The 72089-nt window shown below is 30.6% G+C and overlaps 5 protein-coding genes and 1 non-coding gene across 11 annotated transcripts in view; 3 read left to right on the forward strand and 3 right to left on the reverse strand.

Annotated features, from left to right (window-relative positions):
• The first annotated feature begins 10233 nt into the window (after positions 1-10233).
• Trnaf-gaa (transfer RNA phenylalanine (anticodon GAA)) lies at positions 10234-10306 on the forward strand. Its single transcript has one exon. It is a non-coding gene; the product is annotated as a tRNA-Phe (tRNA).
• A 1761-nt stretch (positions 10307-12067) lies between these two features.
• Positions 12068-15294, reverse strand: LOC149892340 (uncharacterized). The gene is made up of 4 exons (XM_090079732.1): positions 14872-15294; positions 14396-14676; positions 12833-14066; positions 12068-12689 (listed from the first exon to the last, which is right to left on the reverse strand). The coding sequence occupies exons 1-2, from the start codon at positions 15005-15007 to the stop codon at positions 14486-14488; spliced, it is 327 nt and encodes a 108-aa protein (XP_089935858.1). The 5' UTR covers positions 15008-15294; the 3' UTR covers positions 12068-12689; positions 12833-14066; positions 14396-14485.
• Positions 15295-16073: 779 nt separating this feature from the next.
• Positions 16074-20643, reverse strand: LOC145183248 (ras-related protein Rab-23-like). Of its 4 annotated transcripts, none has more exons than XM_090079731.1 (7): positions 20373-20643; positions 20082-20167; positions 19913-19989; positions 19720-19799; positions 19036-19118; positions 17016-17045; positions 16074-16449 (listed from the first exon to the last, which is right to left on the reverse strand). In XM_090079731.1, exons 1-7 carry the CDS (start codon positions 20525-20527, stop codon positions 16337-16339), a joined length of 624 nt encoding a protein of 207 aa, XP_089935857.1. In that variant the 5' UTR covers positions 20528-20643; the 3' UTR covers positions 16074-16336. The 4 variants fall into 4 exon arrangements, 2 of the variants coding, with proteins under 2 accessions (XP_089935857.1, XP_089935856.1); XM_090079730.1 differs by having other exon boundaries at positions 17016-17090; positions 20373-20642; XR_016450089.1 differs by having other exon boundaries at positions 16326-16449; positions 19720-19792; positions 20373-20641.
• Positions 20644-32340: 11697 nt separating this feature from the next.
• LOC149892341 (1-acyl-sn-glycerol-3-phosphate acyltransferase epsilon-like) lies at positions 32341-41324 on the forward strand. Of its 2 annotated transcripts, none has more exons than XM_090079339.1 (11): positions 32341-34499; positions 34741-34816; positions 35172-35287; positions 36071-36129; positions 36203-36239; positions 36689-36779; positions 39631-39680; positions 39819-39927; positions 40572-40648; positions 40736-40788; positions 40954-41324. In XM_090079339.1, the coding sequence occupies exons 1-11, from the start codon at positions 34284-34286 to the stop codon at positions 41177-41179; spliced, it is 1110 nt and encodes a 369-aa protein (XP_089935465.1). In that variant the 5' UTR covers positions 32341-34283; the 3' UTR covers positions 41180-41324. The 2 variants fall into 2 exon arrangements, with proteins under 2 accessions (XP_089935465.1, XP_089935466.1); XM_090079340.1 differs by having other exon boundaries at positions 32602-34499; positions 36203-36328.
• A 23322-nt stretch (positions 41325-64646) lies between these two features.
• Positions 64647-71657, reverse strand: LOC145195015 (uncharacterized). 2 transcript variants are annotated; one of them, XM_090077863.1, is made up of 8 exons: positions 71357-71657; positions 71084-71165; positions 69791-69893; positions 69568-69704; positions 66968-68006; positions 66706-66818; positions 66453-66581; positions 64647-65927 (listed from the first exon to the last, which is right to left on the reverse strand). In XM_090077863.1, the coding sequence occupies exons 1-8, from the start codon at positions 71377-71379 to the stop codon at positions 64782-64784; spliced, it is 2772 nt and encodes a 923-aa protein (XP_089933989.1). In that variant the 5' UTR covers positions 71380-71657; the 3' UTR covers positions 64647-64781. The 2 variants fall into 2 exon arrangements, with proteins under 2 accessions (XP_089933989.1, XP_089933990.1); XM_090077864.1 differs by having other exon boundaries at positions 64647-65924; positions 71357-71489.
• A 79-nt stretch (positions 71658-71736) lies between these two features.
• Positions 71737-72089, forward strand: part of LOC145196402 (guanine nucleotide-exchange factor SEC12-like) — a 5200-nt gene continuing 4847 nt past the window's right edge. The window contains exon 1 of the mRNA XM_090077865.1: positions 71737-71925. Coding sequence (XP_089933991.1) covers positions 71803-71925 — 123 coding nt within the window. The 5' untranslated portion in view covers positions 71737-71802. The remainder of the gene's footprint in view (positions 71926-72089) is intronic.

The raw sequence follows: 72089 nt of genomic DNA on the forward strand, positions 1-72089 counted from the left end.
CACCTTATTTCAACGTTAACGAACAATATGAGATTTTTGCCCAGAAAGACATTAAATTTGCTGCTCTCTCACATACAATGATAGCTTTATCCATTGTGCTGAATTTGGAGAAAGGTGTTGCAGTGATAACATTAATGAATAAAATTACTGATCAATTGAATTATAGAAAAAACGAAGTTATTATTTCAGAGTCTGTAGATGATGTTATTATGGACGTGAATAGTAACAGCAAACAGGACGTGATTGTTAAAAAAGGAGAAAAACTTTGTAAGATTAATTACATTGATTTAAAATAGTTTTTTTCTTAATAAAAATGGAAATATTGAATGAAAAACTCTATCCAGTTCTTCCATCAGCTCCTATAGAAGAAGGAGGGCATGTTTACCGTCTTCAGAAAATAAGCGAAATTCAGAAAGAGATAGAGAGTAAAAAAGCAAAGAGAGTACATATGAGCAAAAAGTACCATCGCGTGTTTAGAATCATTTCGAATGTGGACAATGTGATGCAAGCCTTATGCATTGCTTTAGATACGACTGGAATTGGGCTTTTGTCAACCATTATTGCTAGTCCTGCGGCGATTGCATGTGAAGGTGTGGCTATTGGAATGGGTTTTTTATCCATTGTAGGAGGACAAGTCAACAAAAAACTAGCGTTAAAAGCGGAGAAGCATGAAAAGATCAAAGTGTTGGCAGAGTCGAAATTGAATACGATTAGCGAGCACATTTCCAAAGCGTTGATGGACGGGAAAATAAGCGATTCAGAGTTTCAATTGATTCTTGGTGAGCTTCAAAAATTTAAATCCTTGATGGAGGAAATACGAGTCAAAGCCAAAAACGGAATAGATGAAGTTACTAAAGAAAACTTGATCCAAAAAGGACGAGAAGACGCGATTCAAACGTTCAATAACATGTTTAAGAAAGGATCAACGTAGTCGTAAAAACCAATTTATGTTTTTTTTTTCCACGTATTTTAAAAAGGATCAACATAATCGTAAAACCAATTTATGTTTTTTTCCACGTATTTTAAAAAGATGTTTTTCTTTAAAATACAAGACCTGAATAAAAGGGATGAAATTGTGAAAGAAATTAATGACAGAAGAAACGGCAACATTTCAGATGCTAATCTTCAGACTGATTTGAGCAAGCTTTACAAGCCTCTGATTGAAAGCAATGAAAAGATGATTAAAAGCCTGTCAGTCGATCAAAAAAAGAAAAGACCTTTCGAAGTGAACAAAGTTGGAGATAAAATGTACATTGGAAAAATGGAGGTTGAAATAGATGGAAATGATATCATTGTCGGTGAAGAAAAGTATAATGGAACAAAAGGTCTTTGGGAACTGATGACTGAATTAACAATACCAAAGAGCTATACCGATGAAGATTTGCAAAATTATGAAAAAATTTTAATGGATAGTGATGCTATAAGATCTGATTCGCAACCGCATAAACCGAAATCATCAAGAAGACCAAAGTATCAGCAACTTATTGCTCCTATTTGGGAAAAAATGATGCGTATTGAAAAGGGTAAAAAAGGTAGTGGTGTCATTATTCTTCCAAGCGATCCTAATGCGTTGGTGGAAAAGCTTGAATTGAGTATTGCTGCATGGCATGCTGGGAATAAAGAGTCAAGAAATGTGGCTGTTGCTATTTGCGATGAGCTGTTGAGACAGGGGGAGATTAATAAAGAGGAATATAAATCGTTAATGAGGACTATTGATAAAATTATTTAAAAAATTTTTTTTATTTAAAAAATGCTCATTGTGAACAAAAGAAGATATGTGAAAAAGAACGTTGTTGGTGGAGGTGGTATTGTGGACATGATTAAAAATTTCATAAAAAGAGCAGCTGCGTCAAGTGTGTCAAAAGCAACAGTGAATTTGCTTAAAAATGCTGCAACAAGTAAAATTGGACAAGAAGCGATTACAGCTGCAAAATCTGCTGGGACAGAGTTAGCCCTTTCAGCCATTTCCGCTGCTAAAGATGTAGCTATTGATAAAGGTAAAAAGACCATTGAGAAATTAAAGACTGGTTCATCTATTCAAATTAAGAAAATGTCTAAAAAGAACGCGATTCGAATTCAAGACCTGGTGAAAATGGGACAGGGCATGAAAATAGTATGAAGATAGCATTTTGTTGCGATGACTTGCAATGAGAGACATTTAAATGAATTAAATAATTTTTTTATTATATAAAAAAATGATAAGTACTGAGCGATTAAGAGTTACTGAGAACCCAGAGTATGATATTGGTATTGAAAAAGTTGATTTTTTTGAGTATCTTCCAACCAATCTCGATTTAAATTCTTCAGGCACGATTACTTTTGAGATTGACTGCCAATCGATTCAAACAGTACCATCAGAGGCTTACATTCTTATTGAAGGAGTGTTGAAAAAGAGCGATGGAACCTTTTATGATGCTAAAGACAACATTGCACTGGTGAACAACGCTTTGATGTATTTGTTTAATGATGTGACTTATGACTTGTCGGGAGAGCAAGTGGAAAGAGTGATGTATCCAGGTCCAGCCATCACCATACTTGGATTGATGAAATATCCTTATGGATTTCAGTATGCTGATGGATTAAAACAGATGTGGTATATGGATACGTCAAATCTTGTTGGAAATTCAGGATTCAATGTTAGACGAGACCACTTGTTTGCAGAAACTACATCCGTTGGAGCTTTTTCGTTTAAAATTCCGTTGAAACACATTTTTGGATTTTGCGAAACCTATGACAAAGTTGTTTATGGGTTTGGGCATACCATCACCTTTACAAAGAAAGAATGTGATGATGCGATTTATAGAGCGGAGAGCGTTAGTGCAGGAATGATCAACCTTAAAAAATTCAGACTTTATATGCCTCGCGTTGAATTAGATATTTCGAAAAAGACTGATTTCATGAATTTAATAGCTCAAAAAATTCCCATTCAAGTGGCTTATAAATCAAACAAATGTGAAAGACAGCTTATTCCAGCCGGTCAAACAGAATTTACCTGGTCGCTTGGAAGAGTTACTGACAAAAGCATTCCAAGATTTATCTTGTTCGGACTTCAGACAAACAGAAATTCCAGTCAAACAGTTAATCCATCACTATTCGACCATTGTGATGTTAGCAATTTTTACGTGACTGTTAATGGAATAAAGTATCCAAATTACAATTACGACTTGAATTTTGGAGAAAAGAGAGTGGTCATGGCTTATTCAGATGCGTTCTCTTTTGATGAAAAATATTACGGCACAAATGAACTTGTTTGTCAATCTGGGTTAAGCTTGCTTGAATATATAAAATTATATCCGTTGTTCTTTGTGGATATCAGCAAGCAAAAAGAAAGAGTGGCGTCGGAAACAGCTGAATTAGTGGTAAACCTTAAATTTCGAACTTCAACTATTGCAAATACCGTTATTTTTGCAGTGGTGATCTCTGACAAACTGCTTAAATTTGTTTCAGACGGAACCAACATGACTGCTGTTTATTAAGTTTATTAAGATGTCTTTTCAGGAAAAATTGAATTGACTTAAAAAAAAATCTTGTTATAATAAAATGAGATATACAACATCGTATTTGAAAAATTTGTTGAATGAAAACGGAGTTAGTAAAACAGCAGATGATTTAATAACGTTGATGATGCTTGCGGTTGAAAATAATTTGATCAGTAAAGATGAGATTTTAGAAAGAGCAAAAGAAAAAAAAGTAAAGCCTCCTCCAAAAGAAAAAAAACCTATTGATCCAAAATGGGAATGGCTTAGTTTAGTTAAGAAAAAACCCATCACTGTGAGAATAACCAACATTGAAACGGGTGAGGTGGTAGAATACTCTCTTTACAAAGCGATGGCAGGAACTGGACGTGGATGGAGATATTTAGAGCGTCGAGATGGAAAGGTGGATGATGGAATAAAGATTGAATTTTTAAATTCTGAAAAGCTTGAAAAACGTAAAAAGCAGCAAAATTGATTTTTTAACTTTTAACATGTTAAAAAATTGACTTAAATAAAATTCTTGGCATAAATAAAAAGATGGAAAGCATGCAAAAGGATGATCTTTTAAATGCCCTTGATGATAGCTTTGAGTCAACTTCTGATACGGCTAAATCAAAAAGTTTGCTTAAATTTCTAAAAAACGTAAGAAAACTTCCAAAGGAACATCGAATCATTTTCAAAGAAATGGTTGAAGTAGCACCTTTTGAAGAAGTGATCAGAAATATAAAAGAAGACATTTATCTGCGTAATAAATTCCTGATCGGAACAAATTGGAAACTAAATGCTAGCGGACGTAATAATTGTCGTAAAATCACTGAACATATTAGAGAGATTAAAAATATGTATTCACGTCTTTCCAAATAATTTTTTAATTCTTTTCACGGGAGAATTAAAAAAACGGTAAAAACTTTTCGAAGAAGAAAATATGCTGAAAGTGTGCCAAGATTTAAAAAAATTGAATTGACTTAAAGAAAATCTTAGTATAATAAAAATGAGTATCTATTCTTCAAAACCGGAATTAATTGTTAAAGAGCGAAAACTTGAATGCATCGAAAAAAATTTTCTTTCCATTAATAAAATGGGTGATAAAACTGATGCTAAAAAGCAAAAAGCAAAAACTACCGCCAAAGAGCGAAAAATTGAAAGTGACATAAAGAAAAATCTTTCCGTAATAAAAATGGAAAGTAAAACTGTTAAAGATCGAAAAGTATCAATGGTATCATTAAGAAGGGATGCTAAAGAAAGAGCTATAAAAGGCTATACCAGAATGACCAGGGAAGAGCTTGTTGAGGCTATTAAAACAACAATACCTGTCATTGCTGTCAAAGAGCCTGTTAATGATCGAAATAAAATGACTGTGAAAGAATTAAGAGAGATGGCTAAAGACCGTGGTGATATCAAAGGTATCTATAAAATGAAAAAAGCCGAGCTCATTGAAGCTATAGGACCTGTCATTGGTTATGGGTCTGCTCCTCGTAGACGAACGACTGAGGCAAGACCGTTGTCTGTTAATGAAAGACCTACCGTGGTTAGGTTTGTTCGACCAGCTGTAAAAGTTTCTGTAAAGCCGACAAAAGTTTCAATAAAGCCGACAAAAGTTTCAATAAAGCCGACAAAAGTAAGGTTTGTTGTCAAACCTTCCACAGCGATAAAACCACCCATCGCTCCGAAACCTGTCATTGCTCCTAAACCATTGTTCATTCCACCAAGACCTGTGGTAAAACCTCCTATTGCTCCGAAACCAATTCATTTGCAAAATCCTAATATTCGAAGACCTGTGCCTGCTCCAAGGTTAAGGACTAACGACTTGATTTCATTCGAACCTTCTGCTCTCTTGCAAAATAGGATGACAAGAGATGAACCTTCTATTCTTAACACACCAGTTATCGATTCAACAAACGTCATTACACCTAGACCGGTTCCAGCACCAAGACCTTTAATTTCAAGTCTGAAAGCAGTTGCAAAAAGTGTGACGTCCTATGTTAAAACTAAGTTTAATGATATTAAAGAATGGATAGATCCTTACGTTCCTGAAGTAGTCAAGAATAAGGTAAACGAATCAGTGGATCAAATCAATGAAAAGGTAAAGTCTATCAAATCACTTTTATTAAGAACAGTGTATAAACAGCCAGTGTCAAAACCTTTTACAGTAAAGTTTAATATGACTGAACATTCTGCAGAGCGTACTGCTAGACTATTTTCTTACACACCTTCTTCTCAATACCAAGACATTGTTCCTTTTTTAAACTTGGTGAGAGAGTCGGTCATTCAAACCATAGAAGGAGAAAGAAACACAAAGGTAAGAATTGTTTTAATCTGTGAAATGACTCGCGTAAGCATCTTAACAGGTGAAGAGACTACTCAGATGGCTCACTTTTCATCCAACTTGAAAATTATATTGGAGGGTACAGATGTAAGAACAGTTGTGAGTCAAATGGAAGAAAAAATCTTGGAGCGAAGCGCTAATTACAACAAGATGGGATCCAATTGCGTCTTGTCTAAGATTTTAAAAATGGATATCGGATTTATCGATTATGAACCTTTCAAGGGTTCTTCCTACATGGAGCTGTCTAAAAAGCTAAAAGGCAAAAATGCCATCATCAACATGAAAAACGATGACGATCAATGTTTCAAGTGGTGCGTCACCAGAGCGCTTAACATGAAAAATACGCATAACGAACGAATTGATGATGACTTGATTCTAAAATCAGAAGAGTTGAATTGGGAAGGAATGGAGTTTCCTTTAAAGGTGACTCAAATCGAAAAGTTTGAGAAAAATAATCCTGACATCAGCGTGAACGTCTTTCACTACGAAATGAATAAACCTCAACCTATGCAAATATCCAAATTTCATGATCGAAAACACTGTGTTGATTTGTTGTATATTTCAAACGAAGAAAACAGCCATTATTGCCTCATTAAAAATTTCAGTCGGTTTGCTCGTTCTTCAGCATCAAAACATCAACATAAAAGATATTTTTGCAGAAGGTGCATGCACGGCTATGATCAAGAAGAAAAGCTCCAAATTCATCGAAAATACTGCTATGATAACGCGCCTATGAGAATCGATCTTCCAAAAGAAGGGTTGACCCTTGAGTTTAAAAACTACAACAATAGTATGAGAGTTCCGTACTGCGTCTATGCCGACTTTGAAAGTTTCATCAAACCTATCGATGACAACACTTGCACCCCTGACTTAAAACAGTCATATACCAAAAAATGTCAAAAGCATGTTCCAAGCTCCATCGTCTATTATATCAAATGCTACGACGAAACCATTTACAAGGGAAAGCTTGAAACGTATACAGCAGAAAGTGATGATGACGACGTGGCTCAAAAATTTGTTACCATGCTTGAAGCTAACTTTATAAAGATTTGTGACGATAGTTATTCACGGCAAGAACAATGGAAAAATAAGAGAATAGAGACTAATGAGGATAAAAAGAATTTTGAGGCTGCTACCCAATGCCATATTTGCAAAAAAGATCTTAACGGTGATAAAGTATGGGATCACTGCCATTTGACTGGAAAGTACCGTGGTGCTGCTCATAAGAAATGCAACTTGGATTATAAACTTCCAAAATTTATTCCCGTTGTCTTTCATAACTTGTCTGGCTATGACAGCCATTTGTTCATCAAGAGATTAGGTGGAAAAAAAGGAAAGATCACTTGTATACCTAATAACGAAGAAAAATACATCAGCTTCTCAAAAAGCATCAAAGTGAGAGATTCTATTGATAAGAAAGGTAAACCAAAAATAGTGTATAGAGATTTACGGTTCGTTGACAGCTACAGGTTCATGTCAAGCCCTTTAAAAGATTTAACTGACAACCTTGTTAAAGATTTGTGTGAGGAGTGCTCAAAATTAGATCCAAAAACATGCAAAAAGGACTGTATGGTTAAGAAAGGTAAAAAATGCAAATGTAAAGACAATTGTGAAGATTGCGCTCATAGAAGATCTAAAAAAGGAGACATCATGTGCAAAAACTTAAATTCATTCCACAGCGGAGCAAAACGAGATTTGCTATTAAGAAAAGGTGTTTACCCTTACGAATGGGTGGATTCCATTGAAAAATTCTCTGAAACACAATTGCCACCCAAAGAAGCCTTTTACTCTAAACTAGACGATAAACACATCAGCGATGAAGACTACGCGCATGCTCAAAACGTTTGGAAGGTATTTGGATGTGAAACGTTTAAAGATTACCACGAGCTGTACAACATCTCAGACGTGCTCATTTTAGCTGATGTCTTTGAAAATTTCAGAGACACTTGCATAGAAAATTACGGTCTAGACCCTCTTTGGTATTACACCTCTCCTGGTTTGGCTTGGGACGCCATGTTAAAGGAAACTAAAATTAAATTGGATTTGTTAACCGATATTGATATGCTCAACATGATCCAAAAAGGAATACGCGGTGGAATATGCATGATCTCAAACCGACTTGGAAACGCTAATAACAAATACATGAAAAACTATGATCCTTCACAACCATCGAAATTCATTCAGTACTTAGACGCTAATAACCTTTATGGGTGGGCCATGAGCAAACCTCTTCCTGTTAGAGGATTTAGATGGATGACTGAAGAGGAACTTTTAAATTGGAAATCCATGCCTTGCATTCTCGAAGTGGACTTGGATTATCCTGAAGAGCTTCACGATTTACACAACGACTATCCTTTGGCTCCTGAAAGACTAACCATTGGAAAAGTGGATAAGCTCGTTCCCAATTTAAATAACAAAGAAAAATACGTCGTTCATCACGAAAACCTAAAACTCTATGAACGATTGGGTTTAGCCATCACCAAAATTCATCGAGGAATCACCTTTGAAGAAGAACCCTTCATGAAAAAATACATTGACCTCAACACTAATAAAAGAAAAGTCGCTAAAAACGACTTTGAAAAAGAATTCTTTAAACTCATGAACAACTCCGTGTTTGGAAAAACCATGGAAAATATTCTAAAGCACGTCGATATTAAACTGATCACCACTAAAAAAGAAGCCTTAAAATTATCCAAAAGCCCTCGATATGATCGGTACACCATTTTTGATGAAAAACTCATCGCAATTCATATGAAGAAAACACAAGTCACTTACGACAAACCCGTTTACTTGGGAATGAGCATCCTTGACATCAGCAAAACACTCATGTTTGAACACCACTATGACTACATGAAGCCTAAATACGACGATCGTGCAAAACTACTCATGACCGACACTGACTCACTCATTTACGAAATCAAAACAGATGATTTTTATCAAGACATTGCTGATGACGTACTTGAAAAATTTGACACGAGCGACTTTCCTAAAGATCATCCCGCCATTCAAAACGCTGGATTCAAAGTAGGCGAAAATAAAAAGATCATTGGCAAGTTCAAAGATGAAACCGGTGGAAAGCAAATCACGCAGTTTGTTGGTCTTCGACCCAAACTCTACTCTTACTACATCCCTGAAGAAATAGATGATCAAGAACATAAAAAATGCAAAGGTGTTAAGAAGTGCATTGTTAAAAATCACATCACTCATCAAGACTACTACGACTGCTTAATGAACAAGACAGAAAAACTCACCACCATGAACGTCTTCCGATCACGTCATCACGATGTCTACACCGAAGAAATCAACAAAGTAGCACTCAGCGCTAACGACGACAAAAGGCACATCTTGGAAGACGGAATTCACACCTTGGCTATCGGACATTACAAAACAAGGCAATAAAGAAGAACAGGCATCTTGAAGAACTGGTATAGAAATAACATGATTATTTTTATACTTCTTCTTGATTTTTAAAGACGACTCTTAAGTATTGGTTTTGTCCAAGAACATGATATGAAGTGTTCACCATTTTTTATGCATCCTTAAGTATGGGAAGGGGTCGATGTCCTGGAACCGCCTTTTGACTATATATTATATATATATATATATATGAACTTCAATAAATACGAATTCTCTCAATACTAATTTTTTATTTTATCTAAGAAATTTTGTTTTTTAAAGCAGAAAAGGTATGAATTAGATATTAAAAAATTATAGCTAAGACATGTACCAGAAAAAATCTGCACGGACATTATAAAGTAAATTTATCTAACTTAAATAAAATTTTTTATCTTTATCTTTCTTAGATAAAATAAAAAATTAGTATTGAGAGAATTCGTATTTATTGAAGTTCATATTTTAAATTTATTCAACTCTCATACAAGATGTCGTCAATTAATATATATATATATATATATATATATATATATATATATATATATATATATATATATATATATATATATATATATATATATATATATATATATATATATAGAGAGAGAGAGAGAGAGAGAGAGAGAGAGAGAGAAAGAGAGAGAGAGACAATCTAGGTATATAGAATCACAAGTAAATAGAAAACCCATTGTCTACTTTGATGCAAGTTGAGCATTCTCTAAATGTGCTGACTCAATCTAGTCTTAATTCTATTACACCAAGTGCTACAGAGCTAGATCTACCCCTAATCTAGCTCTATTAGCAACATTTTACCTTTTTACAGAGGCGCATCTCTGTTGATAAGACTTTTTACGTAACTGAAAATTATGTAGGAGTAGGACATCCAGAATTTTACATAGAGGGTGAGGGGCGGGACGTGTATAAAAAAAAAGTCAAGCAAATCGATTTAAAAAAAAAAATAAATAAAATAAAAAAATAAAAAAAAAGAAAAAATACTTTATTGTGTTTAAATTTATAAATTAATATTATAAATACATCGCCGAAATAGCTCAGTTGGGAGAGCGTCAGACTGAAGATCTGAAGGTCCCTGGTTCAATCCCGGGTTTCGGCAAGTCCCTTTTAATACTTTTTATTTCTAACCCATATTCAAAAAAAAAAAAACACCGGAAAGTTCTGCAAATCAAAGTAGTTGCGTATGGTGGGTGCAATCTACCTTCTTTTTAAGAAAAGTTACTTCTACATTAAAAAAAAAAAAAAACTTTAAAAGGTGATCTTTTTTCAATATGTTTTGGCAAGATAAATTAGTTATCTTTCAGATGTGTTTTTTATTCATTAAGCATATAAAAAAATGGTTTAAAATCCTGATTTTGTCAGCACATTTTGTATGTAACAATCATACAAATGAATGACTGTTACTGAAAGAATCACAAACATTTTCAAGTAAAATTTGCTTATTGGGATTATAGTTTTTGTTCATCATAATATCGTCGGTTGACAAGTAAAACTCATTAAGTACAGTTTTATGGGAAATTGACTTTTATACGCTATGATGCCCAAATATTAACAAAATAATGCAAGAAAAAGTCACTAAGTGCGTAAATAAATCCGAAATAGTAGTATTTTATCTAGAGATATCACATTGATATCTCGATAAATGGAATTTTAATAAAGTAAACTAAAACTTGATTATTTCAAATTAGCTGCAGTGTTACTTAATGAGTTTTACTTGTCAATAGACGATATATGGAGAAAGTAGAGCTCATAAAAGACCTTTCACAGGCAATCAAAATTAAGCAAAAGAAGAACATCCTGCAAGTATTTATTTGAAACTAAACTTCTTGACCATGTTTCTTTGTTTCCGATTTTATCGAATGTAGTAATCTTAGAACAACGATATCTTAAGAAATCGTTGTATTATCGTAATTATAGTTTTTAGGGAATGTGTTTTGTTTGATTATGTTATGATGTTTGATTGTTTATGATTGGGTTGTAGGGTTGCCCTCAATTTTCTGTAGATGTGAGTGGTTCGTGTATAGTAACTTTTAACATTAGTTGTTGTTATTATTGCCAACGTTGAGATTATAAATCATCAAATTAACGTTTTGAAATTTTTTTATTATTTTCCTTCATACATTTTTTTTCAACGGAATTATTAGATAAACAAATTGCAAGAATGACCAGAGTAGGAAATGTCATCGGGCCGTTCGGCTGCCGAACGAGTAATAAAAAAAATTTCTTCGAGTCCCGAACCCATTCCGGTATAGACCCGGTAAATACCCAATAGCTCAAGCACCCAAAACATTAGGCCGGGTGAATAAAAATGAGCAACTACTTTTACTCAGTAATTGGTCAGCTTTACGTGAATAAAAACTTCAGCAGTTTTCCTCATATTTTTATTCACGTAAAGGTAAGCATTTTACTTAGTAATCAATTTTGCTTTAATAAAAACTTAAGAAAAGTTGTTGCTCATTTTTATTCACCGAACGGATTAACGGGCAAAGACAGTTAAGGAACCAAACCGAAAAATTATCAAATATCCAAGTATTGAATTTTTTAATACCCGAAAACCCGTACCCCTTCGGTTTTTGGCTTCTTCACCGTTCGGATCCTAAAAATTAATAAAAGATCTTTAAAAATCCCAAAAACCCCAAAAGTCGTAAAGATTGCTAAAGTTTGCTACGAGTTGCTAGGGAAATAAAGCAAATTTACCATATTTGGAAGAGAATATGTAGAGTAACTTTTAAAAAAGGTACTAAATTAAACTTATTTAAATGGGGAGTCAATTAAAGAAGAATTTAATTAAACAGAGCGCACAATAAATTAAACAACATGAATAAATAAAAAGGGTTAAAAGATGTAAAAATAAATGCAATTTTTGTACCAAAAGTTAACTTTCTAACCAGATTAGTTGTCATCATAGAAATAAAACACTGGCAACTAAAGGATTTTCACCTTTGAATTTTTACCTAACACTGATTGCAAAATAAACATTTAAAATTTGGAGATGTACTGTTTGTTTTCATGAGTTTCTTAGCATAAAATAAATTAAAAGAAATTGGAACCAAGGTTTAAAAATAACTTTCGACAAATTCTTTGTCTTCGTCGATGTCATACATGTTCAAAACATTAACTAAATCAACATGGGCTTCCTCAATGTCATCATCCGGCTCCTTATTTGGAATTTATGAAGAGCTTTTGGTTTCTGAGCTGAATTTGGGCAAAATTTTTCTCTCAAACTGAGAGTAGTTGCTCTTGATGAAGAGCAGTTTTTCAGCTTTCAGAGGATCCGTGCGATTTCTTCCCTTCATGACAGTCAGGCTAGCAGCGGTGAACAAGCGATGTTAGGATGCTGAACTTGCAAGATATGAACTATACTCAGGATAGCAAAGTCAGCTTTGGAAACAATTGGATAGATGTTCCGTTTTGTCACCCAGAACTGCGACTGAATTTAGTTTTTTTGAAATGATTGACTTTCAAGAACTTGGCATATTGGTCTGAAAAATATAAAAGAGAATTAAAAAAACTTTTATGGTCAAAAAGACTGACTTTAGGGCAGATAGTCAGAAATTTTCATACTTTTTTTTTCACACCAATTTTTACTGAGTTTGTGTCCTAATAATTAGAATTATTTGCATACATGAATTTCTTGAACGGAATTTTCTTCTTTTCACAGGCCTTTCTAAGACATTGCTTGAATATTGTTGACTGATGAGCAAGAGCTGTTAGATCGCGCAATTTTTTCAGAAGACCCACGAACTGTCTTACATCGGTGTTATCTTTCACCACTTGAGATGCTTGCAGCGAGGTGCCAGTTTGCTTTTTTTCTTCTGCAGTTCAGCTTGCTTTGGAACACAGGTTTTTCTGTTTCCTAATTGCGAACTGCATCTCTGACTCCAGTAACAATATTCTGACCCTTGTCACTGACGCAAAACAGGTGGAGGTCCCTCAATGCAGGAATGTCTTGTTCAAGTTGCTCCATTTCATCTTGTAACCACACAGCAATGTTGCTGCCTGTGCTGCGTTCTACAAACGAAGAGCACATAAGCATCAGCTTTTTCAGTTCTGGTGGTTCGTTGGCAACAGCGCAGTGTCCTGTCAGCGAGAAGTATTTGTCATTTGTACACAAAGTCCAGCCATAATGAGTTACAGTCATACCGTAGACGCTTTTCTTAATTTTGTTGTTTAACTCTTCTGCAATGACAGCCTTCAAATCAGACTCCACCTTCTCAACGCATTTCGACAAATGTCTATAAGGCTCTAATTTTTTTATATTCATTTGCTTGTTGACTGCTTATAATAATAAAATGACAATTTTTACAGAAAAATAATTTAGTTTATTGTAGCCTAACTTATTGCCTTATCTATTTATCGTCCCAATTGGAGTCGCTACGACTCGCAATACTCGGATGTTTGGAGCTGATAGCGAGGAATGAGAGCATTGCGAGTCTAGTGTTTTTAGCAGAACAAACACCGACTCTGTTCAGGACTATTGATCAATTGGGATAGCTAAACTAAGAGCCTGGTCAACTCATTATTTAAGCTAACTATACTGGTTGAGAAAAGGATCTACCATGAGTTTTCTGGGTCCCCCTGAATCTGAATCTTCATGTTCGGTTCTGCTTGAAGTCTGGAGATACCGCTTGCCAGTGCTCCTCAGCAGGAACAGGTATATCACATTCTAAATATTTTAAGTGACAAAGTAAACAAATAATTTCTTACTCTTGATGTTTTGGTGATGCAACACCAAAATGGCAGAACAGAAGATCACAGAGTTGCTGCTTGGAGGGTGTGGCAGGATAGTAGCGGAAGCTCTCATGTTTTTTGCTAGGTTGGACAATGTGGCGATCTATTGGACCATCAGACGGAGTGAACTGTAAAAGTGGATTGAATTATAATAAATTATACTTAAAATTTGAACTATGAAAAAAGTCTTTCACTATATATTGGTCAGTGTGGCAAACTATTGCAGAGTTATAGAATGCTATACATGCAGACTTTTGGCAATAGTAGGTATTTACAGTGATTATTAGCGATTTTAAGTAATTATTAGCGATTTGCAGCAAACATCAATTATTATCAAAACTATTAGCGGCCATCATTATCAGCGATTGTCAGAGAACCATGAATTATCGGCAATTATCTATTAGTAACAGCACAAATTAACAAAATTTAATTTAATTTAAAAAAGAAATGGCCTTACGGTTTGTTTAATTGATTCCCTAAATTTCAACAAACCGAGATGTTCCTTCGGATGATGAGACTGAAGGTGGCATCAACCAGTCGACGTTGATTATCTGTTTGCCATCAAGAAATTTAACCGTTTGCAAGGACAAAGATTGTAGCAGATAAACAACAGTTGATGAGCTCCTTTTTTAGAATCACTTGGTTCCCGGAAATACTGCCAAATTAGGGAGCGTTTTTGTCGTACACCTCCTTCATCATTTCCTTGAGTACAGGAACGCTTCAATTTTGGGCGACCATCTAAGATGACAATTTTAATGATAATTAAGTAAAATAATTAACCGTGTAATTAAAATTAATTTTGAACAAAACTTTGAATGCTTCCTATTGTCTTTTGTTTCTTTGCAACTTTAAACAATGCTTGAAGGTAATTAGCACCCGTGTAAAATTTACATGCACTAAACAAAGAAATTAAACTAATTAGCAATGTTTTACCTGCTTTTTCGACTTCGCTTTCATGGGGAGGCAGGTTATCTGGATCTGAAGATGGTGTTGAAATTTCTTTTTCACGTTCACTTCCTTCTTCATTTTTATTATCAGCATCGCCTAGACTTTGTGATGACAAGCACATGACTGGCTGGCAAACATTTTCAAAATCTCTTGCTCTTTTAGGCACGTCCGATTTTAATTTCAAAACTTTAAAATTACAACCTTTCTAACATCATTTCAAGAAACGGAAAAGGAAACAATTCTGAAAACACATAATGATGCTTTACGATCGCTTTTGCTGGTTTTGGCTTACCTTGGAGTTTTTGTATCAACCAATCAGTCAAGTCGAGCATTTCAAATAAAGGGCAATAATTTTACCAACTGGGTTGCGTGAAGAGCATGAGGAAATATACTAAATTTTGTTTTACTGTCAAAATGCCAAGTGAAAATGCGATTATAGTATCAATAACTTTCGGGTACCGTTAATTTAAATTACCCGAAAGATTGAGTCGGATAGTGTATGAAAAATTTCGACCAACCGATCTTATCGGCGTTATTGGGTAGTCGGAGTCCGATAAAGTTTTATTTGTTAGCCAAGAGTATGCGCTACTGTTATACAGGTTAAAGGCGGATAATTTGAAGAATCAAAAATAAAAAATCTTCAAAAGTTTTGTAGGACTTTTTTCAACAGATATTGTTTTAATAATGACTATTCTATTACAAATAATCCTAGCAAAATACAATAATTAAAGGAAATCTTGGTTTTTATTCCATTTAGTTAAAATTGTAAGGTGAACGTAAACTTTTGACCTTAATGTAAATTATTCTTGTCACACATTTAACGTATTGACATAAAATAATATTGAAGTGTTTTATTATTATGTAAAGTGTTATTTAAAAAAAAAGGTGGAAACTCTGAAGTGAAAGAGCCAAGGGCCTCTATCTGAATCCGGCCCATTTAAGCAATAGTTGTTAGCTAAACGATCACATTTGGCTAATTACTATTACTTAAATGGCATAAAAATAATAAAAATTGACCAATATTTTTACATCATTTTACAGCGTTTCGGTAATAAACTAAAAAGAGGATATATTTATCGAAATTTAAACCTTATTTACCAGTTTTATACTGGTAAATACCAGTTTGATACTTGTAAATAAAATTCAAACTTCGATGAATTTTGAAAGGCCAAGTAAATTTTGCAACATTCATAAACTTGATAATATTGTTTTTTCAAAATACATTAATAGCTACAAATTGTTTAATTTTACAAAATATTCTAATAATTTAATATAACCCTCCCCGATATAAAATTAAAAAAATAGCAATAATCAATGTGACAAAAATATATACAAAAATTTTAACATTTGCTAAAAATTTAGGATACTGGTTGAACTGTAGTTAACCGTTTGAAAAATCGAAAATTAATCCTCATAAAATAGAAGAGACTAAAATTTAAAAAAAAGAAGTTCAAAAGTTAAAACATAGCTTTTTTTCTTTCTTAGTAGAATCTTTTTGCTTCTTGTTTTTCAAAATGATATTTTGACCTTTCGCCTTGTTTGATGAAGAACGGACAGGAGCCGCTACAGAAACATAAAAGCATAATCATTTACAAATCAAGTTTTAAATTTCTTTAGCAGACATAATTTTTTTATAAAACAAGTTCTTGAGCTCTGCAATTGTCGAAAGAAACTTCATAATGTCCTAATTAGAATCTTATCTTCTAATGCTTTTCGTTGGTTGCTACTCAGGATTATTACTAAGATTAAAAAAAGATTGACGATTTTTCTTACTCTCCGATTGCTATTACATTTGTATATACATCAAAAATGGTTCCATTATAAACCAAAATTTTTTTTTGAAAGCCATTACGTTTTTAAATCAAATTTATTCTTAAATTGAATCATTAACAGAAAACAAAAATCAAATTTTTTGAATTTGGTATGAAATTTCACTCCCATCATGAATGCTTCTCTTTATGTAAGTTTTTTAGTTGAATCCATTATTTAGACAATTAAAAGCAAAATTATTTATTCAGTTAAAAACATCCCCTATTATATGATAGCATTTTAAATGATAAATGATAAAAAGATAAGAAAAAAAAGAAACGTGCGTTCAAAAGAGAAAATCAAAAATCAGAATTTCTCACCAATTTGTGGAAGATCTTCTTCTGCTTGGACTAATGATAAATTTTGAACATAGCAATTTGCAAGATATTCAAACACTAAGAAGGTAAATACTAACAATAAATATATATAATTACACACAGACACACACATACTGATAACCATCCATTCTGTTCCTAAATATGAAAAATAAATTATGGGCAAATATTCAGTACCATTAGTTGATATTTAGGGGTGGCCTTCAAACTTCAAAGTTAGAATTCTAATCTATTAGAATTTTAAAACCAGATTAGCAAATGACATATCTAATTATTATTTATTTAGGCACATATCCTAGTAGTATTAGAACTTAAGCTGATTGTTCATGTCCACTGTACACTTGTTCAGTTTGTCTCATATATGTTCTACATAATTTTTAATAGAGTAATGTTAGTCATAAACTGAAATACTTTAAACCTCAGGTATCAAAATGTTCTGTCACTACAAATGTTGTGTCCAAGTAAAGCTTATACAATATTTTATAAGAGCCTTCAAATGGACTAATTTTATTTATTGACCACTGGGACTTGTGTGTGCTAGGTTTCTTTTAGTACAGTCAGGAAATTGACTTTAATAGTTCTGGAAAATGAAGTTGGTCCTCATCTTTTATCAGCTTTTTGTTTAAATCTTTAAAAATGGCCACCTATAATTGATGACTTCAGACTCTGTCAATACCTCAAGTGCTCATTCATATAATTCATCTTCTTCCCAAAAAGAAAGATCTTGGGTTAACAATGTGCCTGGGATTCCAAGCGATGGGGACAACTTCTTTAAGTTGTTTGTGCAGAGTTGTGCAAGACCTCAGGAATTAAGAAATATTTCAGGCTTTATATTGGGCCTTTTTAGCAGATAATCAGATGCTACTTCCATGGTAGCAAAATCAGTCTCTTGAAATTTTGTGACACTCCAGCATCAAACAGATTCCTCTGATATATACTAACTGTAACACCAACTGATATATACCAACAGGTTCCTCTAATTTATACCACAAGTGAAGCACAAGATTCTAGCTTGTAGTAGCTGAAATTGCATTATCTCAGCAGTTGTCACATAAGTCTAAACTTACTCAACAGGGCCTCAACAGCGTGTGATGTAGTCATCACTGAATTAATAATGGAACATCCACATCTTAATGGTTTAAAATAAAACCTCAAGAAACTCTGTGTAGTTGTCTCTTTACTATTCAGTTTGCAAATAAACTCAAGCAAATCTAGGATTTCAGAACAAAATGGTGCCACTAAAGAATCTACTGAGGCATTTGATGAAGCTGTCAGGAGGCAAATTCACAAACTGACAGTGGTCTTTGAACCTTTTAAAGATAAGGATTTCTGTTCCTGTAGAAGTGTCAATTGGAGTCTTTTCAAATACACCCAGAACTATGGTTTTGAGTACAGGATTAGGCTCTTTCAAAATAGCTGGATAGGTAATTCGGATAATTAACTGATTGGTAAAATATATTGAAATGCATCACAATTTGGTGTACTTTTTAGTTACTTTAATTACATCAGTATTTGATAAAATAAATATTATGGCATAATGTTTAAGTATAATCAATTAAGATAGATGATGAACATTACATTAGGGCACATCATTAAACAAATGAAACAAAAACAATCATATTATGTAATACCAAGTATTTTTGCAGCATATTACTCAAACTTTAGAGCAAGAGGGCCACCTCTAAATGTTGTTTAATTGTAATGATTTTTTGTACATAATTTATTTTTAAGTGGAACTTTGATTATTTCAACATTTCATTTCTAAGGGCCACTCTAATTTGTATATAATATATAATATATATTGCATTTCTATTAATCTACATCAAAACTTCATAAAAATTTAATTTGAAAGTAAATAGGTACCACTTTTAGGTAGAGTTAGGAATAAAGCTTTACAATAACCTTTCATTCTTACAATACTGCTGTATGCTATCATATTAATCTGCACTGTTTCCAATGTGAGTTTAACCAAAAAACAAAAAGAAGTTGTGAATGATAAACTAACCATCAGATACACGAAGATTTTCTTTAACAGAAGTGCGATAAAGATTCACTCTAAGACTCTTTGCCAAATTTTCAGCATCCTCTCTGTAATATACAAAATTATAATATTTATTTTTGGGATTTTTATAAATATATTTACATATGTAAATAAAACTATTCAGTAACTTTTGACAAACTTATTTTTTAATATTTCCTTTCCTCAATTCAAAACAACTAATATATAAAAATACTCCTAAGCAAGGAAAATAGGAAAAAAAGAATTAAAATGGGAATTAACAAGAAGACCATTTAAATGCAGATTCTTCAAAAGTATTAGTTATTACAAAATGTTTAATCAATTTTAGGAAGAAATGTGCTTACAGTGTATCGTTTTCACAAAATTAAAAAAAAACATTACAAAATAAAAAAATCATATTTTTTAACATTAAAATGTATGTATTTTTTTATATAGGGACCTTTAGTAGAAAGAATTGCCAGTAAAAGAGTTAATGAAATTTTTTATAAATATAGTCTTTATACATTTATAAAGACTCATCAACAACTTGATTGCATGAAGCCTATTAGTTCTAAATTATATATTTTACAATTAGAATATGTAAGGTATTTTTTATATATATAACTTTTTTCTTTCAAATTCTATAAGTAAAGTAGTTTAAAACAATAAGAATCTTTTTTATTGACATACAGGCGAACAACAGCACTTTCCATCAAATCAATTTTATTTTGCACTAAGACCATCGGAATATTGCCACATTCAGCTATAACCTTAATTAAATATAGCAGTCAAATAAAGAAACTCATTTCATTTTATATTTTCAAATTTAAATTTTTCAAAAATGTTAAATAAACAAAAGTGAAAAGAGGAAAACTTCAGTGACCTTTTCTTTCCAACGTGCAACTGCAGCATATGACGCATAATCAACAGTAGAGAAAGTTAGGACGCATGCTTGAGCTCCTTTTGTTTCATAAATACAAAAACCATGTTTTATTAAGTAAATTTAAAAAAAAAAAAAAATTGAATTTAGAGTTGCTTAATTTTTTATTTACCTCTGTAGTAAGCCTTTGTTATAGCATCAAATTCTTCTTGCCCAGCAGTATCCCATAACATTAAGCGGATATCTTCACCATTTACACTAAACAATATATTTTAAACTATAACTAGCAAAGTATTGTTTAGATATATATTATTGCATGTAAACCTATTTATGTTCCATGCTTTAGCTTTTTCTTTGAACAAGTCAAATGCTAAGTTTAGTTTAAAAAATATCTGGGTAAATGACCTTTACAAGCTGACTTATGACACTGCTAAGTAAAAAAAGTAAAAAAGTGTTAGTAAACCTGATCATTTTTTCTAGAAAATCAACACCAATTGTTTTCTTGTATTCTTTACTAAAATAGCCTTTACAATATCTTTGGATCATACTAGACTTTCCAACTGCACCATTACCAACAACTACAATTTTAATAGAAATTTCTAAATCTTCTTCCCTCATTTTCTGTGAATATCACAGATATTTTTTAGTAGTTAGCTGACTTTTTGTTATATTCTTTTATATCATCTATTTTGCATAATCATAGTTACAGTTGAGTAGGTATTATTCAAAGCTTAAGCCTTTTTAAAGACCAGATGTAAAATAAAAATGCACATTGTAAAATAAAAGGACCTAGTGAAACTCAAGTAAAAGTTATATCAATATCAAGTAATTTTTTCCAGCTGAACTTTTTTAAAAATCAAATAATTCCAGGGTAACTATTTAAAATGATTTATCGCTTTTGCAAAGGTTTTTATTTGGTGAGTCTAAAATATTTAAACACCAAGAGGAGTTGCAAAACTGTTTTCTTAATACTTTATGTGTTTATATGTAAAGATACATTAACGGATTTTGATCACAGTGTGTATTTAAATTATGGAAATTGCAATGTAATATAGCTATCCAGTGGTCTAAATGGGACTGTAACGCCCGTGATGTTTTAACGCAACAAGTGTTGAGTTAAAACCTTTATACACTTAATTTAGCAGTGATGTAGGCTTCGATTTCATTCAAAGTAAATAGAATTATAAAAGTACGTATCTGTTTCCGATATGAATTATAATACATTGATTTAATAACGGAAACGGACAAACCGGTTGAATTGAACGAGGTGTGAGGAATTTGTATGAATTTTTTAAATCAACAAATACAACAATAGTATAAACATAATGAACTTTGAACTCGGATAATTCGAAATAAGCATCGTATTAAATCGGATTACAATTAAAATTCTTGTATTTCTAATTCTCTTATTTACAAAAGGCGATGCAACAGTTTTAATCCGATGCTGGTCAGAGTATATAACTGAATATGTATTACATTTTTAAAATTTCTCTTGTTTACATTTATTCTCGATTAAAGTTATACATTCTGTTATATTATTTTTCTTGTTTACCCAGCTGCTAATACTAAAAGTCAAGAAATAACATTAAGGGTGGAATGCAAGAACCGAACTTCAAATTTGAAGTCGAACTTCAAACCTAAAGTGCGACTTGAGCGAATGCACAAAGCGAACTTCAACTCAAGTCAGACTTGAAAACCGCTAAAAATAGACCTTTTTCAAGTCTGACTTCAAACCAGACTTGAGAGAGCAAAAATTCCTTCCGAATGCAAGAACCCGACTTGAAATTTCAAGTCAGACTTCAAATCTCAAGTCTGACTTGAACGGAATGCAAGAAGCGAACTTGAACTGAAGTCAGACTTGAAAAACGAGAATTTTTGAATTTTCAAGTCATTTTTTCAAGTCTGCTCCAGACCAATCTTGAAACCAAACTTGAAAAAAAAAACAGACCGCCATTATCATTTTGCTGATGCGTAACAAAACTTTACTATTACTATATAACTTATTACAACCTTTGCAAGTATGAAAATGAGTTTTTAACAAGCAAAAGTAGTTACTTGGGCATATTGACGTAATTAATTTAGAAGGTTACATTGTGAAAGTATATTTGTCAATGAATTCATTACAGAAAACTGAATACCAACATTGTGAAAACGTGTGTCTTTTAAAACATCCTGTAACTCGTATGTAATGATCCAACATGTCATATTTTGATGCCATTAGAAATGTTTATTAGCTTTTTGAAATGTCGAACATCCTAGCATTATAAAAGGCTGTTGATTAAGGCACATTTTTGTGATACAGTATAAAAGTAAATTCCATTTAGTAATAAATAGTTGCAGTTATACAAAGAGGTGATACGTGTAAAAGGAGTAAAAGAGAGTTCATGAGAAGTAGTTACAATTACATGAAGTATTAAAAAAACTTTTTTTAAAATGTTCAAAAATGAATCGGTATGAGCTGAATTTTAGAAGAAGAAGAAGAGAAAATATGCCAAGTCACATACCAAGGTTTATTATTGACAGAGCTAATCCTTTAGAAGTTTACCACGGTATAGAATTTAAAAGGTGCTACAGATTTTCCAATAAAAACCTTTTTAATATTAGCTAATGACATTATTAACAACAATGTTAACAATCGAGGGTGCCCTCTTTCAACTGTACAACAACTGGCTATTGCATTTCGGTTTTATGCTACTGGTTCATTCCAAGTGAGTAGATATTCAAGAAACGGTATCAGAAAATGGCACCTTCTTATTGTAGATTTTACGTTACGTTTTTAAATAACAACATTTTATACCAACAACTGATTATAACAATAAATAAACTCTTTTAGAGAATAATAGGAGATTTGGAAGAGCTGAAACTCAACTGTTTGTCCAGTGGTTTAGAACATTTCAATTCAAATGGCTAACAAAAGATAACAGAAGCTGATTCTTTGATAATTCAGCAAAAGTGATTATAAGTTTTCATGGATATCTGATTTTGCTATTTCATACAAACTTCAAACTTTTCTTAGATAAAGAAAATATTTATATTTATCAACCATTATTTAGATTTTACCAAATTCAAGGATTCCCAGGATGTATAGAAGCAATTAATGAACACATATTCCTATAATAATTCCTTGTGGAGAAAGCGCAGAAATTTATCGAAACAAAAAGGGATTTTTTTTTGAATTGCCAGGTCATTGCAGGTGCTTCAAATGAAATTTTATCTGCTTGTGTTCAGAAGCTCGCCAACATGTTCATGTTTCAGGTGATTCTGGCTATCCTTATAAACAATATTTAATGACAACTTTTTCTAACCCAAAAATGAAAATGAAATCAGATACAATTACAACATGAGAAGTACACCCATGTTGAATGTTGTTGTTGAATATTGTTTTGGTATATCAAAAAAAAAACAATACCCTTGTCTTAACATTCCCTTAGGAACAAAACTGCAAAATTCCATAGCTATAATAATATCCTGTTTTGTGCTTCACAACATTGCCCTTCTACAAAATGATTATTGTGGAGGCAATGAAATACAAAATAGCAATGAAGAATGTGGTGCTAAAGCATTCACTAAAGATATTTTTGCAGAAACAAAGCAAAAGTCAAATTTCAGACTTATTTTTTTTAAAAAAAAATTTGTGTCTGATAATGGATAAAGGGTCTAATAACAAAAACATTATTTTCAAATATTTATACTACATATTATTTCAAAAGAATTACATTTTATATTTCAAAATAGTATTATATATGAAAAAAACAATTTCAATAAAAAATAAAGTGATAAATTCAAACATTCCAAAAACAATTTGGATCTGATATTGTTAGAAAATAATAATCCTCACATAGAATAATTCTGTTGTGTTGCTTTTTTAAAACTTTGTGAAAATTTTAACTGTGAAAATTTTCACAAAGTTTTGTTTGTATTGTTGCTTTTTCTGGAGAGAGTTTTTTTTTATATCATCTATTTCTATTTGTTTTTGCATTAGTTCTTTATCAAGATCATGAATTTCATTATATTGCTTTTTTGTATTTTTTTTTATTAAGAGATTTTTGTTTAACGTTAAACTTTGTTCTTTTTCATGTGTTAATGAGCAAGATGCTATCAATGGTTTTTAAAAGTTTTCTTTTCTGTTTCTATAAGTGGCCCAATAATTTCAGAAGACCTGTCTCCATATGTGATCTCTATTGACTTACATATGTAAATGGTATACTTACATATGTTAATGGTATATATATGTGTAGGTATATATATATATATATATATATATATATATATATATATATATATATATATATATATATATATATACACACACACACACACACACACACACACACATAGTATTATGTAGTATTAGTATTGAGAAAACTAATTTTGTTTAAAGTAATTTTCTCAGTATTTTTAAAAAAAAAACCATTATTTTCATTAAAGTATTAGTAAAAAGATAAATAAAAATACATTGTAGTATAGTATCATCCCCAAAAAGCGTCAAAATAAGATTCTGCATTTTCTAGAACATTTCTATGTATTTTAATTCAAATGGAATCTGTTAAAATGGAGAAATCAAGAGAAATTGTCTTGATCACTTAAGTGGTACATATGACCAACCGTTGTTTACCAACAACTTAGGATTTGGAACTGAAAGTGCCAAGATGAATTTGTTTTTCTGATGAAAAATACATAGCAAGAACTTTTTTTTTTTTTACTGTTATTAACTTTTTATTTAATCGTATACTATACAAATATCATTACACGGAATTTGTTTCAGTAAAAGGTTTTTCCCGTAAAAAAAATCCATTACCGCTATTGGTTGCGAAGTGCATTTTCCGATAAACGCCCTAAATTCAACGCCTCGATTATTTTTCAAGTTCGACTTTCTCAAGCACGAACTTGAAATTTTCAAGTCTCGTTTACGCATTCGCTCAAGTCAATTTTTCAAGTCTGACTTGACAAAGTCGAACTTGAGATTTCAAGTCGAACTTGACTCAAGTTCGGTTCTTGCATTCCACCCTAAATTAAGATTATTATTGTGACGTGCACGATATCATTTAATGGCTGTTCTTGAGGTGACGTCCGTATATTAGGAATGTTGGGGTTTTTATGATAGCAAGCATTCACTGCAAGCAAAACACAAGTTCTGTTCAAAATTTCTTCTGATGAAGTTTATTATGAGGTAACTTAGATAAAATGGATTTTTCAGAAATTTCTGAGCGACGCACTGTGGTCGAGAATAAGTTTTGAAGTTTCGATTTTACATTAACAACGAATAAAGTCCAGACATATATTAGTTATTTGAAAAAAGTCCAATTTAAAATAATTTCTACATTTAAACCAACAAAGTTAAAAGATCCCAAAATAAAAAAAAGTTGCGATACCTCAAGTATTATTTTGCTTCAACCTTTCAAGACATTTCGCTTAGTTTAGAATGGTGATAGTAGCGCCAATTAGTTTTACTTGATCATAAAGTTTTTTTAAGCGCTGATAATTTGTATTGTGTAATAAAAGATAAAACTCAATCTATATACTCAAATTCATTTATCACGATAAAAAACGAATTACTCGTTAAAATATCGTTGCAAAAGCATTTTTAACTAACTAGCTTTACAAAATTATTTATAATACTTTTCCAAACACATCTTTCTTAACTTAGAGGACAGAATCGTTAACTCACCCCCAAAGCATTCAACATTAAACTTTTAGTAAGTTTATAACAAAACACACACGCGCGCGCGCACACACACACACACATAAATTACATAAGTAAATGTAAAATCTAAAATATTACCTCCGAAGGTTTTTGTAAAGACAGAAATTCAGCATTCGAGTTTTAATTTTTTGTTTGTACATTTTTTTGGACAACTGCGAAATAAAAGGATCAGAAGATAATAAAAAAATAATGAAACAAATCTCAAGTTGTACTCCTTCCTCCATATGATCCTACATACTCTTAAAGTATGTAGGATCATATGGAGGAAGGAGCTGAATTTTGCCATATATTAACAGCTTCATTCTTATCACCGTGCAATCGTAAAGGAACAAGTGAAGTTATAAATATTGATGAATCACCGACTTCTGCTGACGCTTTTGTGTATTGTTACTCTGTCATGAGCTCCAATCAAGTACCCATTTCCGTAAAAGAGCCATCGGCGTACTGAAGATGGAATTTACCACGTCTTTTTGTAATCTACATAACTGGTGAGCAGTTAAATGAAGAAGATTCTGTAAACTTATTTTTGCTAATGTCCTTGAGTGGGATTCTTCCTTTGCTGATAGTTTTTTTTTTTATTTATTATTTTTCTCATATTTTTGATTAATCATTCTTCCTTTGATAGTAATTTAATCCAATATGAATAAATATTCGCGTTGTAACCCTTAGCAGCGATTCTGTATCCCAAATTTGTGGACTTGATTTCGTGTTTATCATCAAAGCGAATGCTGCCTTTAAAAAGAAAGCAAATGACAATTTTTCGAAAAACACTATTTTTAGTTATTTTTAACTTTGGAAACGTAACTCTTTTAAAAAGAGAATTTTTGGGAAAAATAGAAAAGAGATTTGAAAGAAGAGGTAAATAAAAAGAAGTAAATGGACATTTTCAAAGAGAAAGAAAAGATTTTAAAATGAGAATAGTTCTTATATAGATAGACACTTTGGAAATGAGTTCTAAAGGTGGTAAGAGAATATTTTTTAGTGACGTTTGATTGCATATTATTATCTGTATTTGTAAATATTAAAAGAATATATTGAGTGAAATATTTGAGAGTATTTGTTAAGTGAAACGAGAAGGACCATTAGCAAGAATCATTATCATTTCATTTATATTTCAATTAAAGATATTATATTGTTGTTAACTGTATTAAGATTTGTTGTTAAGTAGGTCTAAAGTACTAAAGCCATGGAGTCTACCGTTACACAAACCATGCACACCAACAATTTAATAACGCAATCTTAAACACCAAAGCACCTTAACATAATCTAACAAAACAAACACATCCCCCATAGTGTTAATAATAAATTTCCTCCCTCACAATAAAATCTTCATTTGTTTTGAATCTTTATGCGAATTATGTTCCCTATAAAACATTAAAATTCTTAAGCTTGTGCTTCTTGAGCTTCTTCACTAAATCGACCAATTGACAAAAATATACTTTCTAAGGCATGTAATACTAAATCGACCAATTGACAAAAATATACTTTCTAAGGCATGTAATACTAATGTACAAGCAGGTAGTAGAACTTTTTGGTTTCCAAACAAAGTATGCAAAACTTACTGACGTTAACTTTAAATGCAATACTTGATATACAAATTAGGATTATGTGCAACTTTGTAAATAGCTTTTTGTTTATTCCTGTAATTTCGACGAATGCATCTTCATTTGAAAAGGCTCGTCGAGCAGCGTTAGCGTCATTAATTGTTCCTGACCCTCCACATCTCGGGTAGTCAATAATAAGTCCTTTTTTTTTTTTTTTTAAATTCTTTTTGTATGTTAATTTCTTGTTGTTTAATAAGAGCTTTCTCTGCATCTTTTCCTTTCCATTTTCCGGTTGGCAACTTGAAATATAAAGAAGACACTAAAAAAAATCTAATTCATACTTGAAGTGTAAATAGTATGAATAGCATCTAGTGAACAAGAAAGTTTCATAACATTTTCAATGTGTTTTGTATCTTTTGGTGAACATCTATATAAACCAAAAGATGTCTGGAACTTGTTACATTTTATAAGGCAGTATGGACTTTACCATCTGTCATAGAAACTTGAATGGTATGTCTGACTAAAAAGGAGTTGCCGTTAGATAACTCAATACAATTTTCTACAATGTTAGATATATCTTCATCCGTAGAAAAGTGATGATCTCATAAACCATCTTTAAGCAATTCAAAGATATGATAGCTGAAAGGCGTGAGATCTAAGTATTGTTTTACTTAAGAATGGACTTGTAAAACGAGTTCAATTATTTATTTTAAATATTAATATACAATATAGTTAAGCACAAAGAAGAGATTGTAGATCACAGCTTGTACATGAACTGCTCGAGTCTGTTGTGAAGGGAAGAGAAGTGAATAAGTGCAGTGCGAAGATACTTCCATAACCATGATATTTATACCTATTCCCAAGGGGAAAATAATTGTTTATATAATATTAACCGATCCAAAAACGATACGTTTTACGATTTGATTAGCGCAACACTGAGCTGTAAGGAGGGTGTTCCAGCACTTCAAAACTTAATTGGATAATTGTTTGAAAGGTGTGAGCAGCCGCGTGTGGGCATGCATTATCATGCAACAATAAAACTTTATTCAACATTAGGCCTCAACGTTTGGAGCGAGTTGTTGGCTTCAGCTTATTGGCCAGTAAATCACTGTATCTTGCACTGTCAATCGTACGCCCTCTGTTCAAGATTATCTTCAAATATAGGACCTTTTTGATTTTAAAAAAAAAGTTAGCATTACCTTTCCTGCAGAAACTTGAGTCTTGATGTTCTTTGTAACTAACGAGCTAGGATGTTTCCACTCCATAATCTATTTTTTCGATTCAGGCTCATAATGATAGACCCACATCTCATCTCCCGTGACTATCCTTCTCAAATAACTCTCGCCTTCACTGTTGTAACAATTAAGCAAATATTGAAAGACCTCAAGACGTGCGCGCTTATGTTCTTCAGCGAGCTGCCTTGGAAACCATTTTGCACAGACTTTTTGAAATCTATGTTCATTAAGGATGAATTGAAAGGTAGAACCATGACCAATCTGCAGAGAACAAGCAAAGTCATCAATAGTAGCTCACCGGTTCGCCATTATCTTATGTTGAACTTGCTTAATCTTCTCATCAGTGGTAGAGGTTGTCCAGTCTCATTTAAACATATCTTTCCACTTAAAAACACTTCTACGTAGAAGTGTACTGTCCCATATTATGATATGAACCTCCAATGAATTTTAGCCCCAGATACTCCTTTTAACCATAGAAATCAGATGACTGCTCTTTATTCTTCCCTGTGTGCAAGCTAATCATGCTTCCACTGTAACGACACATAACTAACTGGCGCTCTTAGTCTCAAAGTGTGATCACATGACCACAACTATACCAACTGTTTTCATAAATGCGCAGAACGCAGTAGTAAAATACTAAATATGTGCTATGGCGAAAGTCCATACAGTTTTTGACTTAACCTCGAACTTTGGTTAAGAGAGGGATCAAAAATTGCTTTATGAGACGTGTCAATTGTTATAACAAAATTTTACCATGAAATTTCTGGATATTTTGGCACTTTGTCGCACTGTGCTAAGGAGAGATTTTCCTTCACTTTTAAGTCTTTTTTCTTAACATCAAATTCCTCCTACACTATTATGAACAAATTATCAAATGCACAGTTAACCACATTTTTCAAGTTTGTTTCAGTTCAAGTTTTGTATTTAATTGCTGACCTATTTTTAAAAATATTCAGCTCAAGTTAAGATTTTAGCTGAATATTTGAAAAAATAGGTTAGTAATTCCTTTGAGCCTTTCTACTTGTTTCATGATCGCACTTTTTCTTTGGATGAGGGATAAAATAGTTTTTGTGCTTTAACCGAACAAAAAGCATAATGTAAACATCAATTCACAAAATATGTAATTTTCTGCATAAATTATTACTTGCCATCAGATGGTTCATCTAATACTTTGTGTTTGCAAAATTTAAAAGACAAGTAACATCTGTGGCATTCCTACTTTTGAATTTAAAAAACCGCAAATATTTGTCAAAAATTTTTTTATGATTTTGCTGATATACCAAACCTAAATTTACACATCCTAACGAATCTAATGACAAAATCAATAAAAGAAATCAATAAATCAATAAAATTTAATGTTAAAATCACTTGTAATATTCATATCAATCTATCTTTCCTAAACCTTTTCCACATCACCTCATATTTTACTCATGTTAATTCTATTTTACTCATATTAATTCATTTTACTCATATAATCATATACCTCATATTAAGCTAGCTTTTGATTAACACAGTTTTTTAACACACTTTAAAAAATATTACTCATTCTGAGTTTTTCCTATTTTTCGGGGAAATCCTTAATAGTGTAATTTTATCAACTACAAATGCATTAAAGGAATGAGAATAATAAAAAATACATATGATTTTAACGTTTTTTATTCTATAATTACTGCAAAGAGTTTAGCTGTAAAAATGAGTGTAAATGACCTAATGCAATTAAGTTGGTAAGAGTTATAAAAGGTAGCACAAACTGTTTTGGAAAGCCAATCATAATTATGCACATTTTTAAATCAGCTGCTTTCCTAAAACTCAAAATTGAGCAAAAGGATTCCAAGAAAATATTTCCTTCCTCAAAATTTATTCCCAGAGGAATTCATCAGTCAAAAAAAGAGGCGATTATAAGCGAATTAGTCCCACTGATACCTCCCAACCGATCTAAATTTTAAAAGAGCCTCAATGAAAAAATAGCTCACAAAATCTTATTGATATTTTTGAGTGAGCTTTAAAACTTTAATTAATTGCTGAATTTTTTTTTACAAAGAATGGTTTGAAATTGCTTTTGAACATTGTAAATGCACCCCAAATCTATAATTATCTAATACGTAAAAAAATTACTTTTTATAATCCTCTAGTTGTCTTTCGATAAAAATCTGTCTTCGATGTTGGTTGAGAGTGCTTTAAAAAATTCATTTTCAATATATGATACCTAGAAATGATACCAAGAGAAAGTTCTTCAACCTCATATCGTCTCCTGGATACTAGCCAACTTTAGTGATGATAAAAACTATGTTCTAATGATCTTTTCTCAAGTTAACACATGCCTTCGCCTTTACATTGAATTTTAAAGGATTCACGATAAGTAGTATTTTGAGATAGACAAGAGATCCAAACAAGACAATCAGAAATACTCAAATCAATTCAATTGTCTGCTTATTAGAACATACTCAGAAGTCAATTTTCTTTAGAATCCCAGTTTTCTAAAATATGCCAAAATATGCTAGTCTCTAAAGTTTGGGATTTCATAGGTTATAAAAATTTTCATTTGTTAAATAAAATGTAATGATGTTTATTTTTTCTGATTCCAATGCAAAAGTTAAGAAGAATTTAAAAATATCCAAGCTGATTAAAAATTTAAAATTTATTATGTGCAGAAAAGGGAGGGCGATTTATGAGCCCCAACGCTCTCCCTAAAATTTTTACAAAATTTTAATATTATAAGAATAACAATTTTTTCTCTTTAGAGTTTTTTAAACATATTCTTAGGAATAATATTCTGGACACGCTCCTACAGAAAAGTAGTCTTAGTGATTGAAATTAGATTTTCTTATTGTAATTGGATTCCCTAAAAATCTTAACAGAAAATTTAGTGATAAAAAACAAAGGAGTTATGATATTTTGTTTAAGAAAAGTCTATTTTGCTTCATGTGCGCCGATGCTTATATAGAAACGCCTCTTTTTCTTACACCCGTGACAAACGAAAACACTTGACAATTTCTGATACGCCCCTCTAGCAATTTGTCTAATTTTTCACATGAAGCTAATTTTTTACTAGCTAAACAATGATTCTTTTTCAATATTGCTTTTTTAGGTTATGCATTTGCTAACTATTCTTAGCTATATTCATGCTACTTTTAAAATAGAGGATGGGTCAATATGGCTCAGTGGGTCAGCTATGTGCAAAACCCTTAAATTTTGCTATGCTCAATCTGTCTAGAAATATATATGAATTGTTCTACATATCTATAGCAGCTAACAGCTGTAGAGAATTTTTTCATATTTATGCTAATTATCCACCAGACATTAGTGCAATGTATCGGATTTTGTGGAACTCACAACAGCATATTTTGTTCTGGATCACAGTGCTAGAAAATTCTAGCATCTTACAAGAAACACTGTGCAAGATTCATTATGATAATGATAATAAATAATGATAATGATAGTAATAGTAATAGTAATAATAATAATAATAATAATAATAATAATAATAATAATAATAATAATAATAATAATAATAATAATAATAATAATAATAATAATAATAATAATAATAATAATAATAATAATGATAATAATAATAATAATAATAATAATAATAATAATAATAATAATAATAATAATAATAATAATAATAATAATAACAATAAAAATAATAATAACAATAAAAATAATAATAAAAATAATAATAATAATAATAATAATAATAATAATAAAAATAATAATAATAATAATAGCAATAATAATAATAATAATAATAATAATAATAATAATAATAATAATAATAATAATAATAATAACAATAAAAATAATAATAAAAATAATAATAATAATAATAATAATAATAATAATAATAATAATAATAATAATAAAAGAAAAAAATAAAGCCAGCCTTGTTTGGATATTTCTTGATTGCTGGGCTCATTTGTCTTTGAGTCTATAAACTTTGAAAAATTCTCAAAGAAGAATTGATGAAAAAGCTGAAATTAACTTTTAACAAAATTTTAAAAAACAAATAAAAGTAATATAAAAGTCTGGTCATTAAAGAAAAATGTTTTGAACTTTACTGCACCTAATTAGAAAGATTTTAGTAATTTAGGAAACAAATTCAGACTGCCTAGACTATTTTAAAATGTTTTGCATAAGATTTTACTAAATATTTTTAAAAATACTAATTTCTTCTAAGGAATTTTTGGTAATTAGATTAGTTCTTATGAATTTTTGTTGTTGTGTTTATTAGACCAGTTACTACATGTATATCTAGAAAATTAAAAAAAAAAAAAATTGTTTACAACAAATATGAATATGAATAATCTAGAAATTCTTTCTTGTAAAAACCTTTCTCTCAAGATGAATGAATGGCTAAAAATTTTATGAATTAATCAACTACTGTGAGGGCATTATCAATAAAACTAGTTCTTAAAGTACCAATGAGGTACTTTAAAAGTACCTTATTGCTAATAAATCTCAAAGCAAATTGGGTTAAGCTTTTCAAAACTGAAATCAACTTGTTTTTTATAGACAAGTAGTCATATGCATAAATGTACAGTAGCAGTAAAAAAGTTGAAAGTAGATCTTTTTTATCATTTTTATCTTTATAAAATATTCACGAACTTGTTATAGTATGTAGCTTAATTGCTTTCTTTATTTTTATTGCAGTATTTTTCATTTTTAAAAATTATTTATGGGAAATTAAGATTTTTACTATTTGAATATGATAAACATTATTGAATGTATTAGTATGATTTGACAGTACATTACAGTAAAGTAAAAAAGAATTTATTTTCTTCTATCTAAAACCATCAAATAATGAATTAAATTTGATTGATACTTAGTCAGGTATCATTTTTCATTAAGAACACCCTATTAATGTCCTGTCATGGAGCTAGATCATATGGGGACTTACAGATGGAGATCTTGTGCCAGGTTTTTTCAATTTATGCAAATAAAAAAAATCCTTTTGTTTGATAGGTTCTTTCATTTAAATTTGACCTTAATGGTCCTAAAGATTTTTAATCAGAATAAGATTTTGACCTTGTGATGACCCTTTTAAGATATGAACATCCTTGGAATGAAGTAATTGAATGAAAAAAAGATTTTGCAGCATATTTGGTTTATTATCTTACTGAAAGATCCATCTAACATGTACTTTATGATCAGAATGTAGAAGCATTACCTTGTCAATAGTTTTCTCTATAGTTTTGATAAAGAATACTGTAAATATGGTTAGTCATACAGTCATATTGTGACTAACACATCCTCAAACCATTACACCTTCTTTACTATGCTCAACAGTTGGAAGATGATACTTGAATTTAAATCTTTAATTGACAGGAAGTTGAACATAATTTAATTCCATCAAACCTAAACAGCATAAACTTGTCACTTCAGAGAACATTGACCTTTTTTGATGTCTGATGAAAACCATATTTGGCAAAACTATATTAAGCAGTCTTGTTCTTATGTGAAACTCGTCATTTCTTGGCAGGCCACTTTCTAAACATGCCAGCCACATGTAGATGCTTTACATTTTTAACACCATTTATTATTGTATTTTATTACATTTTAATATTGCATTTTTTTTGAAAGCAGTTTGATAATTTGTAGTTTAATTGTTGATTTCATGCTGTTTAAATAAATAAAAGGGTGAAAAATTAGGTGTTACAAAAAAAAAAAAAGCAATAAATATTTTATATGAAGTCTCTGTGATCCATGTGGCTCTTGTTAGATATTTTTTCAAATTTATAAGGTAAAATGTGTTTAAAAAAAAGAGATTCTCATCTTTTTGGCTGCTATTGTGTTAGTTTAATGTAATTGTTATTAATGATAACATTTACAGTTATTTCGTATAGATACTTATAACTATTTTTTGTTGCTGTTGTTTAAGGTCTTTTAAAATGACTACATTATTGCTACCTTTGGCTTCATTTCGATCATTAGTTCCACCAGCAATTTTGTTTGGTTTGGCTCCTCACTATTTTCTAATGAATTCGTCAGCCCAACTATTGAAATTGGTTCTTCCATCTAAGATTAATGAGAAAATTGATGAAATAATATATCATACTTATCAGTCACTTGTCACATACTTTTTTACTAGTTTTGTTGGAACCAAGGTTTCTATTTGTATTTATATTTCTTACTTGATGGAAACATTTGTAATTACTATTTAAGATAACATGAACATACAGTCATACACACATACCCACTTGTACAGATTTGAGGTGTTATATATATATATATATATATATATATATATATATATATATATATATATATATATATATATATATATAATATAATATAATATAATATAATATAATATATAAATAATCATGCAATATGTACTCATTAAAGGTATACTTCTATGGTGATTTGGTTGATAGAAATACTAAAGAAAATGTGCTTTTCATAAGCAACCATCAGTCTGCTAGTAAGTCATTTGCATGTTATAGCAATATCTTTTTTTTAAAAAAATTAGAGAATATCCTGCAGTATTTTTTAATAAACAACAACAAAAAATTCAATTGTTTGTACGCTGCATGTTTGAATTTTACTTGTTCTGTTTGGAAGAAAAAAAAAACTTTTAGACATTTTTTAAGATTTTTAAAAAATTGCAAATTTAAGCTGATTTTAAAATTTAACTACTGTAAATGTTCATAAAAGAAAACTATTTGTTTAAACACGGAAGGTATATTTTTTCTCATTAATGACAGAGATATGTGTTTTATTTGAAATGAATTCATGTATAATTTAATGTTAAAATATTGTCTATTTTTAAATTTTAGTTGACTGGTCATTGGCAAATTTCATAGCCATTCATCAAGATAGTATGGGTCAAATAAGATATATACTAAAGAACCAACTTAAATATCTGCCTTTCTATGGTATTTATTTTATGCAGGTAAATCTTTTTCACTAAGTCTTTTACATAAAGTTACAGCACAATAAATATTATAATAAAATTTTTATGTATCTTACTAACGTCTACAAACTGTTTAAAAAATGAGGAGAACAATCAAATCGCTCATAACAACCAATATTATGCCTTACTAAAATTCAAATCTTTTAAAACTAGAGTTTCAGTTTAGTAAGTTAAAAGAATTTTGTTTGCCAACTTTGCTAATACTGCAATAGTGAAAAACAAAAAGAGTTTGTGACATATAGAGTATTCTTTACCTTTATGAATTCATATGATAGTGGATATATTTAATAAAATGTGAGTAATTTTATTGAGTGTTATAAAAAAACACTCTTGCAAAATTATAAACCCTTCATCATAAAGCTTCATCTACTTTTAAGATTTAAATGATTCATATTTTGATTGTAGTGCAGTTTTTTGTTCAACATCATTTAAAACTTATTTAAATAAGCTCCTTTAGGAATTTTGTTTGTCATGATGGTGCATGATTATAAATTCTTATTTTATGAGATTAATTGCGTTATTAATACTAAAAATTTGCTCTTAAAGTTATATAGATGGTAGATCTTTAATACTCTGTGAAAAGATTTGTTGCTCAATTTTTTGTTAGATTTAAAAACAGATGTGGCACAGATTTTATTAAGAATGATGTGAAATCCTTCCATAAATAATCTCTTTCTTAATCAGAACTGAATTGTTTTCTTAATTCTATTTTTATATGCTTTACTTTAACATAGTTAAATTAAATTTATGTAATTTATGTAGCATGGCTGTGTGTTTGTTCAAACTAAAGGTGGAGCTAATCAAGATAATGACTTGCGCAGGTAGTTATTTTTTTAGGAAAAAATTTTATGTTATAACTCAGAAAAAATGGCTGATATAATTTTCTTTTTCTAGTAAGCTTCAAAAGTTCAAGAAAGACAGAGTGAATGGAGTATGTTTTTCTACTTATTCTGTGTAATAAATACCATGGTTAATAAACATCTTTTCAATCATGTTTTATATGGTATCTTTGCAGCAAAGGTAATCAGATAATAGAGAAGCATTCTAAGGTTCAATTTAGTTTAATGTCATTAAGAAATTTTTCAAAGCTTAGGTTTATAATTTTTCATGGTAAAAAAATAGTTAAGAGGTCATTAGATAAGAGAGTTATTTTAGTTAATTATAAATATGTAGTATTTGCTTCAGTGTTTCCAGTTCTTCTACTTTTTAAAATTAAAGTAAAATTACAAAAATTTTTTCTTTGTTTTTTGATTGCTTAAGTTTATCAAGTAAGAAATGTAAAATGAAAGGTTAAATTAACAAAAAAACATGTTTATTGTAAAAAAAAATTGTTTATATCAAGTGTTAAAAAAAAAAGAAATTGTAAATTGACTCATTTAGTATTGGTTGGTAATATTTCCAGAAGGGACAAGATTAAGTGGGAAAAAAACACACTTGATTGATAAAAGCTCATTGCTCGCAAAGCAAGCAGGTTTTATAGTTTTATTCATTTGATTAGTACATTAATACCAACATACACACCCAGACAGCTAGCCAATCAACAAAAGTAAGACCATTAAACCATTTATTTTTAGATAGCTAATGTCAGCTAGACTTCAATAAAATAGTTCATAAAAATTTTCTATAAAATATTGGTATGGTATTTTGATTTAAGTGTATTGCACTTTTATTATGAGTAGTACATGTAAATATTTATAATTTTCCAAACCTTTGACATTTTTTTGGTGTTAATGCCCCAAAGTAAAATTTTCTCCTTAATCTGCAAAATATTTCATTTAATCTTCAAGTTGTGCTCAATTAGAAAATTAAATGGTCACAATTTCAATTTGCAGTAAAATTCAGAGGTTAATCCTAAAGCTTGGAAATATAAAAACTGTGTTTAAAATCTATTAGTTTAAGGGGATGATAGTGATTTTATATCTGATCTGTTTCTGGAGATATATTTGTTAATCTGAGTCATTAATAAGCTATATGCAGAGATGTAAAAGAGAACATATGTGATGTTGTATGTGATGCTTGCTTTGGTTCAGGTCTCTTAGATGACTTTCACCACAAGATTAAAGCATTCAGAAAAAATTACCTGAACATGGAAACAATTGTGAGCACTTCAGTTCATGCTATATATAACTTACTATGAATATGCACTGTGTCAAAAAAGTTTTCATCCACCTGTCCTGTTCATTTTTCAGATGCGATAACTTTTTATTGAACAAAGATATAAGCAAAAATTCAACTAAATGATATCAGTTAACCATTCTAGAAATATTGTAAAAAAATGATTTTACAAAATAAAGAATAGAAAATTAAATATTGTATTTTAAACTACACAATGCCTGTTTTTGCGCCAAAAAAGTTTTCGTCCACTTTACAAAAATCAAATAAAATTGTTATGCAAACTCAATTTGCTAGTGTTTTAATATCTTGTGTTTCCACCATGAGCTTTTATTACCTCATGCAGTCTGTTTTTCATGGTATCAACTAATTTTTGGGTAATTTCTGGAGTGATTGAGCCCTACTCTTTCATAATTACTGATTGGAGTTGTTGCCGATTCCTCACATCATGGTTCCTAATTCTTCTACCCAATTCATCCCACAGATGTTTGATAGGATTTAAATCTGGAGATTGTGGGGATGTATGAAGTTGCTTAGCTATTTTAAATATAAGCCGTTCCTTGACACATTTGGCTGTATGTTTTTGTTATCTTGGTGAAAAATAAATGACTTAGTAAGTCCCAATTTATGGGCACTATCTTCCAGATTTTTTTTTAGAATGTTTAAGTACACATTTTGATCCATATTTCCATCAATGAAAACAAAGTTTCCTTCACCTGAAGCACTCATACACCCCCACACTAAAGCACTTCCTCCACCATGCTTCACTGTTGGACACAAGTTTTGTTTTTTAAATGCTTCATTTAGTTTTCTCCAAACTTTAACTCTTCCATCTAATGAAAACACATTAAATTTTAACACATTGGTGAAAAGGACAGATTCCCAGAATGTTTGTAGTTCATTAATATAAAGCTTTGCAAAGTGTAGTCGTTTGGCTTTGTTTATTTTGCTGATATAGGGCTTTTTCAATGGTACTCTACCATTGTATCCAACTCTTCTTAAGGTTATTCTAATAGTTTCAAGATCCACTTTTTAAATTGTAATCATTTTGCAGCATTCCAGCAAGTTTTGAAGCACTTATTTTAGGATTCTGGATGACTCTTCTCAGAATAGCTCGTCGATGCAATACTTGAATCTTATTTGGACATCCTGTACGTGGCTTATCAGCAATTTTTTTGGTGGTTTGGTATTTCTTGATAATGGACTGCACAGTTGAACGTGGTTTCTTTACTATTTCTCCTATATTTCGCTGTGATTTTCCCTCCTTCCATAGTCTAACAATAAGTGATCAAATTTCCTCTGCAACTCTCATTTTTAATAATTATTCTAACAAAAATTAAAAATCTAAAAGCTTCATATAAAGAAAAAATAATACAAAAATTTTACTAAATCTAATTTATATTTAAAAAACGTTACTTTAATACTGATTACATAACAAATTGAGGTTGGAGTGCATGGTGGATGAAAACTTTTTTGGCGCAAAAAACAGGCATTGTGTAGTTTAAAATGCAATATTTAATTATCTATTCTTTTTTTGTAAAATCTTTTTTTACAATATTTCTTGAATGGTTAACTGATATCATTTAGTTGAAATTTTGCATATATCATTGTTCAATAAAAAGTTATCGCGTCTGAAAAATGAACAGGACAGGTGGATGAAAACTTTTTTGACACAGTGTATATATTTTATCATTTGGTTAAGTTATTCTCTTTCTATAAATTCAGCTATTTTTCAGTAAGATAGTCTAAGACATCTCAAGAGAATTAAATTTTTTTATTTGGGAAACACTTGGAAAAATGGACATGAAGTATAGGCAGAATTGCAAGCAATTATTCAATAATTTAAGCAATTATTTAATAAAATTGCAAGCAATTATTCAATACAGTAAAAGACAAGTCTAACTTGCAATCAAAATGTTGGTGGATATAAAAAACAGGTTCATCTACATATTCAAATAAATTACTTGTAATTACATGTAAACAGATGCAATAATGCAATCAAAGAAGCATTCCTGATTATTATTATTAACTAGTAAAAAATGACATTGTAATATTCCAATAGTATATCTCCTATAGATAATCTTATTAGAATCTTGGTGTTATTAGCATTGTAAAAATATATGGTTTGATGGGGTCATATTTTTGTTGACTTGATATTAGTTCTGTCAGGGTGCGTACAACACAGAATGATGCTTTATCATTTATTTTAGGTATAAAACCATTTGAAAATGTGCTATTCCCTAGGACCAAAGGTTTTGAGGTAGTTTTATGTTCTCTTTACATAGAAATTAGCAGGGATTTTTACCCCTTATTTTTTAACCCTAAAAATAATTACACTAAAAAAATGGTAAATGTAATTTTGATTTGATTTTAAAGTGAAAAAAAAAAAACATTTTAGCTTTGTGTTGAACAACTAACAAATTTGGATGCTGTATATGATGTTACTCTTGCGTTCAAAGTTCCTTGGCTAGATGTGAAACCTAAACAAGAAGGTCCCAGTTTACTCGGTAAGATATTACTTTGTAATATTCAAAATTGTTAAGACTATCTAAATGGGAATATGTGTTTCCGAGGGTGTGGACCCTAATATTATTTTTTGATATTATTTTTAGAGTATTTGAAACATGTGGTTTAAGTTTTCTTATGATAACCGTAATAAAAAAACTTTTTTTCAAATAGTTATCCTCGACAAAGTCATAGGATGATTTTTTTCTAATCGTTTTCAATATGATTTTGTTATTATATATCAATATAAAATGGTTTAAAAAGAATGTTAAAAATATCGTCGATGTTATTGTCGCATCGAAAAGTCTTTTTTAAAGTAGATAGAAACAGTATATTTTCCACAAAGTGCCGTGTGTACTTGAAAATTATAATCTCATTTTTGCGGTGAAAACAACTTCAAGTAAATTTACACTTAATACAGCAAAATATCATTAAGTTAAAAATATATATATATATTTATTTTTACACTTGATAAGTAATCTCTAAAATCTCTAAAAACACGGATGTCATTACATGCATTAACTATTCTGCGGCATTAAAACTTAATGTCTCAATGCCGCTGAACGCTACGGAGAATTATGTCCCAGAACGCTACTAGGCACTACGGTCTCATTTAAGGAAATAAATTTTTCATGTAAATATTTAGAGTTCGTCTCTATATATGGTCGTGAGGTTCATATGGACTTTCGAAGAATAGATATTAATGATGTTCCAAAAGTAAATGTAAGAATTACTTAAAATAATTATTTCAATTTAAAGGTGTTTTTTTTTTTTAGATAAAAAACCATGCATGTTATACATTATATTTAGGATCAGAAGGAAATTCAAACGTGGCTTCTTAAAAGATTCCAGGAAAAAGACAAGTAAATACAACTCAACTATAAGACTATATAAAAATGCTGTTTTTTAATAGAAATAATATGCACTATTAAACAAATTTTTTTTTTTTTTTTTGATGGTGTGTTATTTCTATTACTTTAACTGTTTGTTTATCTCCATTCACACCTTCCGTGGTTTGTTTCATTTAGAATTTTGTCGCATTTTTACAGTCCCATATCAAACGGTGTTTTCCCTGGTAATCGTTACGAGATACCGATTAAAGATTCGGTTACTCTTCCTTATGCAATATTTCATATTGTGTTACTTACAGCAACTTTGTCGTTTGAAACACCTAGGAGAATCTACAAGCATGTATCCATGGTGGCGCTTGGTGTTTGGTTAATGACGCCTATATTTGAAAAGATATGGTTTTGAATTGAACAAATATTCTTTCAAACAGCGACATCCTACGCATGCATCCTACGCATGTACAAAAGACCTACAAAACATTTTTCAATTCTAATTTAAAAATTAGCGAATAAACCGAAAATTTTTAAAAGGTTTTAACGATTTTTAAAAACAATTAGTTTTTTTTTAAAATCTCCTTAAAGCGGGGGGGGGGGGGGGGGGTTTACTAAATTCTTCAAAATCAGGGTAAACTCAGAGAGTTTTTTTCTTCTAAAATAAAAGATTACTTGTCTAGTTAACTCTTTACAACTAGATCAACAATGATTAAACTATCCCACGGAGCATTGTTAGTCTAAGTGTGGTATAAGTATATAAATTGATTTTTCCAAAGGGTCTGAAACTCAGACTCCTCAGCAGCAGATCAGAAGGCCGTCTTTCACTCCACTATGATTAAGTTAGGCTGAATAAGAATTTGAAAATGGATTCCATTCTTTATTCAGGGATAATTTACTAATTTCCTTTTTTAACCATTAAAATCCTATGGAAAATAAATAATTCTAAGATAAATATTTAAAAAGAAAAGAATTTGTTCCAAAACAACTGAAGTATCAATTGTTAAAGAATCATAGTATATATAACCATAGTAACCATAGTTCATATTCCTTTAGAATTTTTGTTTCCATATTTTTACTACATCAGCTAATTTTACTAAATTTAGAGAAATCTCTTTGACAATTTAAATTGGCTGTGAAGCAAAATGTTTTTTCAAATAATTTGATAAAGGGATATCAAACAAAATGTTAAAAAAATCTCAATTACTTTATAACATATCTCTAGTATAAAATATCTCTGTTATAAAATATCTCAAAAATATTTCAAAGACAGATGGAACAAAGAACAAAGATAGAAAACCAGGAAAAGAAAGTTTTAGGGCGTAAATGGACTTAAAATTCAAAATCAGTTTTTTTATAAAACGTACTGATTTTGATTTTAAGCTGTATAGTTTTTTATGAAGCATACTGATTTTGATTTTAAAGTGTATAGTTTTGCATAGTTTTGTATAAAACAGGCATTGTTAGACATAAGTATGGTTTCTTTAAAAACATTTCTAAAGATATATAAGTGTAAATCTACTTATAAAGTTGCAAAAATCGTAAAGGTTTGTACTTTTGTATATTTTTACTAAATTGCTGAATAGATTTTTATGAATTGCTTTATTTAAACAAATTAACTTAATTTTTGATTAATTTCAGGGATAGTAATTCTGTATATCAATGCATGAAATTCTACATACCTTTGGTTTTTATCATGACCAATCGATCCTAGATAGGGATGACTATGCTACAGTAAATTTTTTCCTGTTATCGCGCTAATTAATTAAAAATTGAAATATGAAGAAATTCCAAAATTCTTTTTATATTTCATATTAAAAAGTATTGAGCAATTATTTTAATCAAATGAAATATAAACGTTTTGAAATATAAAAAATATCACACTTTTTGATGACTTGTAATTTTTACTCATGCCCAGCGTACGTTATGGACGATCCCTAATATTTAAATTTCTTAAATAATATTTTTTTTTTTATAAAAATTATTTTATAAAAATTTTCAACTCATGAAGAGAAAAGAGAAGGGGGGAGGGTACTTCAAAAGCATACACACTTTTCACAGGGGGGAGGAGACTAAAAAGTACGCATAGCAACATGGGGGGGGGGGTCAATATTTCAAAATTTTTGGCGAACGTACTTTATGGACGACCCCCAAGAGTATTTTCTTTGTTCGATTTTAATTCATCTAATCTATTAGATGAATTAAAATCGAATAAACAAACAAAATAAAACGGAAATTATAATCACTAAGTGAAGAAAAACACAGATGAGCAATTTATATCATTTTTCACAATAATTAAAACAAAAAATTATTAAAAAATTTTATTAATGAATTACAGTTGTGTATATAAGTCGGGGCAGATGGGGCGGCTCAACTTTTTTTGGGGTGGCTGATTTATAAAACTTTTTCGAATCCTCAACTGAGTACCATAACACATTACTTAACATTTTATTTTAAAAAGGATCAACTGGTTACTATAATGAGAAAAAGGAAATATTAATGAAGTATTGGTACATACAGTAAGCTAAGAGTTAAGTTTATGCGATACAGCAAGTTAAGTTCCATGCTCAGATAATTTGTTGAATTAAAAAAACCGCTATGAACGATATTCTTACACATGGCTCAATCTTTACAAATAATTTATCTTTACAAGATAAACTACTTATAAAGATATCTCTTTACTCATTGGTCAACATCATAACAATATTAAAAAATAATAAAATTAAATCAAGTGAAAAAATAGAAATAAGGATGTTAGGATGATTAACCGACTAAATCGACTTTTAGTCGATTAGTAGGAAACCCATAGTTGATTAAATCGGTTATTCGATTTTTCAAAGTCGACTAATTTCGACTTTTAGTCGATTTAGTCGAAGTCGATAACAACACTACCTAATATCTTTTTTACATTTAGGAAAAATTGTTCTTAATTAAATCTTGTATCAGGGTGCCACACTTAAATTATAGTCTATAAAATTAAAGCCTAGAAAATTGGAAGCAACATGTTCATGAGTGGCGCAGCAATCACTTAGTTGACCCCACCTTGAAGGAAGATTTTGCTTAACTGCTGAAAGAAGTAGTGGATAAGCATGTTACTCATTCTGCGCTGGCCAACGGTTTCCGCAAGTGTGGACTCTATCCCTGGGATCCAACCGTACCTAAGGTTGCAGAACATAAAAATGACATTGCTGTGCAGAATGCTATGCAGAATGATGACTTACATTCAGAATGATGACTTACATTCACGTTTGAAATATTTTAAGCAGGGATTCCAATTCATGAATGAGATTATGGAGAAAGACAAATTGGAATTATTTGAGGAATCTATAGTTGATTGGGAAGGTGACCCTTCCGACAGATCACTTTTCCTGTTGTGGAAGAAAACTGAGTTAGAGCTTAAAAGACTTAACACTAAATCTAAACAAACAGCTTCGAACGATAATTGCCTCTTTTGAAGAGGATGAGGACATTGCAGGACCGTTGAATGTGTTGTCTCCCATATTTGAAGGCAATTAAGATACCGCAATGGGAAGACCATCACATGTACTGTCTCCCATAGTTGAAGGCAATGAAGATACTGCAAATGCACGGTAGTCAAACATACCATCTCCGTTTAAAAAATATATTTTTTCTGTCTTCCTGTTGACAAGAAAAAGCCACAGAAGAAAAGGCCAAAAAAAAGAATACCCGCTATAGTGTCTGGGGAGCTGAAAAGGAAAGAAAGTAAGAAGAGAAAATGAAAGAGAAAGAGAGGAAAAAAAAGGAAAAGAAAAGTAAGCAAAGAATCAAAAAACAGAAACGGTATGAAGAGCCTGATTCAGACTCACCAATTTTGAAGTAATAAACAATTACTTCAAAATACTTTCAACACTCAAATTTAGTTGCTTCCACTTTTCCATAAACACCTTAATTGTGAGTCTAACCCTGGCCATCATCGTAAGCTTGTGTAAACACTAACCTTTTTCAAAACGTTTCTAACCGTATTTTAAAAAAACACGCTTTTCCTTGAAGGTTTTGATAAGTTCACGACAACTTAGTCTCGGATCAAGCCTTATATGACGAAAAATAAGTCTGCTCCCTGGTTTTTATGGGAAGACATCAGATAACCTGCCGTTTTAAATGTTTTGAAAGTAAATGTTTCTGATAAAATTCTAGAAAATTAGTAAATAATTAGGGTAACGAGGGGCAAAATGAGACACTTAAGCACTAATTTATCTAATACTTTTGAAAAAATAACTTGATGTTTTTCAAATCTTCTACCATCTTACTTGAAGCTTACAAAATATGAGTTGCAAAACTGCAGTTGTTTGGTCACCAGAGATCATTTATTGATAGCACCTATCCTGTCTCATTTTGGGGCAAAATAAGTCAGATTTTTTTTTTTAGTAATTTAAATAAATAAAGATAAACAAAACAAAGATCTTTAAGAGGATTAGCAAGAAATACATTTTATAATATATTACAGCTATACTCAAACTGTCACTAGTCACATAAATCACATATTGCTTGACCAGTATTTCGAAACGAATAACAGTCCAAATGAGCCCAGGTTGTGCATTTTGAACATTGACTCCACTTCTCTCCTTTTGCAGCCTTACTCCATAAACCATTACAAACATAACATTCCCAGTCTTCAACACTTAAACTTTTAACTTTTTCTCTACCCTTTCCTAGTGCACTTTTATTTTCTATTTTGCGTTCTTTTAACTTTTTTGATTTTTCAGAGGATTCAAATAGTGATTTTCTGTAATGTGATGGGGTTATTTATTACATTACAATTACATATACAATACAATAAGATTATAAAATACAAACATAGTAAATATAAACATCAGGCAATTATTTGCTTCAACTTGATTAATTATTTATTATGTTTAAATATAAGTATATAACAAAATGTAAAACATAATTCTATATTGGATAACAACTATACATTTCAATTAATAAAATAAAAAGTAAATACAGTATAATAAATTTAAATCTACAGCCCGTAAATATTAATACTTGCTATGTTTGTTATTTTAATGTTAATCATTAAATAAACATAATATTAGATATCCACAAAACAAATACAAACAAAATGTCTCGTTTTGCCTCGCATAAACGTTGGCATCGAATTGCCTAATTTCCAGACTATTTTATTGAAGAAATAAAATACCAAAGAATGGAAATGATAGAAAAAGGCCTAAAGATTCTAATAAAAAAAAAAAACTTTAAACATAAAAAGCTTTTCCACTCAGTGAGATCAAAAAAGGCTTGGAAAAAAAAAAAAACAACACTTAAAAATTCGTAATTTTCGCGAAGCCGAGGGATGAAATGATTCCCCTTCTACCATTCGGCAGCCATCTTATTATCAAGTCTGCGACTTTTTTTCTTTGCTTACTGCTTTTCAATCTATTCATCTCCAAAAAACCCCTTAAATGTATTCAAACAAAATGTAATACAGCTCATTATTGGATATTTTGTCAAACCTTTTATAGAAAATGATCAATTACAATTTACAAATTTTTACATTTTTCGGTACACTTTTTATAACCACTTGTTAAAAAGGAAAGTATAAAAAAATAATGAACTTGTTAGTAACAATTAATTGTAAAGAAATATTTTTCCTGTCATGCAAAAAAAATGAATTTATCAATATTTACTTTTTTGTTAAAAAAAACAAACAAACAAAACAACAACATAAAAAGTAACTAAATAGATAGTCGCCTTTTACGTATTTTAATCAAGAAATTTCAATTTCAGACGTTTTAAAATATATTTACGTTGTAATCTGGACCAACGGGAGTTGTTCCTTTAAACATGTTATGAATGGAAAAATAAAGAAGTGTGGCCTAGCAAATTATCTGTTTTTATACTTAATACTTCGTTAATGAAGTATGATTACTAGTATACTCTTAAAAAAGTTCCGGTAAAATGACGGAAATTTCAGGCAAAATTCCTGAACTACTTCGTGCTGTATGGAACTAGACGAACATTCAGGTAAAATACCTGAACCTGAACTGGTTCAGAATTTTTACCTGAACCTGAACTGTTTCGGTTCCGGTATTATGCCTGAACCTGAACCAGTTCAGGTTCAGGTATTTTACCTGAATGTTCGTCTGGTTCCATACGGCACGAAGTAGTTCAGGTATTTTGCCTGAAAAGAGTAAATATTCAGTAAAATTCCAAATCGCGATTATAAATATATCTTGGTTTAGGCATAAATTCGATATTAGATTTTATTAGGCCTGAAGATATTAAATATTCAGTAAAATACCAAATTGTGATTATAAATGAACTCGGTTCAGACGTAAAAACGATATTTGATTTTCAGAAAGTCAATATATTTAAATTTATAATTATTAAAAATTTACGCTTAACAAATATAGGAAATAGTTATTAAAATATAAATGTTTCAGCACTTTAAAATTGAGTCTTTTTTGTCTAAGGTAAAGCGACAAGTCACTGGCTCCTCTCGATAGATGCGTTTCATCTTGGTAACCTAACACGGTATGTTGCAAGAAGTACAATATATGCATATATTGTACTTTTTATGGCTACATTGTTCCGCATACTCTATGTTCATTAAAAAATAAAGTTTAATTAATATGTCCACAGCATAAGATATTCATCTGTTGACAGGAATAGCTCGCTAACAATAAATAATTGTTCAACAATGCAATGAGTACCCAAAGCTAAGACTAAAGGATGCTTGTGAGTAAGACTTTGAATCACAACTTCCATCGGAGTTGATGCCTATTTAGACGTAGTAAGGAAATTAAAATAAGTCATTTAAAAAATATAGTTTTAATACATAGTAAATATAAATATCAGCACATACAACTTAGAACTAATACTATATTTACTATATTTAATAACTAAACATAGATTAGAATCCTGTTAACAATTTTAGTTTTAACTCAGGAACAAGAAAAAAAGTAAAATTTTGCTATACAGTGTTATCGGTGTATAAGTTAAATCGTTTTGTAAGTCGACTTTGTATTTTTAACTGAGAAGAATATTTTCATGTTCTTACATTTTTAAGGCACATTTTTTACCCATTCTAAAGGTTAGCACTGAACCATTAAGATTAATAGTTTATTTCTCTTAGTTGAAACTTCTCTGTTATGTAATTCACTGATGCAAATTATATAATAGAGAAGTTTTAATTTTTCATAAAACAGTTTCACGGATGAAAAAGTTTAAATCTTTAAAAAATTTTAAATTGCCTACCTATGATAAATCTAATGTTATAATATCCATTCCAATTATACAACTTCAGTCTTTATGATAAAATGTCCACACCAATTACACATTATTGTGAGGGCGGTGGATTTTTAATTATTTTTATTGTTATATTATGTTTTCTTCTTTTGCAGTAAAGGCGAAGGGGAATGGGAAGGGGAAGGGGAAGTTTGGGTTTAGTGTTATTGTTGGATTAGGTATATGGAGGTTGGGAGCTAGGTTGATGGTCTGGGGAGTATTTGGTTAGGAAAGGGCTAGGTTTGGGTTGTGAGAAGGTATATGGAGGTTGGAAACAAGGTTGGGGGGTTTTATTAAATGTTTTCTATGTTCGGTCCCTCAGGTAATATATTACGGCGCGGCTATGGTAAGGTGCGCGGTTAGAGCATCATACTTTTTTAATAACAATATTTAACGCATATAGTAATAACAATAATATTAATAATCGAAATGCAAACAAAAATACTTACTACTGGTTCTTCTTCTCTTACTTACTTTTCTTAACAAATATTCTCAAATATTCTCATCAATATATATATTCTCTTAATATTAACTCATGCAAATATCAATAAATCAATACAGATAATAACACTTATTTAAAGTTACTCAAATATCTTTTCTTACCAATTCTTCTTTTAAAATCTTCATAAATTCTTCTCATAAAATTCTCTTTGAATCTTTAAAATCCTTTTCTCATAAATTCCTCTTTTAAATTTCTTAAAATCTTCTTTTTAAATCTCTTTAAACTCTTTTCTCTTTAAATCTCTTAAAATCTCTTTTAAAACTCTTTTCTTATAAAATCTTCTTTTAAAACTCCTTTAAAACTCTTTTCTCATAAAATCTTCTTTTCGATCTCTTTTAAATCTCTTTTCCTTCCCTCCTCCTCCTCTTTTCTTTTTTTTTTTTTTTTTATAGTTTTTGGTTGTTTATCGTTTTGCAACTTATTCATCATTTATTTATATGACAGGCTGAATAAGTTTTCCGCGTGTACGTCTTTTCTTGGTTGTTGTTATTTTTTTTTACTTTCTCTTTTCGCTATATCGTTTATTCATATGACAAATTCAATAAGTCTCCGTGTGTACGTCTTTTCTTGGTTGTTGTTATTTTTTACTTTCTCTTTTCGCTATATCGTTTATTCATATGACAAATTCAATAAGTCTCTGTGTGTACGTCTTTTCTTGGTTGTTGTTATTTTTATTCATATGACAAATTCAATGAGTCTCCGTGCGTACGTCTTTTCTTGGTTGACTCACTCTTTTCTTCGTTCCAATGTTAAAATTGAAAACATTATCATTTTCCCTCCTCACATAGCTCCATTCTTCGAAAAAAATCGTCCCTTGATTTTTGATACAAGGATAGTTCAATTGTAAGTGATATACGTATAGTGTTTATCGTGTCTAGCTTTTCGAGATTTGAGGTTGGCCTTGTCTTCTATTCAAGTAGGTTTCGAGATTTGAGCAAACTTGATTCGTGTTTTTTTTTTTTTTTTTTTTTTTTTTTTTTTTTTGTTTTAAACCGTTTAAATATATTCTTAAATACTGCAATAATATAATGTCGTGCAAATGCTTTCAATTTCATATACTTCAATTTAATATACTTCAATTACATATACTTCCAATAAAATTTCTTAATGATACAACAGTTAAATAAAAATCTTGAAAATGTAATGTGAAAAAAAATGGAAAAGAAAATAAACAAATCGTCTCAAAAATAAAATGGCTTAGGCACTGAGTAGCAAGGGCTAAAACCTGAAAAAGTGCCTTGAGAAAAGTTAAGTTTAAAAAGGTGAAATGCAAAACTCAATTCACTAAGTTTAAACCTCAATATTGCATTTCACATAAAAATACGTTTGATCGTCAGGGTCATTGATATCGATTTCGTTGTTGTCGTCGCTGTCATCGTTGTCGTATCATCATCATCATCATCATCATCATCATCATCATCATCATCATCATCATCATCATCATCATCATCATCATCATCATCATCATCATCATCATCATCATCATCATCATCATCATCATCATCATCATCATCATTATCATCATCATCATCATCATCATCATCATCATCATTATCATCATCATCATCATCATCATCATCATCATCATCATCATCATTATCATCATTCTTAAATTATCATCATCATTTATTAAAAATCAAATTAAACAAATTTTATTTTAAATCGCTCACATGGGTAGGGTTCGCGAATCTCCCTATGCGTTATCCAAGCGCATGTTACCCGTTACACCTTTTATTTACTTTCCTTGCAATTCGTTTACCTTTTTGGTAAACCTGGAACAAAATAACAAAATGAATAAGTTATTTGTCATCAAATCTTTGTTTAACTTTTGATCGTATTCTTGTGTTTTAGTTATTAGTGTTCTTATTGTCTTATTTAAATCTGTTGGCGTTTTGAACATAATAGCCAACGGAACATTACTTTCATTTTTCGGTACTTTACTTAATGCATTATAATTATTCATGAAACGTTGGGTTTTTGTAGTTGAAGGCTTCTTAATTAATGATGACTCTAAAATATTATTCTCCTGATAAGAATTAGTAATTATATAGTTCCTTATACTTGGTATTTTGAGAAAGATTGGGAACTTTGAAACGCTTGGGGAGTACGATACTTGAACTTCGAAGAAAGCTTTAAACCGATTTCCTACTTTGTTTATGTCTCCATTGTTAAGTGGTTTAGTCATCTTAAAATCATATGTCGATTCATGATCGGTGATTTTCGAACAAAGAAGAAATATTGGAATGAACAAAATGAGTTGCAAAAGTAGAGCAGTCATAGTAAGGCTTCTACTTTCCTTATACGGTTCAGAAAAACGGAATGAACGATTGAATGGTATGTTTTTGGGTGGAAAATGAGGTAGCTGATCTGAAGTAACTTTCTTTAGAATCGGAGGATGAAGCTTTTTCACTGGTTCTGAAGTATACTCTAGCTCTTTGTAGAGCCTCCAATTTGTAGGAAACACATTTGTATCTTTGAGGATTCTGATATCATAATTATCATTAACTTTTAACTGAGTTGTGCCTTGGTTTTCTGAACTTGTACATAAGTCTTTTAGGGAACTTAAACTGATTTGGTTTGTGAAACAACTTTCTGTATGTTCTTCTACTGTCGTACAATACTCTTCGTCAGTTAATGGATTCAAAATGCCTTTGTTAAGAGGTGTTTCAATAATTCGTTGCCGATCTTCGTTGTCATGATTATAATTACCGCTTTCTGATTGAATTTTAATATCTAACTCAGAAGTTGTTGTTTTTCTGCTACTTATGTCATTTTCATTAAGACGGTCTAATACTTTTGGCTTCGAGGAAGTATCAATATGTCCTTGGTTTTCGTAACATAAGTTTGGTATTGCAATTGGAGTTTCGTCAATTACATGCTGTTGGTTTAAATCTACTATATTAACAGGAATAACTGTTTCTTCTTCTATCTTTTGGTCAACTTTATCGTTTATTTCTTCGGTATGTTCTGGAGTGAAATATTCAGGTGTAATGTAATCTCCTATCTCAACCTTAGAATTATCATCAAGTATTTCGGGGAAGTTGTTTGTGGCTACTTCGTCAATGTTATTTTGATCAATTTCTACATTACTTTCAGTGTCATGAGAACTGCTTAATGAACTTGTTTCATTTTTGGTAATTTGTGGATCTTCACAGTTTATGGCTTTCACATTTTGGGGTTCACAAATTGTTGAATTAGGTTGATCAAAATCTTTCTTGTTCGTTTCCTTGTTCTCTTGTTGCAGTAGATTTCGTTCAGTAATGTTTTGTAACAAATATCGAAACTGGTCTTGTAGACAGTTCATCTCATGGGTGATCTGTTTATCATTCTCACGTATATTTTGAATCTCCTGTCGCATATGTTTATTTTCATCTTGGTTTGGGGTGTTAAAATGTGGATGATTCATTCTATAAGACGTATAATCTCTTGCTGATGCATTATCGTAATAATCGTTGTTGGTTTCATATGGGTATCTTTCATCAAAAGTTGACATCTGATTGTTTGTGTAGGGGTTATACCCGTAATCACAACAGTCATTTCTATGGTAATCTTCTGTATCATCATACTCCATGGTTGTGTCGTCATCATTTTCGAAATAATTCTCCTGATATTGAGCAATACTATCTACGCCTAGTATACGAATTGACGTATCATTTCTTTGACTTTCATAGATACCTGCTCGTGTATTTTGAAAGTTATTCCACTTGTTATTTTGTGGCTTTGATTTTACGTAATTATCCTTATAAGTTTGTTGTGGGTTATTTGAGGTAATGGATCTCCAATTTCGGTTACTCGAATCGGGTTGAATGTATTTATTGCCCATGTTTCTGTTCTGGTTATCAAAATTTCGTGGAGTCCAGTTTCTATTGCTTCTCCATTGCGGTTGTTGTGTAACGTTTTTCCTGTACAGATACTGCGAGTTGTTACTTTGTGGAATCCTGGGATCTTGATATTCTTGTCTGCATTGTCTTGCCAAATGTCCCGTTTTATTGCATATAAAGCAGGTTGGTTGATTTACTGTAGCTGGGTTAAAATCTTGATTTTTGCCAAAGTTACTATTCGTTTGTCTCCTTAGTCCAACTTTTAGCTTTCTGATCTCTTCTTTGAGCCTAGCTACTTCTCTAGTCGCATTTTCTGGATTAGCTAAATTTGCAGGTGTTGCACTATACGCAGCCACAGGTGGTGTGTCGCTATCGGCAAAAGATACAGTGTTATGCTTAGTCGACTGGTTTCGTAACTTTGTCATGGTCTTTATCACTGTTTCAACTATGCGAGCGTCATCATCAATGTTAACCGAATTATTCACTCTAGCAATTCTGACTGCTTGTGTATATGTCTCTGGTTGGCTTAAGAGAAGTTTTCTCTTTAAATTAGGATTAACTCCTTGAATAAAAAGATCTCTTTTAGTTTCTTCCGAAACTTTTAATTCTTGAGATAGCTTCTCTAAACTTGCTATAAAATGCTCAAGCCCTTTTTCTCCTTCTTTTAATCCATACAGCTGGGTTTTCTTAATCCAAATACGTTCTGGTGGTTCATACTCATTCTGAAAAGCTTGTTGAACTAACTGTAAATCTTGTCTTATTTTGTTTGGAAGGGATTCATAAAATATCGAAGCAGATTTATTTAAGCAAAGTGGAAAGGCGCAAAGCTGTTCATTATTGTCCCATTTGTTAAATGTGGCAGTTCTCTTAAATTGAAGGAAAAATTCTTTAACATCATCATCCGGTCCTCCGTTAAACTGTGGTAAACTAGATTTATCGATTGTTGGTCTTAATGAGGTTGTAATCTTTTCTAACCAATTAAGAGTGTTTCTCTCATCTTTTTGTCTAACCAAAGAAACTTCGGCTTCTTGTTTTGCCGTGGAATTTAATAGTTTTCTGACAACCTTTTCTATCTTCTTTTCACTTATAATTTTATCAATATACTCATCTCGCCTATCATTTTCCTCGTGTCCTAGAGAGTCTCGATCAAAGTTATCTATTGGTAAAACTTCAATGTCGGGTGTGATACAGTTGGGTGCAGATGGTGTTTTTGAGTAAAATAGCGGTATAATGTTAGGGTTATTGTTGTTATGAGGTGAACCTGAATGACTTGCCATTTTTGATGTTGATAAAACTGTTTTTTTAAATGTTTATTAAAAATGTTAATTCACTTTTACTTTTTCGAAAATGATTAATAATTAAAGTTCACTGATTTATGAAGAAATGAGTGAATACATAAATCTCGGTAGGACCTCCAGTGTGAGGGCGGTGGATTTTTTAATTATTTTTTTTGTTATATTATGTTTTCTTCTTTTGCAGTAAAGGCGAAGGGGAATGGGAAGGGGAAGGGGAAGTTTGGGTTTAGTGTTATTGTTGGATTAGGTATATGGAGGTTGGGAGCTAGGTTGATGGTCTGGGGAGTATTTGGTTAGGAAAGGGCTAGGTTTGGGTTGTGAGAAGGTATATGGAGGTTGGAAACAAGGTTGGGGGGTTTTATTAAATGTTTTCTATGTTCGGTCCCTCAGGTAATATATTACGGCGCGGCTATGGTAAGGTGCGCGGTTAGAGCATCATACTTTTTTAATAACAATATTTAACGCATATAGTAATAACAATAATATTAATAATCGAAATGCAAACAAAAATACTTACTACTGGTTCTTCTTCTCTTACTTACTTTTCTTAACAAATATTCTCAAATATTCTCATCAATATATATATTCTCTTAATATTAACTCATGCAAATATCAATAAATCAATACAGATAATAACACTTATTTAAAGTTACTCAAATATCTTTTCTTACCAATTCTTCTTTTAAAATCTTCATAAATTCTTCTCATAAAATTCTCTTTGAATCTTTAAAATCCTTTTCTCATAAATTCCTCTTTTAAATTTCTTAAAATCTTCTTTTTAAATCTCTTTAAACTCTTTTCTCTTTAAATCTCTTAAAATCTCTTTTAAAACTCTTTTCTTATAAAATCTTCTTTTAAAACTCCTTTAAAACTCTTTTCTCATAAAATCTTCTTTTCGATCTCTTTTAAATCTCTTTTCCTTCCCTCCTCCTCCTCTTTTCTTTTTTTTTTTTTTTTATAGTTTTTGGTTGTTTATCGTTTTGCAACTTATTCATCATTTATTTATATGACAGGCTGAATAAGTTTTCCGCGTGTACGTCTTTTCTTGGTTGTTGTTATTTTTTTTTACTTTCTCTTTTCGCTATATCGTTTATTCATATGACAAATTCAATAAGTCTCCGTGTGTACGTCTTTTCTTGGTTGTTGTTATTTTTTACTTTCTCTTTTCGCTATATCGTTTATTCATATGACAAATTCAATAAGTCTCTGTGTGTACGTCTTTTCTTGGTTGTTGTTATTTTTATTCATATGACAAATTCAATGAGTCTCCGTGCGTACGTCTTTTCTTGGTTGACTCACTCTTTTCTTCGTTCCAATGTTAAAATTGAAAACATTATCATTTTCCCTCCTCACATTATCCATCATATTCATACAGAATTCATCCTAATCATATGGTATCGAATTTAAGACTGATCAGTTAACACAAGCCTTTAGTATATATATCTCTATGTATGTATGTATGTATATATATATATATATATATATATATATATATATATATATATATATATATATATATGTATATATATATATATATATATATCTAGTATATATCTTCTAAACTTTTGCACGGAAGCCTTTTCAAAAAAACAATAAAAATTAATTGACCAGTGAGTTTTAAAAATTTTGTGAAATGGATTTTGAATTGTTATATAATATAGAGCACATTCGGTAAAAATTTCAGGTTATTTGAGGAAGTTTGTGAAGAGTTATGCGTTAAAAACTGAAAGAAAGTAGGTGTTTCTAAACTTTTGCACCCTACTGTATGAATATAATTTAAATACGTATACTGTCTTGTAAACAAGAGATGTGTATATTAGGGTGGTCCAGATTTGTGTGGTAAAAATTCAAAATATGTCTACATTCTCTCCACAGGCCTAATTTTGTTCGAATATACTTAGAGAAGAACCATACAAAAAATTGGACCAATCTAAACAGTTTTAGAGGTCGCTATTTTTTCATCATTTTTTTGACAATACTCAATTTGTAAGAATTTATACAAATTTTTGTGTAATTTTTGCATAATTGAAGATCTACCTCAACACTGGTAAATAAATTGATCAGATGATCTATATTCATTAGATACTTTGCAGACATTCATATTTACCTGATTTAAATTGTTAGTTTCTTTAATTTTTAAATTTGATATTAAATAATAGTGAAAACTTAATTTTTTTGATTTTTTTTATCATAGTGTTCAAAAAGTCAAAATTTATAGCAACCCCTAAATATTATCAGATTTGCTTCAAATTTGGCTACAATATTGCAAATGTTAATAGGAACAAAGGCAGCCTTGTGGAGAAATGAATTTCAATAATTTATAATTTTGGACCACCCTAGTGTATATACATTGTGTATATATACATGTGTATATTTACATATATATATACTACATTTACATACATACATGTGTGTATATTTTTTGCGAACGTACGTAAACACGGTTATCATGAAATCCAATATTGCCAACCTAGCTGACCCAAGAATGCCACTTATATGGGGTGATAGTGTATACATACCAGTGTCACCTTGTGCAAATTTTAAAATCTTTTAGGTACGTCTGCAGGAAAAAAATGACTTTGAAGTTACAAAAATGGAAAAAATTTACCTTCTTTTTTGACATAGCAAAACTGCTGTAAAATCCATACCATTAGTCATAGATCAATAAAATTTGGTGGCAATTCAGCCTATGCTAATACCAAGATTTGGGTAAAGTTTTATTCCAATCCCTGCAGTATAACAAAAGTTAGAGTAGTTTTAGTGTTGATTTTTTGTTGATTTTTTCACTAACAGTGCAAAACTTTTCTGATTATGGCCTATTACAAGCCCCCAGGCCATAATGTGGGTAACACATGTGCTCTAGTTGAATATACCAACAACATTATAAAATAAGGATTTTCATGTTCTTACCAAAATTTTTGGTTTAGGGGGTCAAAACTATTGTTCTTGATTGAGCTCTATTTACAGCATATGCACCTTTTTCTATATAAAACCTTATATAATAGTGCTATTAGTGCCCCATAAGCATTCTTTTAACTAAACCACTACCTTAGAAGTTAGTTGAGACATTTTTACAGATTTTTTGACGAGAATTATAAAAAATCTTGACATTTTTTACTCTAGTAACTTTGCGCTTATTCTACACATGGATTTAGCCCTGAAGATTTGTGAGCAAAGCAAAGAAACGTGTCAAAAACCTTTTGCATGTGATTTTTAACTGGTCAACATGTATTGTGTGTTAAAAAACCCATTTCATACATAAAATCAGCTAAAAATGCCTAGAATTTCCTTAGTGCTTTGTTTTCAAAATCATTATCAAATGTACAAACTGTAAAGTTCAATAAATTTACACTAACAGTGAATTAATTTCTAAAATTTATTCAATTCTATTCATTTCTTGTGAAATCTTGACACTCTTTAATTTATTTAACATGACATTTAAAGCACTGGTCAGTTTATTATTCTTAAAATGAATATTTTTTTCATCTCTATCATAATATATACTTAAATTTAATTTCAAAGTTTTAAGTGTTTTAATTTTAGTCTTGATCCATTTTTGGTTTAACAATGATTAGAAAAAAAAAAGGATTTTGCAAAAGAGGAATTAACAATATCAACCCATCATCAAGTGAATAAGAGCGTACATGATTAACATGATTTTTGGTTTTGTACGCTGTGACGTACATATCATAAAAACTTAAAATCACAACAAAACTTTGTTTTTGTAGCACTGAAATGAAACGTTTGTAGAAATATCCAAAATTGTTAAACCTTTCACTTGAAAATCGTTGTATGTGGTAAAAAATTTTGCATTTCATTTTTATAATATAGAAATTGTTAGGCTGAAGTAATAGGATTGATTTAGGTATATATGTAGCTCTACTTGCAGCAATATGTTATTTATTTGAAATACACCTGCTTGAGTCAATGTGACGTATATGTTATTGTGTTAAATTCAAACTATTAAAGATGGCAGGATTCTAAAGGTTATCATAATCTTGAAATCCAATCAAAAAAAATCTAGGCATCTCTTACAATGACATTACAGAGAGTCCGCTAGTAATGTTAATAATGAAATAACATTGCCAGGAATCTTAATATTTGTCAATCATGTTCTTCAATTTCATATTATGGCTAAATTTGTTTAGGTACACAGCTACAATCCACTGACTCCTTAAGATGCCAAATCAGGCAAGAAACCATGAGCAGAACAGAAAGTGTGTCTGCATACTCTGCCTTTAAAAATATGGCCGACAGATGACTGCTTTTCAGGCTAAAAGAGTTTGTCGCATTTACCAGACAAATCTTAATATATGTGACTCTTGTGTGCCTCAAGGTCTTTGTGAATCATGCAGAACTGCCATAAGACGAAAAGAGGAAGGCAAGGATGTTGCTTTGCCAAAGTTGTTTGATTTCAAATCTATCAGAGTCAGAGCTAAAACACGTAGTCATGTCTGTGACTGCTAGACTTGCAAAATTGGCCAGTCTAGGTCTCAAGAAAAAGCCTTGTGAACCTTGTGAAAAAATGAAAGTGAGTCAAATGCCAGCTGTGAAATACAGTACCTGCCTCAGCCCATTAGGTAAGGGATTACCACATCATTGTTCACAGCTAAAGTTCAGGGAAAATATACAGAAATTGGTTTCATTAGATGCCAAAGTGATGAAAATAAGGTAGCATCGCCAAAAGCCACAATTCGTTTGGCAAAAGCATCTGGAGGTCATCCACTTCCTGTTACTCCAGGTACAGTATCAGCAAAAATTAATTACAATATTATAATTTTGTAAGTGATTAGTTATAAAAAGAGGTAATGAATGCAAATTTTCTATAGGGTCAAGTGCAGCAAGATTAAATTCTGCCACATCAACTTTGACAACCCAAGACCTCATCAATGTACAAATTAACACTGGCCTCTCCGACAATGGGATCAAAAAATTAGTGAAAACTGTTCATTAGTCATCAGACAGGAAGTTGATTGAGCCCAACTTTTATGCCAATTTTCAAATGGCTGGTCAACAACTGAGGGAGTTTTTTACTTTTACAGACTTAAAAACCAGTGATTCCAATGGTTGTGACAACCCATGTTGTTGTTCATTGCAAAGATTTGTCTGTTCTGGTTAATCAAATCATTCAATATAGAGAAACTCCAGGTGGCTACTTTGTTAAATTAGGCATTGATGGAGGCAAAGGTTTCAAGTTTTGTGTCAGTGTTATTTATTGAGAGTTCCACAGAACAAGATAAATCGAACTCACCACCTCAAAAGCGGTGAGTTCGACTTTTGCTGCTCTGGACTTTTGAGTTCCAGAGCAGCAAAAGTAGCAAGTGTGAAAAGACAAATACTTGTGGCAGTCTCTGAAGATTTGCTAGAAACTCATTCTAATACTCAAAAGGTCTGGTCACTCATCCATGATTATTGCATGTGACATGAAAGTTGCCACCATTATTTGTGGACTTCAAACACAGTCAAGCATGCTTCCTTGTTGTTAGTGTGATATTGACTCAAAGAACCTTGCCTGCAGAGCTGTCATTGAAGCTTTCAAAAAAGTTTAATTTGCTTGTGAATTCATGTTTTAGAAATATACTAGAAAAGGATTTTTCTTTCAAGATTGATCAATTTAAAGCCATATATTTTGCAATCCAACTTAGAAGCATCACGCCCAAAATCCACACAGTATTCCACCACATCAAGTACTTTGTAAACATGAAATAATTGCCCTTAGGACAATTCAGTGAACAAGCTGTTGAGACCGCACTCAAGATTTTCACCTGCATTGGTCATGATACAAGAGAGATAAAACCAACAATAAATACAAAGAAGGCTGTTCAGCTGTCTTGTGGATTTGAATAGCAAACTCCTTTAGAAAATTATCAAAAATTTTCATACATTCAGCTTCATTTTAATGGATTAATATTACTTGTTAGAAGAGAATTTAAGCTCATAAGTAACCCTATATGATGAATTATAGTCAATTTCAAAAAAAATAGTTAAAACTTGTGCCAATCTTATGTCAAAGTTAAGTGCCATTTAAGAATAATAAACTGACCAGTGCTTTAAATGTCATGTTAAATAAATTAAAGAGTGTCAAGATTTCACAAGAAATGAATAGAATTGAATAAATTTTAGAAATTAATTCACTGTTAGTGTAAATTTATTGAACTTTACAGTTTGTACATTTGATAATGATTTTGAAAACAAAGCACTAAGGAAATTCTAGGCATTTTTAGCTGATTTTATGTATGAAATGGGTTTTTTAACACACAATACATGTTGACCAGTTAAAAATCACATGCAAAAGGTTTTTGACACGTTTCTTTGCTTTGCTCACAAATCTTCAGGGCTAAATCCATGTGTAGAATAAGCGCAAAGTTACTAGAGTAAAAAATGTCAAGATTTTTTATAATTCTCGTCAAAAAATCTGTAAAAATGTCTCAACTAACTTCTAAGGTAGTGGTTTAGTTAAAAGAATGCTTATGGGGCACTAATAGCACTATTATATAAGGTTTTATATAGAAAAAGGTGCATATGCTGTAAATAGAGCTCAATCAAGAACAATAGTTTTGACCCCCTAAACCAAAAATTTTGGTAAGAACATGAAAATCCTTATTTTATAATGTTGTTGGTATATTCAACTAGAGCACATGTGTTACCCACATTATGGCCTGGGGGCTTGTAATAGGCCATAATCAGAAAAGTTTTGCACTGTTAGTGAAAAAATCAACAAAAAATCAACACTAAAACTACTCTAACTTTTGTTATACTGCAGGGATTGGAATAAAACTTTACCCAAATCTTGGTATTGGCATAGGCTGAATTGCCACCAAATTTTATTGATCTATGACTAATGGTATGGATTTTACAGCAGTTTTGCTATGTCAAAAAAGAAGGTAAATTTTTTCCATTTTTGTAACTTCAAAGTCATTTTTTTCCTGCAGACGTACCTAAAAGATTTTAAAATTTGCACAAGGTGACACTGGTATGTATACACTATCACCCCATATAAGTGGCATTCTTGGGTCAGCTAGGTTGGCAATATTGGATTTCATGATAACCGTGTAAAAACGCGCTACTCGACCTTCTCCCCCCCCCCCCCCTAACTTTATGATTGATTCTGATAGAGAATTTTATGCTGATTCATAAAAATATAAAAGCATAGACCTGAAAATCAACGGAACGTGCTCTAATTCGAAGTCAAAGTTGTAAAAAATCCCACTAAAAACCCTAATACTCGCCATTTTTTTTCAAAACGCTTTCATTTTTAACGAAAATTAATTACCGTTACATTGCGCAATAAACAGACCTGGTTTCCATAAGCCTCAGCATTATTACTTTAAAGTATGGTAACGAAAGTGTTATAAGGAAATGAAATTAATAAAATATTTCAAATAAAGTTTGAACGTAGAATTTAAGAATGTAAAAAAATTTATGAATAATTATTATTGTATCGTACGCTGGTTTTTTTTATTAAAAAAAACGGTTTGAAGGTTACATTTTCTAAATTTTACATGTGATAGAACAACTATGAACTGAGTTTCAAAAGTTCTTCTTTTAGGAAAAAAAACTGTTGAATTCTTTTTTTAAATTTATTACAAAAGTACATTACTTGCAAAATAGTTTATTCTCTAATAATCAAAAAACGGCTACTTTCATTGCCACAAAAAATTGCGCAAGATAAACATACTTTAACGACTTTTTTAACGTAAAAACCATGCTATTAATGTAATGCTTTTGTCAGCTAAAAGTTCATTAACTTATTATTTTTAAAATGGCGAATTTTAGGGTTTTTAGTGGGATTTTTTACAACTTTGACTTCGAATTAGAGCACTTTCCGTTGATTTTCAGGTCTATGTTTTTATACTTTTATGAATCAGCATAAAATTCTCTATCAGAATCAATCATAAAATTAGGGGGGGGGGGGGGGGAGAAAGTTGAGTAGCGCCCATCTCTTTTACGTACGTTGCACAGTGGGCCAGATATATAGGATATGGTGGACAAAACCTAATTATTACCCAATTGCTCCCCAAATCCATTTAGATATATAAATAATCATTACACATGAAATAATATTTATTTTTATCAAGAATATTTTAATTTTTAATAACAAAATTACAATTAATAGGCTTAGTAAAAATTTTTTTTTAAAATCAAACTTCTTTTCAAAAATCAAACAACAAATTGTGTTTAGCTACAAAGAATAAGAAGAAGGTGGAGCTGATTCCCTCAGCAAAGCCAGAACTTCACTGGGGATTTTTTTAAAACTCTTACTATTTTTGTTATGACCTTTTCTTAATGATGCTATGACAGGATCACTAGATACAAGTAGTCTGTTAACCAGGTCGCGATTTGTATCTATTCTAGAAGTCTTTCTACTGAAATCTTCCCTAAACTTTTTAAAATCCTTGTTGCGGGCCTCTTGTGCCTCCTCTGACATCAGTCCAATTGGCAAGTACTGTCTAGCAATAATGGCATGGCCATGAACTAAAATTTTGTGTACTGATTGTGACATGTAATACCAGGAATACTTAGATATGTAAAGTTTAAGAGCAGTAATACAAAACTCTTTAAACTTGACAGTACCAATTTCAAATCCAGATGATAAAGTGACTAGAATGATGTAAAAATAAAAGAGTTTCATCTACTATCAAAATTTTGGCAGTTGATTGATAGTCTGCAAAGGCTCGTCGGGCGGTGTTTCCATCATTACTGGTACCTACAAATTGCATATATGTGATAGTTAACCTGATGATTCATATACAAGTATTTATGTAATTTCACTTACCAGATCCTCCACTTTTTGGGAAATCCACAACCAGTCCTATTTGGTTCATAAATTCTATCTGGATACGTTTATTCACTAGCTTAACATTTTCCTTATCTTCAATAGCTCTAGACTGCCACTTTTGAGTTTCCAGCTTGTATCCAATATGTAATACCATTTCAAAAAACCTAATCCAGGAATGCAGGTTTTATATTTCCTTATATTTCCAACTTTATATTTCCCCGGTTTGCATCCTTCCATTTCTTTTGATATACTTTTAAAAACGCAGCACATCCAGTAGAACCCAAATTCATAGAGACTAGAATAGCTTCTACAGACAAAGAAAATGATTTATCACTAGGTTTTAGTTGGTCATGCCGTATACGTTTATGGACATCACTTATCTTCATATCAACTACAAAAAATGATTTTAACATAATTAGTGCAACCACTATAAACTAATATAACATGAATATGGCCATTATTTTCATTTCAGCTACATTTAATTAGGCCAGTATAATAAGCACAGCACCTATTATTACCTAAAACCAAAAAAATAGGTTTGTCGCTAACAGCATTTTACGAAAATATCTTTTTTTAAATGTTTACCAAACTTAAAGGGGCAGCTAAGAGCAGAATTAAACACCACCAACAGGCTGTACATATATTGTATTAACTTGTTTTAACAATAATAAGCGGTTCCAGCAGGTTCTAAATTATATGCGCCACTTTTAATATAATATTTTAATATTATAAATAAGAATCTTGCCTTTATATTTCAAAATGAAACTGTGAGTTTAATACAAGACCTTGGAATTTATGGTGGTATTTTTCGTAAAGCTATAAAATTAAATTTTAATAATGTGTCAATTAATTTCGCATAAGTTAAATAATTTAAAGGTTATTCATTGTCATAGTTGTAGGTGATATATCTATTATAAAAATTAATAAATGAATTTCTAAATATATTCAATTGTAAATGATATTTGTACATTTATGATGTACTATCAAACTACCAATAATGTATTAAACCATACATTATGCTCTTATATACATAATATACTAAGTAGTTGGAAGTATTTCGAATATTTTTTTTTGAGGTTTTGTCTACCACCTGGCCCACTGTGCGTTGGCAAAAAATATATACATTTATATGTATGTAAATGTAATATATATATATATATATATATATATATATATATATATATATATATATATATATATATATATATATATATATATATATATATATATATATGTATGTATGTATATATATATATATGTAAATATACATATGTGAATATGTAAATATACTATATACACATCTCTTTTAAGTACGTTCGCAAAAAATATGAAAAGATAGCTTACTTTTAAGCTTTTCTGTAGGATCTATAGATATTCCTTTTGATAATAAATATTCTGCCAGCTTTTTTATGCTCATTTTTAATAAAAAATTCTAAAGTAAGAGAAAGCAAGCACATGCGACCTCTAAAAGGTTTGATGGCAATTGCTGTTGCCGCGGAAAAATAATTTCATATTTTCAGGCGATTTACTTGATGTTTCCGGTAAAACACCTGAACTTTCCGGTAGAAAAGTTCACGCAACTTCTTTTGCCTGAACATTTCAGGAGTTTTACACTAAGTGTTCAGCTAGTTTGCTAAAATACCTGAACCGATACGGTAAATTTCCTGAATGTTCACGTAAATTTGTCGACCTGACACATTCCGGACAGAGTTTGCCTGAACTTTTTTAAGAGTGTATGAGCCTTTGATTAGCTCTTATTCATATTCGAAATCCTAATGTTTTGAAAATTGAGTGTATCTACATACCTATATCTATCTATATATATATAAAATCCTTTTTTCTTTATAAAAAAAGATATATATATATCATAAGAACACTGAGGACGAAATGTGCTTGAAATTAAGATAAAAAGAGGAGAGCGAAAATTTACTTGAAAAACATTTTGTAAATCGTTTAAAATGGTTCCAACTTGTAACTAATTACCTCCCCCCAACCCATAAACTTAGTTACTACTGAACTTTGTTTCAAAAGTGATTTCGTTTGAAATTTTAGCGCGCAAAATAACTTAAAAGAGTTTTCATATTTCATTTTATGATTTATCTGTTAAGTTTTTTTAATTAAATATAACTTAATCTTATTTCGTTATAGTCTCTGAAAAACGTCTCCTGAAGAGTGGTACATATTAACGTACATGTAAGCGGGTTTCAAAACGGGAGCAGTAAACCCGAGTAAAAAAATAATTTAAATACTAGGAGTATAAAATAAAAAGAACATTATATACATTCTGGCTTCTAACATCTTACAAATTCATGGACACTAAACAAAACAACTTGTTAAACGTTTTTTTCATAAACTATCCAAACAAAGAAAAAAGATTATAAGGCTTGATCTGATGAACTGTTTTGCTCTGCAACAGACAAAGGAGTTTTGATAAGCTTTGGCCCCGATAATAAACTTTTTACAACCGTTTTTTCTGCACTATTAGGATTAGCTTGAGTAAGTTTATCAACGATATTTAAACTGTCAGCTGAAGGTGAGAAGTGCTTAATCCTCAGTACCTGTGACGCTGACAACAGCTTCACTTTTTGATCTGATTTCACTTGAGCAGGTTTTAACTGAAATGCTGTTGCTAAACTACTTAACTTGCAGCTTTGGTTGATCGGAATGTTTACAGTGGAAGTAGATTTACAAGTACTTACTATGTTTTGTTTAGAACTATTGGGATTCACCGTCGGAGTAAAAGATAAACATTTCGAGCCTATTGACGATTTTGCGTTTATTGTAACAGCACATGCATTCAACTTCTTTTCCGGTGCAGAAGATAAGATTTTCTCAGGAGCAGGTTTTATTGAAATGTAAGTTGTGCTTGGACGACAAGAACTTATTGATTTAGAAGAAAAAGACGGAGCTGGTAATCGAACTGTAGTAGACGCTTGCGAGACATTAGAATCTTTTGGTGTGCTTTGAGACACGGTAGATGCAATATTTTGATTGACGGAAGTGGTGTACACATTACGTTTGATAGATTCGATTTGAGATGATGCAATACTCACAACTTTGTTCTGCACTGAAACTTTCTTTTCGTTTAAAGATCGTTGAAGAATTCCAGGTAATTGTGCCAGAAAGGTTTTTTGAGAGGTGCCGAACTTATGAGCGGCTTCATTATCTTTCAGCAAATCATTTAACTTAAACTCGGTGTCTATCTTGTAAGATTTTCCATTAATCACTATATCAGATCCAGTTAACCCATTTGAGGATGAGTGAGTGCAATCATTTGTTAAAGATGTTGAAGAAGATTGAAGAATTAAATATTTCCCATTACTTTTCGCAACAATTTCTTCCAAAACCCTAGTACTTGGGTTTCTTATTAACTTAACATTAACATTTGATTGTTTAGTTAGATCAACGGCTTCTTGTTTTATTTCAGGAGGTTTCAATTTCATCTCCGACCTATCACTTGGAGTTGCATTTGGAAGTTTTCTCTTTAATGGGTTCAAATCTTTTGCTGCGACTATTTCCTGCTAAATAATATATAACAAGAACAGGTTAAGGAAGAGACGTTGATTTTTGCATATTTAATACCATTTTGCTCTGCTAGGAGCTCATCATTACTATCATCATGAGCAAGTTATAAAAATGTGATTGCTATAGAAAATCACAATTGTAAGCTACACTTCAGACAGAAAAAGTAAGAAAAATCACCAAAACTAAGCGTCAGAATTTGAACTGATTTAACCCAGTTTTGTTACTGCTACATGAGATTGGTGAGCACACAGCTGATTGCAAATTTATGAGTATGAAGTATTTTTAAACACTGTTTTAAATTCTTATACAAGTAATTTTAATCCTTAAATTTTCAAATTAACACTTTCACAGAGAGTAAAAAAAAAAAAAAAAAAAGAAGACAAAATATTTATTCTGTGAAATTGCTCCATTCACCCAAAATATAGCTCAATATAAGTACATAAACACATACCTATATATATAAATATATATATAAAGGATAATACATATATGGTGTAGCTTTATTGTAATGGAAAACATACTTTTATCTCTGGTATGATGCTCCATTTGGTTGAGTTTTTGCTATTCTCAATATTATTTTTTTTTTTTAGTGCTTCAGGTGGATTTTTGTGATTACATTCTTCACAAACTGAGGCATCGATCTTGGAAAACTATAAAATTTATAAAGATTATACATTTTAAATTTATTTGAAACAAAATATATCCATTTTTATTTAAGCAATTAAAAAGCAAAAAATTTTTGAAAATAACTATGTAGAATAAAACTACAATTACCTTCCCAAGAGTTTTGGGTCCATTAGTTAAATTGACAGATGCTTTTGAATTGTAAACTTTTTTACAGGTGACACAAACACATGAAGAAGAAGAGATCTCAAGAGGCGGAACTCCTATAGAAAGTTTTTATTTTGTTCAAATATTTAAAATCAATTTAAGGCGAAACTGAACTGGTTATAAGAGTCAACTAAAAAGTGGAGAGTGAACAGAATTGTACCCATGATTTTCCAAATACATGTTTCATAAAAAAATTAACACTTACTATTTAGCTCAGTGGAAAAAACATTCTTTTTATCAAAACCATTGTGATTTTCATCAAGTATGTCATCTTGTGACTCTTTTACCTCCAATTTGTTCAATCCTTCCGGTAAAAGAGATTTCCATGCACATCCATCTTCCATCTTTTTGTCTAAAAACACATCAAGAGTGCGCTTTCTTGTTCTATAAGAATGATTTTCTGTCTTTTCTATTTTCGGTTGTAAATAGCTAGGAATCTGTTCATTTTTCATTACCAAACCTTGTCTGTTGTATAAACAAGAACGAGAAGCATTATAAATAAAATGGCCTTTTTGATGTGATATAGGTGTAACCAAACTGCAAACTCCAGCATAAGGTATTGTTTCTATTTTATTATGAATTACTTTCTTTTTTTTCTCACATTTAACCCCTTCAATCACTCTATAATCGCTTTTGAATGGAAATATACTAGGGCTATCAACAGCTAATATATTAACAGCATTATTATCAATGACTATATTAATTTTACTTTCAATATTTTTTAGTAGCTCAGTAAAGATGTCATAAGGCAGATTGTCATTTCTGTTTTTTTCTGCGATGCAGATAACATGTTCAATTATATCGAAAAGCATATTATTCACAACTGTTTTTACAAAATCAAGATTTGTATCCTCTTTTATATGAGGAGAAATCAGAATTGGTATATCATCAACAAAGGATGGAAAAAGTATAGAATTTGGATCATTTTTTAAAATATTACCATCAATTGTAGCAGGCTTTCTTAAAACTGAAATCAAGTTGTTTTTAACATGCATAGGAAAAGGTTCTATTTCTTCTTCACTCAAATCACTCAGATCAGAAAGACATGACATTTTTTGAGTAAATGGTCTTTTAGAAGATTTATATGCACAAATATCTTTTCTAATGAAGTGCCATGAATTCGAAGCTCTTGCAGAAGTCATTCCATTTGGAAGATATTCAGTCAAAGAAGGTATCTCTTTCTTTTGAATTTTTTTCCCAATGAATTGATGTCCACTGTGCTCATTTAAGCAAGTCTTACAAACCTAAAACAACAACAAAGTATAAAACTTTTGCCATCTTGGTGCTAGACAGTATCCTGCTGAGTTAAATAGCTTAACTCATCATGAACATGCCAGCATTGTACTTACATTCACTATATATAAATACAGTGATGCTGCAATCATTCTGATAACTATTGTTATTGGTGTAGGGATATGACATGATCAACAATCGAGTTTCACAAGTTAAGTAGAAAAAAAAACCTAAATTTTTTATGTTAAGAAAAGAAAAATGATTTGATCTTCTCATATCTTTTTGTCAGCCTGTATAAAACAACTAGGAGTGTTATTTCTTCATTAAAAATAACACAAATAAGCAGTAAATACAAACATATAACAAAACACCCAAGTTTGCCATCTTTAAAAAACCCAGTACCTCATATGGAGGACTTCTCATTCTCAACCTCCTTCAACACATTTAATTGTAGAAAATTAATTTGTTAGGAAGAACAGTATTAGGCACAAGATAATTCTACTTTATTTTAGTCTTGCTTTAACCAAATCTATTAACTCAAGATGAGTTATAAACAACATAGTTTCAGTCAAACTTTTGAATTCTATACAAATGTGATAGGGTGCAAAATGAATCTTCAAATACATTTTTTAAGTCTGCCACCTGAATTACTTCCCTGACCTGACAATCTTAAGATTTTCTCAGGAGCAGGTTTTATTGAAATGTAAGTTGTGCTTGGACGACAAGAACTTATTGATTTAGAAGAAAAAGACGGAGCTGGTAATTGAACTGTAGTAGACGCTTGCGAGACATTAGAATCTTTTGGTGTGGTTTGAGACAAGGTAGATGCAATATTTTGATTGGCGGAAGTGGTGTACACATTACGTTTGATAGATTCGATTTGAGATGATGCAATACTCACAACTTTGTTCTGCACTGAAACTTTCTTTTCGTTTAAAGATCGTTGAAGAATTCCAGGTAATTGTGCCAGAAAGGCTTTTTGAGAGGTGCCGAACTTATGAGCGGCTTCATTATCTTTCAGCAAATCATTTAACTTAAACTCGGTGTCTTGTAAGATTTTCCATTAATCACTATATCAGATCCAGTTAACCCATTTGAGGATGATGTTGAAGAAGATTGAAGAATTAAATATTTCCAAGAATTACTTCCCTGACCTGACAATCTTGGTGCTGTTGATAAAAAACTCAAAAAGCATACTTATCAAGAGATCTTTTTTAAGAAAAATATGTAACTAAGACTATAGCATGCAAGAATGCTCATTGATTAATGTTGAAATGCTTATTAAAATGTTCTAGATGGCAAACACAATTGAAAACTGACAACTTTCAAACTTTTGTTAAGAGGAGTAGTGTCTTATTTGTATATATAAAAGACACTATTCCAGTTACCTTCTTAACCTGGATTTCATACGTAAAAACTTACTTACACATTTGATCTCTAAATAAAAAACTAACATTAGGTATTTTCCTTTATGCACAAAACAAATTTATCTTCATTTTTCTTCCTCCCTACTGCATAATTATGCATATACACCAAAAAAGAAGTATATGATGAAATACAACCAAAAACTACCTTCATTTTTAAACATTTATCTTTTGAATTGGGTTGTTGAGTTTCGGTTTCAGATATAGGAAATAATTTGAATACTATATGACCACAGCTATCACATGATGAAGACCCTTCATACCTTTTTTGACGCAGAAGATAACCTAGAGATATAGTTCTTTTAAAAATTTTTATTCATGTATTTAACATAACCACTATTGTAATGCAAATTTTTTAAAAAATTCGCTACCTCTGCATGAAATTTTAGCTCCATTTCCTGGCTCAACTTCAATTGTATTTGTGATTTTGTCATCTTCTAACAATAATGGACACACAACATTCTTAAGATAGTCCTTAAAAAATCAAAATAATAAACAAAATTTTGGTACAGTTGTCAAATACATAAAACTAAAAAGAAAATTTGAACAGTTGAATTCATTTAATACCTATTGAAATTTAAATTATCAAAATTCCTCCAAAATTTAGAGAATACATAAAATAAAAATCTACTCAGTGTTCCAGTCATATAAAAAAGTGTAAAATATATTTTTTAGATGTATGCCAGTCTCAAAACCTTTTATAATTTGGTTAATACTTTTCATTAACTACAACTTTTGACATCTCCTTTTTGTATTGCATAAGTTGTGACACTTTTGAAATTTTTGCTTATGCAGAATACACACACACACACACACACACACACACACACACACACACACACACACACACACACACACACACACACACACACACACACACACACACACACACACATACACACACACACACACAAACACACACACACACAGATATATATATATATATATATATATATATATATATATATATATATATATATATATATATATATATATATATATATATATATATATATATATATATACTGAAGGGTTAGAAACTTCTAGAGGTAGAAGTAATTGTGCATATAATGAAACAATTAATATAATGCACAATTACTTCTACCTCTAGAAGTTTCTAACCCTTCAATCATTTGAAAAAAAGTAGTCATTTTTTAAATAAAATTAGAGATATTATTCTTCACCATATATAAATATAAAGAACTTGTTAATCATGGGAAGTAGGAAACACACAGCCAGTGAAACTTTTAATACAAATGTAGTTTAATACAAAGTAACTTAGTTACTACACTATTATATATATATATATATATTGTGGGTAGATTTTGTAATTAACATTATATGTATTTAAAGATATACATTATAATACTTAGCTCATGCAATATATTTAATAAATATTTAACGTTATATATACAAACTTTATCACGAACACAACACTATATTTATAAAGTGAATCAAGAATAATTGAACGCATTTCCGTTTGACAAAAAAGTTCTCGGTTATTTCAATAATCAACCGGACATAAAAGGTAACAACGCGGTACTTAATCAATCGTATCAGCGGGTATGCAACTTAAATTTCCGGTCTCACAACCCCACACGGGAAGCAAAAGAGTTTGTTTAAGTAAAAGTTTATATTCGGAGATTATAAAGCCGTTTACCTACCTTATTATGAGTCGAGTTAATTTCTTCTAGCGCTATTAATTCTTCAACATGCAGTCGATTCACAACTGACAATAATTTGTCTCTAAAAAGTAAAGAAATTTTTAGCTATTATAATAGGGTATTTACTTGCTACGATAACATGTAACATGCGCGACGACGTTTGGCGCCCGGTTTAAAAAATGGAAGTTAGAAACGCATTGACACATAAAACTAAGTTGCAAATAATAAAATTACTGAGTGCATCAACATAAGAATGAATAATAAACAAGGTACCTTTTTCTGACATACGAATTCATTTAGTAAACTAGCTTGAGTTTTTTAAAACAAAACAAAACTTCCCCGCCGTCGGCTACAGATGAAGAAAAAATTTCATAGCTCTGCTGCCTCAAAAGGCTGGGAACAAGATAAACAACAACTTAAAAAAAAGTCTAATATTTCGTGACTTGTTCAAAGTAGGTTCTTATATCACCGAACCAAATTAATTTATACATTAATTGAGATATTAGAAATAAAACAGTTTACAAACTACAACATCTACAATATTCTATCTATTGAATCTACAGTACTGTACCTCAAAAATCTTTTTTTTATCTGTGCTTTGTTTGTTTTTATTTCAATTTTTTTTACTACTGTTATTATTGTTAAATCTGTATTATTAGTTAAAAAAAAAAAAAAAAAAAAAAAAAAAAAACAACAACAACAACACCTTTTAATGATAAATGGCAACGTACAATTTGGATAAAACAAGCTTTCCCCTTTATGCCCTTCAATCAATAAATGATGAGCTGTTTATTACTTGTGGTGGAGGTGGTGCAGCTAAAACTGGAGTAATAAATGCAATAGTAGGTTTCAACATTATTGTTTTTTTATCTTAACAATTGTATATATACATTTTTTTGAAATGCTTAGAGTTAAAATTTGGCTCAGGATTAGTCCTAACTTAACCTTAAGTCTTGCCCTTAACTTAAATATAAAAAAAACTTAGCCTGTGATTATGCAATTAAAA

This window comes from Hydra viridissima, unplaced genomic scaffold, assembly GCF_058129835.1.
Source record: "Hydra viridissima isolate aposymbiotic clone 2 unplaced genomic scaffold, HvirCarnegie_v1 scaffold_2, whole genome shotgun sequence".
NCBI lineage: Eukaryota > Metazoa > Cnidaria > Hydrozoa > Anthoathecata > Hydridae > Hydra > Hydra viridissima.

What these genes read in the sequence shown, in the direction of transcription:
- LOC149892341 (XM_090079339.1), top strand. Translation starts at nt 34,284, where the DNA reads ATGACTACATTATTGCTACCTTTGGCTTCATTTCGATCATTAGTTCCA. An exon ending in AGAAGGTCCCAGTTTACTCG is followed by an intron (nt 39,928 to 40,571) that starts GTAAGATATTAC and finishes GTAAATATTTAG; the next exon opens with AGTTCGTCTCTATATATGGT. An exon ending in AGATTCCAGGAAAAAGACAA is followed by an intron (nt 40,789 to 40,953) that starts GTAAATACAACT and finishes TGTTTCATTTAG; the next exon opens with AATTTTGTCGCATTTTTACA.
- LOC149892340 (XM_090079732.1), bottom strand. Translation starts at nt 15,007, where the DNA reads ATGTGCTTGTCATCACAAAGTCTAGGCGATGCTGATAATAAAAATGAA. An exon ending in AAGCGAAGTCGAAAAAGCAG is followed by an intron (nt 14,677 to 14,871) that starts GTAAAACATTGC and finishes TTGTCATCTTAG; the next exon opens with ATGGTCGCCCAAAATTGAAG.
- LOC145195015 (XM_090077863.1), bottom strand. Translation starts at nt 71,379, where the DNA reads ATGAATTCGTATGTCAGAAAAAG. An exon ending in TTAACTCGACTCATAATAAG is followed by an intron (nt 69,894 to 71,083) that starts GTAGGTAAACGG and finishes TGATTTTTTAAG; the next exon opens with GACTATCTTAAGAATGTTGT. An exon ending in GCATCATACCAGAGATAAAA is followed by an intron (nt 65,928 to 66,452) that starts GTATGTTTTCCA and finishes TATATTATTTAG; the next exon opens with CAGGAAATAGTCGCAGCAAA.
- LOC145183248 (XM_090079730.1), bottom strand. Translation starts at nt 20,527, where the DNA reads ATGAGGGAAGAAGATTTAGAAATTTCTATTAAAATTGTAGTTGTTGGT. An exon ending in TTTCTAGAAAAAATGATCAG is followed by an intron (nt 20,168 to 20,372) that starts GTTTACTAACAC and finishes TATATTGTTTAG; the next exon opens with TGTAAATGGTGAAGATATCC. An exon ending in AACAAAGGCTTACTACAGAG is followed by an intron (nt 19,990 to 20,081) that starts GTAAATAAAAAA and finishes ATGAAACAAAAG; the next exon opens with GAGCTCAAGCATGCGTCCTA.